General features: G+C 43.9%; 2 protein-coding genes and 1 pseudogene across 3 annotated transcripts; 2 read left to right on the plus strand and 1 right to left on the minus strand.

Annotated features, from left to right (window-relative positions):
• Positions 1-15,229: 15,229 nt before the first annotated feature.
• CD70 (CD70 molecule) lies at positions 15,230-19,370 on the plus strand (the record flags this gene model as incomplete). The annotated part of the gene is made up of 3 exons (XM_079916336.1): positions 15,230-15,469; positions 16,450-16,483; positions 18,662-19,370. The coding sequence occupies 3 exons, from the start codon at positions 15,230-15,232 to the stop codon at positions 19,048-19,050; spliced, it is 663 nt and encodes a 220-aa protein (XP_079772462.1). The 3' UTR covers positions 19,051-19,370.
• A 10,918-nt stretch (positions 19,371-30,288) lies between these two features.
• Positions 30,289-30,546, plus strand: LOC307184976 (protein kish-A-like; annotated as a pseudogene). Its single transcript has one exon. The product of its transcript is annotated as a protein kish-A-like (transcript).
• A 35,797-nt stretch (positions 30,547-66,343) lies between these two features.
• On the minus strand, positions 66,344-69,082 carry TNFSF9 (TNF superfamily member 9; the record flags this gene model as incomplete). The annotated part of the gene is made up of 3 exons (XM_079917493.1): positions 66,344-66,804; positions 68,180-68,213; positions 68,819-69,082. 3 exons carry the CDS (start codon positions 69,080-69,082, stop codon positions 66,344-66,346), a joined length of 759 nt encoding a protein of 252 aa, XP_079773619.1.
• Between the last annotated feature and the right edge of the window lie 3,007 nt (positions 69,083-72,089).

Below are 72,089 nucleotides of genomic sequence, written 5' to 3' on the forward strand. Positions count from 1 at the left end.
TGTGCTATGCGGCTGCTTCCCACTAGCTATCTATTTTACGTTTGGTAGTGTATATATGTCCATGCCTCTCTCTCACTTCGTCCCAGCTTACCTTTCCCCCTCCCTGTGTCCTCAAGTCCATTCTCTACATCTGGGTCTTTATTTCTGTCCTGCCCCTAGGCTCTTCAGAACCTTTTTTTTTTTTTTCAGATTCCATATATATGTGTTAGCATACGGTATTTGTTTTTCTCTTTCTGACTTACTTCACTCTGTATGACAGTCTCTAGGTCCATCCACCTCACTACAAATAACTCAATTTCATTTCTTTTTATGGCTGAGAAATATTCCATTGTACATATGTGCCACATCTTCTTTGTCCATTCATCTGTCTATGGACACTTAGGTTGCTTTCATGTCCTGGCCTTTGAAATCTTTTATTGTTACCCTGGCTAAGTGAATAACTATTGTTTCACAGTGACCTATGACCCTATCTGACTGTTCGAGACCCTTTTGATATTTTTTGACAAAACTTCCTAAATCAAATTCTACTGAATTCCTTTTGACCTCTAGCTAACTTTGAGATGCTTCAAAGGGCCCCTGAAACACTGCAAAGAGAAATATTAGACTAATTAGGTTCATTGGTATGTTAAATTACATGGGAAGTATTGTCAAATGAGTAATAAATCTTCCTAGGTTATATTGTATGGTAAATGTAATTAATATAGATATTCTAGAAATTATATACAGTTCCTGAAATTCTGACACGTCCTGGGAAAATGTTATCAGTCATAATTCTAGTTATTATCTGAAAGTGTTGTGTGTCACAGCAGTAACTGAGTTACTTTGTCAATTGCAATGTGATCAGATTCTAAATGTGCCTCAAGTCTTTTGACATTATAGACACTTACGGTTTCACTCTAATGTCTTTGCAAAAGTGCTTCCTTTTCAAGAAGATTATAGTAAGGACTTTTGGATAAATACAAGTTCCTGACTTTCAGACCATAATGCTGAACTGGGTAAGAAATTGAAGAATTCTAATGAAAATCCTGACGGCTTCATAAAAAGTTAACAAAAAGACTGAGTGAACTGGTGAATATGGTTATCATTTTTTATGGTTTCTTTCTGAAAAATTACTGGTTTAAATCTGTGTTTTCCACATATAGTAAAACATTCCCCTCAAACTCATTATGACTTATAGTAATTTGGTAAGTTATACATTTGTAAGCAGAACTGAAACATTTATCCTTTCTCTCTGACTTCTCCCTCCAGAGATGGGAAACTATGTTTCCCAGCAGCTTTATCAGATAAATTTGGAAGGCTACATACTAACAGGTACAGAAATCTCAAGGTATTTTGGGGGCCTTGAAAAGGGAGGAATTCACCTACATCTGTTAGGCAAAATCTGTGATAAGCCCTTGGCATGAGTTTCCTAGCCCTGAGAGGTCTTTTAAAAGTTCAATCTGGATAAATGTATGGCGGAGTAGAAGGACGTGCTCTCATTCCCCCTTGTGAGAACACCAGAATCACAACTAACTGCTGGACAGTCATCCTCAGGAAGACACTGGAACTCACCAAAAAAGATACCCCACATCCAAAGACAAAGGAGAAGCCACAGTGAGACGGTAGGAGGGGCGCAATCACAGTAAAATCAAATCCCGTAACTGCTGGGTGGGTGACTCACAGACTGGAGAACACTTATACCACAGAAGTCCACCCACTGGAGTGAAGGTTCTGAGCCCTACGTCAGGCTTCCCAACCTGGGGGTCCGGCAATGGGAGGAGGAATTCCTAAAGAATCAGACTTTGAAGCCTAGTCGGATTTGATTGCAGGACTTCAACAAGACTGGGGGAAACAGAGACTCCACTCTTGGAGGGCACACACAAAGTAGTGAGCACATGGGGACCCAGGGGAAGGAGCAGTGGCCCCAGGGGTGACTGAACCAGACCTACCTGCTAGTGTTGGAGGGTCTCCTGCAGAGGCGGGGGTTGGCTGTGGCTCACCGTGGGGACAAGGACACTGGCAGCAGAAGTTCTGGGAAGTACTCTTTGGCATGCAGCCTCCCAGAGTCTGTCATTAGCCCCACCAAAGAGCCCAGGTAGGCTCCAGTGTTGGGTCGCCTCAGGCCAAACAACCAACAGGGAGGGAACCCAACCCCACCCATCAGCAGACAAGCGGATTAAAGTTTTACTGAGCTCTGCCCACCAGAGCAACAGCCAGCTCTACCCACCAGCAGTTCCTCCCATCAGGAAACTTCCACAAGCCTCTTAGATAGCCTCATCCACCAGAGGGCAGACAGCAGAAGCAAGAAGAACTACAATCCTGCAGCCTGTGGAACAAAAACCACATTCACAGAAAGATAGACAAGATGAAAAGGCAGAGGGCTATGTACCAGATGAAGGAACAAGATAAAACCCCAGAACAACAACTAAATGAAGTAGAGACAGGCAACCTTCCAGAAAAAGAATTCAGAATAATGATAGTGAAGATGATCTAGGTCCTCGGAAAAAGAATGGAGGCAAAGATCGAGATGATGCAAGAAATGTTTAACAAAGACCTAGAAGAATTAAAGAAAAAACAAACAGAGATGAACAATACAATAACTGAAATGAAAACTACACTAGAAGGAATCAATAGCAGAATAACTGAGGCAGAAGAACAGATAAGTGACCTGGAAGACAGAATGGTGGAATTCACTGCTGCAGAACAGAATAAAGAAAAAGAATGAAAAGAAATGAAGACAGCCTAAGAGACCTCTGGGACAACATTAAATGCACCAACATTCGCATTATAGGGGTCCCAGAAGGAGAAGAGAGAGAGAAAGGACCCAAGAAAATATTTGAAGAGATTATAGTTGAAAACTTCCCTAACATGGGAAAGGAAATAGCCACCCAAGTCCAGGAAGTGCAGAGAGTCCCATACAGGAGAAACCCAAGGAGAAACACACCGAGACACATAGTAATCAAATTGGCAAAAATTAAGACAAAAACAAATTATTGAAAGCAGCAAGGGGAAAAACAACAAATAACATACAAGGGAACTCCCGTAAGGTTAACAGCTGATTTCTCAGCAGAAACTGTACAAGCCCGGAAGGAGTGGGTTGACATACTTAAAGTGATGAAAGGGAAGAACCTACAACCAAGATTACTCTACCCGGCAAGGATCTCATTCAGATTCGATGGAGAAATCAAAAGCTTTACAGACAAGCAAAAGCTAAGAGAATTCAACACCACCAAACCAGCTCTACAACAAACGCTAAAGGAACTTCTCTAAGTGGGAAACACAAGAGAAGAAAAGGACCTGCAAAAACAAACCCAAAACAATTAAGAAAATGGTCATAGGGACATACATATCGATAATTACCTTAAACGTGAATGGATTAAATGCTCCAACCAAAAGACACAGGCTTGCTGAAAGGATACAAAAACAAGACCCATATATATGCTGTCTACAAGGGACCCACTTCAGACCTAGGGACACATACAGAGTGAAAGTGAGGGGATGGAAAAAGATATTCCATGCAAATGGAAATCAAAAGAAAGCTGGAGTAACGATACTCATATCAGATAAAATAGACTTTAAAATAAAGAATGTTACAAGAGACAAGGAAGGACACTACATAATGATCAAGGGATCAATCCAAGAAGAAGATATAGCAATTATAAATATATATGCACCCAACATAGGAGCACCTCAATACATAAGGCAACTGTTAACAGCTATAAAAGAGGAAATCGACAGTAACACAATAATAGTGCGGGACTTTACCACCTCACTTACACCAATGGACAGGTCAACCAGAATGAAAATAAATAAGGAAACAGAAGCTTTAAATGACACAACAGACCAGATAGATTTAATTGATATTTATAGGACATTCCATCCAAAAACAGCAGATTACACTTTCTTCTCAAGTGCACACAGAACATTCTCCAGGATAGACCACATCCTGGGTCACAAATCAAGCCTCAGTAAATTTAAGAAAATTGAAATCATATCAAGCATCTTTTCTGACCACAATGCTATGAGATTAGAAATGAATTACAGGGAAAAACACGTAAAAAACACAAACACATGGAGGCTACACGATACGTTACTAAATAACGAAGAGATCACTGAAGAAATCAAAGAGGAAATCAAAAAATACCTAGAGACAAATGACAATGAAAACACGATGATCCAAAACCTATGGGATGCAGCATAAGCAGTTCTAAGAGGGAAGTTTATAGCTATACAAGCCTACCTCAAGAAACAGGAAAAACCTCAAATAAACAATCTAATATTACACCTAAAGGAACTAGAGAAAGAAGAACAAACAAAACCCAAAGTTAGCAGAAGGAAAGAAATCATAAAGATCAGAACAGAAATAAATGAAATAGAAACAAAGAAAACAATAGCAAAGATCAATAAAACTAAAGGCTGGTTCTTTGAGAAGATAAACAAAATTGATAAACCATTAGCCAGACTCATCAAGAAAAAGAGGGAGAGGACTCAAATCAATAAAATTAGAAATGAAAAAGGAGAAGTTGCAAAAGACACTGCAGAAATACAAAGCATCCTAAGAGACTACTACAAGCAACTCTATGCCAATAAAATGGACAACCTAGAAGAAATGGACAAATTCTTAGAAAGGTATAACCTTCCAAGACTAAACCAGGAAGAAACAGAAAACATGAACAGACCAATCACAAGGAATGAAATAGAAGCTGTGATCAAATATCTTCCAGCAAACAAAAGTCCAGGACCAGATGGCTTCACAGGTGAATTCTATCAAACATTTAGAGAAGAGCCAACACCCATCCTTCTCAAACTCTTCCAAAAAATTGCAGAGGAAGGAACACTCCCAAACTCATTCTATGAGGCCAACATCACCCTGATACCAAAACCAGACAAAGATACTACAAAAAAAGAAAATTACAGACCAATATCACTGATGAATATAGATGCAAAAAATCCTCAACAAAATACTAGCAAACAGAATCCAACAACACATTTAAAGGGTCCTACACCATGATCAAGTGGGATTTATCCCAGGGATGCAAGGATTCTTCAGTATATGCAAATCAACCAATGTGATTCACCATATTATCAAATTGATGAATAAAAACCATATGATCATCTCAATAGATGCAGAAAAAGCTTTTGACAAAATTCAACACCGATTTATGATAAAAACTCTCCAGAAAGTGAGCATAGAGGGAAAGTACCTCAACATAATAAAGGCCATACAGGACAAACATCCTTCTCAATGGTGAAAAACTGAAAGCATTTTTTCTAAGATCAGGAACAAAACAAGGATGTCCACTCTCACCACTATTATTCAACATAGTTTTGGAAGTCCTAGCCATGGCAATCAGAGAAGAAAAAGAAATAAAAGGAATACAAATTGGAAAAGAAGAAGTAAAACTGTCACTGTTTGCAGATGACATGACACTATACTTAGAGAATCCTAAAAATGCCACCAGAAAACTACCAGAGCTAATCAATGAATTTGGTAAAGTTGCAGGATACAAAATTATGCACATAAATCTCTTGCATTCCTATACACTAATGATGAAAAGTCTGAAAGAGAAATTAAGGAAACACTCCCATTAACTTTGCAACAAAAAGAATAAAATACCTAGGAATAAACCTACCTAGGGAGACAAAATACCTGTATGCAGAAAACTATAAGACACTGATGAAAGAAATTAAAGATGATACCAACAGATGGAGAGATATACAATGTCCTTGAATTGGAAGAATCAATATTGTGAAAATGACTATACTACTCAAAGCAATCTACAGATTCAATGCAATCTCTATCAAATTACCAGTGGCATTTTTTATGGAACTAGAACAAAAAATCTTAAAATTTGAATGGAGACACAAAAGACCCCAAATAGCCAAAGCAGTCTTGAGGGAAAAAAATGGAGCTGGAGGAATCAGACTCCCTGACTTCAGACTATACTACAAAGCTACAGTAATCAAGAAAATATGGTACTGGCACAAAAACAGAAACATAGATCAATGGAACAAGATAGAAAACCCAGAGATAAACCCACGCACCTATGGTCAACTAATCTATGACAACGGAGGCAAGGATATACAATGGAGAAAAGACAGTCTCTTCAATAAGTGGTGCTGGGAAAACTGGACAGCTACATGTAAAAGAATGAAATTAGAACACTCCCTAACGCCATACACAAAAATAAACTCAAAATGGATTAGAGACCTAAATGTAAGACCAGACACTATAAAACTCTTAGAGGAAAACATAGGAAGAACACTCTTTGACATAAATCACAGCAAGATCTTTTTTGATCCACCTCCTAGAGTAATGGAAATAAAAACAAAAATAAACAAATGGGACTTAATGAAACTTCAAAGCTTTTGCACAACAAAGGAAACCACAAACAAGACGAAAAGACAACCCTCAGAATGGGAGAAAATATTTGCAAACGAATCAACCGACAAAGGATTAATCTCTAAAATATATAAACAGCTCATGCAGCTCAATATAAAAGAAACAGACAACCCAATCAATAAATGGGCAGAAGACCTAAATAGACATTTCTCCAAAGAAGACATACAGATGGCCAAGAGGCACATGAAAAGCTGCTCAACATTACTAATTATTAGAGAAATGCAAATCAAAACTACAATGAGGTATCACCTCACACCAGTTAGAATGGGCATCATCAGAAAATCTACAAACAACAAATGCTGGAGAGGGTGTGGAGAAAAGGGAACCCTCCTGCACTGTTGGTGGGAATGCAAATTGATACAGCCACTATGCAGAAGAGTATGGAGGTTCCTTAAAAAACTAAAAATAGAATTACCATATGATCCAGCAATCCCACTACTGGGCATATACCCAGAGAAAATCATAATTCAAAAAGACACATGCACCCCAATGTTCACTGCAGCACTATTTACAATAGCCAGGACATGAAAGCAACCTAAATGTCCATTGACAGTCGAGTGGATAAGGAAGTTGTGGTACATATATACAATAGAATATTACTCAGCCATAAAAAGGAACGAAATTGGGTCATTTGTTGAGACATGGATGGATCTAGAGACTGTCATACAGAGTGAAGTAAGTCAGAAAGAGAAAAACAAGTATTGTATATTAACGCATGTATGTGGAACCTAGAAAAATGGTACAGATGAACCAGTTTGCAGGGCAGAAGTTGAGACACAGATGTAGAGAACAAACATATGGACACCAAGGGGGAAAGTGGCAGGGGGGTGGGGATGCTGGTGTGATGAATTGAGCGATTGGGATTAACATGTATACACTGATGTGTATAAAATTGATGACTAATAAGAACCTGCTGTATAAAAAAAAAAAAAAATTTAAAAATTTTTTAAAAAAGTTCAATCTGAAGCTCTTTATAAAATTTTCAGCAAGCAAAAAGCCTATATGATCAATTATAGTTATATAAATCATCAGGCCAAGTTTATTGGACCAGACTTATTTTGCAAACAAATTAGTCTTAATTTGGCTATATTTGATAGAAACGAGGGTAATTTTAGAGAGAATAAGATTATTTCAGTGACTATTAAATGCCAGTTATGCTAATGGAGGTCTGTATTTACTAAGACTCCCTTCCTGGACAATTCTTTGCTGTTATGTTATTTTAATGTAAAGATTAATTGAATTATTAAAGGACACTCTAAGTTTGTTTCTGAAGTTTATCTCAGTAATCTACCTTTGGATGAAGGTCAGATGTCCCACGACCTGCAATCAGGGGATTAAGCATACTGGAAAAGACATAATTCAAAAGACTATCTCCAACCTAGATGGAAAGACCCTTATCAGGTACTCTTAACTAGCTCATGCACACTGAAACTGAAGGGAACTGACTCTTGCATTAATTCCCACTTACAAAGGGCCCCTGCCCTGGACTGGCCTCTGGGAGGACTGCTGACCTCAAAATAACCTTTAAACAATGCTCAAACAGAGGAGAAGCTATACTCACACCAGGAAGAGAAGAAGGCATCAGAAGTAGACAGCTTACCCAAGATACTGGACCTGATTCACATTATCATTTATAGTGTTTTCCTGACCTCTTGGGCCTTTGCATATGAGTCAAATGTTTTTCTATCATGGGCTCAATCCTATGCTAATTTAAAAAATCAATCCAATCGCTGGGTCTGTGGCCAATTACCTGTGTCTAGTACTTCTGGTTTACCTGAGTGGATTTCTCCACTCCAAGGCTCTCATCGGTTGGCCCTTAGGAAATTTATTTTAAAAGAAAAATTATAATTATGTTCAGGTCACTATTGATATTAGTTGCGATCCCCTCACCTGGCCAGTTACTAATGCCTGCTCTGACCCTGGCCGTAAATATGAATTTTCCTCTATCACTCAAGTTCAATCAGAGCAACAAGCACAATTTCAGCGAAAGAATAAAACCTCCCACAATTATGGGATGAATTTATGGAGTTAACACCAGACTATGGTCATTGAAGTTTAAAGGCTCCTCTATGTTGGGAACAATTTAATCGTAGTAAGGATAACCAGTCTAGTAACACTAGGAAACGGGGCTGGATGCCTTATGGACAGTCCCAGTGTATAATTTCCCTGAAAGATCGGGATTGGTACAGAACAGATGAAGTCAGATGACCTGGGATATACTGGGCTTCACCTGATGGAAGTTCTTGGCCTAATTCTGACTTTACTAATACTGCTAGCTCTATTATTTTTTATATTGTCTGTTTTACAAAATTGTTGTTTCTTGCATTACCAAATGTGTAACTGAGTCTCTGATAAAGTGATGATATCTAGTTCCATATAGGATCCATGATGGTAAGAGTGTAACTCTAGATATGGGAAGAAGCAAGAGGGAATATTTTCCTGGACCATGAGAGACTAGTAAAACGGGTGGTCCAGAGACTTTCTGCCACTCATAAGGCCCAGCCCTGTAATAGCACACTGAGTGTCCCATCAGTGAAATCTTCGCCAGACCTGGGAGTGAACATTCCTAACACTGTGGGACAAAACGGTCATGAAATGCCTCCCAAACCGTGGTCAAATCTATGACCACGAAGGGGCCCTGCCAACGGGAAACTGGTACTTGCCATCTACCTCTACAAAGATGAAATCATGGCCACTGCAGCTGCTGACCTCCAACACCACCTGAAAGGAGTTCTGGGTGGAGATCAGGAATGAGACACTCTGTGCTCTGGGAAAAGCTGGCAGAACAGGCCTTCAGATAGTTAGATATTTTCAGGAGAAGATTTTATGAGCCCAAATTCTTGCATCTTCTCATACCTAGAGAAACACTGACATCATTAACGATTACATCTGCTTTGGCTATTAAGGAGAAAATGACAATTAAAAAGTCAAAATGGTCTAGCTGTGGTTCAGACATCCAAGGAAATAACTAGGTGACACTATGGATGTGATTTCGGACAAGTCCTTGTATTGCTAAGAACTTGAGTTTTCTGAGCTGTGTCGTTCTTGAGATGCCACCAGCTACTCTCAAAACAATGTCTGCAGGAGGCTGGTGGCCACAACCTTACTTTTTCAAGGTCTCCTCTCGTAACTATTATATTTTTAAACAATGAACTTGCTTTAGATCGTATGTTAACAAGAAAACACGTGTAGTGACCAATAGCACCTGTTATCTATGTGTTAATACCACATCAAAAGTTAAAAACTACTTAGATAAAACTAGACAACTGGTTACCTGGCTAGAAGTCTCCCCAAAGTGCCAGGTCCAGACTGGGTTTCAGGCTTATTCTCCTGAAAAGAAATGAGATCTATTTTGGCTATTAACGTCAGGTTGTCACTCCTCCAACTACTTCTAACTGGGTCTGTTACACCTACATCAATCATACTGGGCTAATAGAAGAGGACATCAAAAATGTATATGACCGGGCTTCCCTGGTGGCTCAGTGGTTGAGAGTCCGCCTGCCGATGCAGGGGACGCGGGTTCGTGCCCCAGTCCGGGGGGATCCCACATGCCGCGGAGCGGCTGGGCCCCTGAGCCGTGGCCGCTGAGCCTGCGCGTCCGGAGCCTGTGCTCCGCAACGGGAGAGGCCACAACAGTGAGAGGCCCGCGTACTGCAAAAAAAAAAAGTATGTGACCATGCCAACTGGCTCCATTCCTTTGGACAGGGTAACCCAAACGCTGACTCTCATCTGGACCAGGATTAAAATTGCTACCAGATATAACCAGGTTATTACTCCTGCTTGGGCCCCTGGTTACAGTAATTCTTTTACTGATCTTTGGCCCCTGCCATCTTAATCTGCTTGTCTATTTTGTTCTTTCTAAAGACACAACGGTTTCCCAGACAAGATGAAGGAGACGCAGAGGTTCCAGCCACTCCTCGGAACAGATCATGAGAGAATAACAGCGGAAGTCACCCTGGATCCCTTAACGAGACAGAGTGAGAGCTCTGTGACCCCAGCTAGGTAGGGTGTGCTAGCCCGTTGCCAGCCTGAAGAAGCTACAGAAGATAGACCTACATCCTTCATCCTCCCAATAAAGATGTCTTGGGGTTCACGTCTCTCAGGGGGGATTTGAGGCAGGAGATAGACGGGCCCCAGGCTGAGCAGCTAGAGTTCGTTCCCTGGGGACAGAAACTCCCTAACAGCAGGAGCCGGTGAGGAAGCTGAGCCCTGCCCAGAGAGAAGACCACATATTCCTCATTCTCGAAGTCAAGGAGATCTTCCCGACTACACACGCACAGAAAGGCTCCTCGAAGGTCAAATGAAGGGGGCGTCACCTCATAGTAAGTGATGCCAACCTACCCATAGGCCTCTTCGCTAGCATCCGTCTTGGCTAAGAGATGTGCACACACACATGGGAGGACCCTGGGATAAACCAAATTCGGACTCAGAATCAGGCAAATCAAGATGATTGGCCAGGGACTTCCCTGGTGGTTCAGAAGTGGGAAGATTATGTAGTTAAAGGGGAACTGAACACTGAGAGGCGTTGGTCTCCTTCCTTCCTGCTAGCACTCTGGCAAGGACACCATCAAGTGGCACAGCCCTAGGGCAACTCGGGGACATTCACAGCAAAGGGACACCTGAGTTGGCATCTTCAAGCCGCCCCTGGTTCCCAGGGGCGATCTTACTTCCTGCACCCAGATTTCCGCCCCCGGGGCCACCTCCCTCCACCCCCTCCCCTGCACTGTGCCCAGTCTCCCCTGGCTTCTCAGAAGTCCTGAAGAAGGGGGAAAATTACCTTGCAAGGGGAAGGGAGCCCATCACATCCCCCCCCTGCAGCCTCATCTTGCTTGCAGGTGGAGGAAGCTCTGCTTTCAATACTTCCTTAAACACCAGCCAACCACCCCAAGCAGAACTGCATCGTCTAGAGAGCAATCGATCGATGGAGCCCCCGCAGTGTCCCCAGCCCAGTAATCCAGAGCAGTGGGAAAACCCAGGCAAGTGATGCAAATGTGCAGTGAAAGCTGGGCACTTCCTGCCTTCAAGTTCTTTGCTGTGTGGATTAAGCCGATATGTCTCTGAGCCTGCTTTCGGTGGAAAATGAGCATCAGGGCATCACCCAGTTCCTAGGGCTCGGGTGAAGGTTCCAAAAGGTGACACCTGCCGAGTCCTTAGCATGGGAATAAGCCCTCAATATGAATGACTCTTTGGATCGCTTTCTGTCTCTTTGTTACCACGACAGGTGCCACATTGAATTTGTGTGTGTACATCTCCGTTTGTGACACGTGCGTGCGAGTGTGCTTACCAAATGAAATCCTTGAAGTGAAACTGGTGGACGTTAGGGGAGGTGCATTTGGGGATCTTGATGGATTTGCCAAACTGTCCTTTCAAAAGGCTGGATCCATTTCAAATCCCAGCATCCGGGTATTAGGGATGCTTTTCACCTACATGCTTGCAACACCGCGAATCTTCAGATTCGACCAACACTCTGATCATTGACCAAATTACGATAGGTGCAAAAGAAAAGGTGTATTCCGTGTGCTTTTAATTTTTAGTTATCTTATTCAGAACAGAGAGAATATCGCGTTTCACATTCGATCGTGTATCTTTTAAGAACCCGGCTTCATATTCATTTCATTTTCTAGAAAGTGTTAGTCACTTCTTAATGACTTAACTTCTGAGTTATATATCTTAGAACAGTTTTGTCTATTTTGGGCCTTGCAAACCTTTCTTTTTTCTGTCTTGCTGCGTGTGTGTCTGTGTGTGCCTTTAACTTGGAAGGTATTTTTAATGCAGACATTATTTATATGTGAAACATAGCAACATTCTCTTTTATGTCTTCTTCGTTTTTTTCTAACATACTTAAAAAGTCTGCACTGCACCCAGATGAATTTTTATGAATGTATCATACTTTCATAACTGTACTTAACTGTACATAACTGTACATCAGTACTTTCATAACTGAAAGTGGGGTCTGGCTGTTCACTGTTCAAAAGCCAATAAAGAGGCAAGGTCGTTGGAAAGGAAAGTTTGCTTTATTTTCAGATGCCGGGGACGGGGGTGGGGGATGGCGGGGGGCAGAGGGCGGACTTCTGACCAAAGGCCGACCCTCCGCCCCCCATAATCAGTGGGCAAGAGCTTTTATACATGGGGGGAGGGGACTACATGCAGAAACAGTCATTTTGAAATGGGTCAGCGGTGGTCTGACCAGCATCATCTTGATTGTTCCAAGTACCGTTCAAGTCTTCATTTTCAGGGTCGGTTTGTTCCCATTTCCTTAAGGCCAATTATTGGAACTGTGGCAACTTATGTCCTGGCTACATTCTGGTCATCGTGTAGTTAACTTCTTCCACCTGGTGGAGGTTTCAGTTATCTGCAAGACAGCTCACAGGATAGGGCTCAGAATATTATCTAGAGCCCTCGAGGAGCAACTAAAGGTCCTTGATTTTGCTTAATGACTAAACTATTATTATTTAGTCTTATTGGGCTGTTTTCCTTTGTTTCTGCATTCTCCCTTCTCTGATTAAACTTATTCTTTGGCTGAAATTTGTCTACAGACAACAGGTAGGCGGAGGACGTTGGGAGGAAGGACCACAGGGCCCTGCTCCGTTTCACTTTCATGGCTTCTTTTTTCTTTGTGAAAGTGACGGAATTTGCATTTTATAGCCAAGAGGGCTGGCGTCATCTTTCTGTGTTGATCAGCAACCTGAACTTCTTTGTGAATTTTCTGCTTGTACCCATTCCCTTGTTCTAATGAGCATTTCCTGGGGGGTTAGAGCAACATTAAAAGCTAGCCTTTATTGACCACTTGCTGTGTGCCTGCGCTATGCTAAGGGCCTCGCATGTGTCTCTCCTTAAAATCTCATCACAGCCCATTTTATTATTATTTAAATTTTTTTTTTTAATACAATTTGTAAAGGTTGCTTTCTATTTGCAGTTATTACAGAGTATCAGCTACATTCCCCGTGTTGAACGGTACATGGTGGAATCTGTCTTACAGCTGGTAGTTTGAACCTCTCACTCCCCTACTCCTACATTGTCCGCACACACACTGGTAACCACCAGTTTGTTCTACCTGTGACTCTGCTTTTTTTATGTTATATTCACCAGTTTGTTGTATTTCACAGCCCATTTTACAGATGGAAACGTTGAACTTAAGCTGATGGGGGTGTGAGTTTCCCAAAGGCTAAAATGTGACATTCCAGAGATTGGAATCCAGGTGTGTTGAGAAACTCCAGATCCTACATACTGAACCATGCTCGGTAGCGATTCTTTTTGACTGTGAATGGCTTTCAGCTAGATGGAGGTAGGGAAGGGACACCAGGTGGGCTGCAAAGAACCATCAAAGGTCCAGAGTGGGGACCACGACAAGACAGGGATTGGAAGGTCTTGCAGATGGAGTTAGCCAGCAGAGCTAGACTTTAGAACCCAGCGGGGGTTTCACACAGTATGAAAGAAGGTCGGGGACAGTTCCGAGGATCACGCCCCCAGGCTCAGGAGAGCTTAATGTCCCTTTGAGGGTGCTGCTGGCTAAACCCTCAGGTTTATAAAGGAAATTCCTTCTGTAGTTGGGGGTCTCAGGGACTATACGATCACCTGGACCCCAGGAATTCTGGACACTTTTGTCTCCCCTCTTTCTTCTACCTGCCCTCCCACACCAGCAATGCTGCTGGCTCCAGCTCTGACATCTATCCACCTCCTATTCACCTCCTTCTCCTCTCCCCCACCCCACTCCCAGCCCAGGCCAGGCCACTGTAACTCCTCACTCTGGAATGAAATTTTCAAGTCTCAGTGTCTACAAGTAAAGCTTCTTAGACCACAGCCACGTGTACTTGGCACACACGGTCTGTGACAGCTGAGTGGCTTGATTCACTGATACTAACAAAGTACTGTCCCAACCCTACAAAGCCCAGGTAGTGTCTCTTCATCTTGCAGCTACGCCGTTGTTACTCGTTTCCTGAGGCTGCCGTAACAGAGCACCACCCACTAGTGGCTTGAAACAACAGAAATTTACTCTTTCACCATTCTGGAGGCCAGAGATCTGAAATCAAGGTGTCCGAAGGGCTGCGCTCCTTTCAAAGGCTTTAGGGGAGATTCCTTCTTTGCTTCTTTCTGGCTTCTGGGGTTTGCCGGCAATCCTTGGGGTTCTTTGGTGTATTTTGCGTCACTCCAACGTCTACCTCCAACTTTCCTCTGTGTCTCTGTGTGTCCTCTCCTTTTCCTATGAAGACATCATGGGATGTAGGGTCCACCCTCATCCTTACTTCTCAAAGACCCTGTTGCCAGATGAGGTCACGTGCTGAAGTTCTGGGTGGACATGAATTGGGGGGTGACATATTCAAGCCACTACAGTCATCAAGAACGGGTGTCCTCCAAGACCACAGGGCAAGAGAATTGAAAGGCAGTGTGGCATGTTTACAAGATCAGGCTATGGAAGTGACCCTTGGTCCGCTTCTACTCTCTTCCTATTAGGCAGGTCAGTCATGTGACCACATCAGGGGTGGTCCCACCACGGGGGCGTCAGGGAGGCTGGGAAGATGGAGAGGAACACATGGATATTGGGGGACCCCTCCTCCATCCCTGGGTGCTGTGGCTGTAGCCCTGAGGCCCAGCAGAGCATCTGGCCCATAGTGGATGTTCAATGAAGGTTTGTTGAATGAGTACCAGGAAGGTGAGTGTGGGAAGTTACATAGAAAAATTGAGGGACACCCTGGCCCACCTACTCTGCAGACTGGGGACCGGCAGAAGCTGGAGGGGAATTCCCTGCACTGTAGAACTGAGTCTGGTCCCTCCCTTTGCCGGACATCCCCAGGGTGGGGCATGGTTGGTCCCTGGCAGGTTCAGGCAGGCAGAGGGCCCCATAGCTGCATGAGAGCTGAGGTTCCTTCCCTCTTCCTGCCTCTACACACCCTCCACCCCGCCACACAGCTGATGAAGTGCCTGCAGAGGATCATGAGAGCAGAAGAAGCCTCGGGCTGCCAGGTGCCCCACCGGCCCTGGGTGTCCATCCGGAGGGTGGCTTTGTTGCTGCTTCTCCTTGGCATGGTGATAGGCTGCCTCGTCTGCAGTGTGCGCCTCACCCGAAAGCAGCAGGTGGATTCAGCTGGGGTAAGTCCAGAAGGGAGGATGAGAGAGACAGATGTACATCTGCCTCCTGCAAGCTCAGGAGCATGGGGACCTCCAGCTGGGGCCGGGACCTGGGGAGGGGGTGCAGCGCCGAGGGCAGGTAAGCAACTGAGGAAAGAATCAGCTCAGGGCAGAGGGATGGTGAGCTAGAGCGCAGACTAACAGACTCGCGACCAAAAAAGAAAAAGAAAACAAAAAGATCAGAATGAGATGAATAAAAATCTGCCAGGGGGGCTTCCCTGACAGTCCAGTGGTTAACACCTCTCGCTTCCAACGCAGTGGGGGGGGGTTCGATCCCTGGTCTGGGGAATTAATAGCCCGCATAGCACGTGGCGTGGCCAAACAATAGAAAAGACAACTGCCAGGAAGAAAGAGCTGGTGGAAAAGAACAGAGCGAGAGAGACCAGAGCAGGGAGGGGAGGCGGGGGCAAGGCTGCCCCCGGGGGTCTCCGGCTCTGGATAGTCAGTTCTGCCGACACCAGGAGGTAAATCCCGGGTGGAGATCCCGGGGTGGAGGAAGATACATACCGTATGGGGGCCTGGAAAATGACTCGTCTTTGGTGTTCCCCCAGCAGGCTGACTCAGAGGCTGCTGGGGGCTTCTCAAAGCTGGGAAGGGGCGGTTCCGGGACCTCCAAGGACAGGAGGAACCCTGGACACCTACCACAGGGTCTGGCTTTGGGGGCTGCATTACGGGGGTGGGAGAGCTTTGCAGGGGAGAGAGGCAGGTGTGCCGAGGCGCCCTGTGTTATATCCTGGAAACTAAGAAGTTCTTCAGAAGGTCTTCTCTTCATGCTCACGGCTAGTTCGAACCTACTTTCTCTTTAAGAGTTCTTCACAAAGGTCCCAACTCAGTCCGGTGGGATGATGGGTGGATAGAAGGATGGGTCGAGAAAAGAGAGCTCTTCCCTCGGGAACACTCAAGACGTCTGGTCTCTTTTCTTTTCTTTTCTTTTCTTCCAGTGGGACTTAGCGGAGCTGCAGCTGAATCACACAGGTAAAACCAGATGCATATGTGTGTTGGAGAAAGAGAAAAGAAGGAGGGTGGGGGAGGGAGAGAGAGAAAGAGAAATTGACAAAGGATGAGAAAAAGAAACAAAGAGAGGGAGATATGGCCGCGTTCTGTTGAGCACCTGCTTCCTGGCTCAGCCTTTTGTTTTCTCCCTTGGGAGATCCCAAATCAATTAAACCAAGCTAATAACCATCACTAACGTGCCCTCACTGAGGCCACAAACACTAATTAAGCGGCTACTGTGAGGCAAGCCCTGTTCTGGGTGTTCCGAGAGCCCACAGAACCGACAGAAATCCCTGCCCTGTCGGTGTTGCCCTTCTACCAAGGGGATCAGAAAATAAATAAATAAACAAGGAAAATATGCAGCACGGCAAGAGAGTAAAACACGCATCTGGTACTTCTGGGAGGAATATTAAGTAAGGGAGGGGGATCGGGCAGGCCAGCGTTGGGTTTGCCCTTGAAGATGCGGTCATGGGGGAAGGCATCCCTGAGAAGGGGGCTTTGGAGCAAGGACGTGAAGGAACGTGAGGGCGGGTGCATTTGGCAGTACTCTCCCAGCCTCTCTCTAACCCCCTTCCTCTTTGGGCCTCTCCCCCCCACCCCCCGACTCATCCCCAGAGGGCTGGGTGTGTGTTCATTCCATTTTGTAACGGAGGGAAATCTTCGTCTTTTTTCTCTGGGTGCTTTCTGCTCCGGCTGCTATGACAGAATAACAGACCAGATGGCTTATGAACAAGACATTTCTTTCTCATGGTTCTGGGGGCTGTGAAGTCCAAGGCACCGGCAGATCTGGTGTCTGGCGAGAGCCCGCTTCCTGGTTCATACGCAGCCAGCCATCTTCTTTTTTTCTTTTTTAAGTTTTTTTTTTTTTTTTTTTTGATGTGGACCATTTTTAACGTCTTTATTGAATTTTTCACAATCTTGCTTCTGTTCTTTAGCTGCGAGGCCTGTGGGATTTTAGCTCCCCCGACTTAGGGATGGAACCCACGCCCCATGCATTGGGAACATGGAGTCTTAACCACTGGACCACCAGGGAAGTCCCCAGCCAGCCACCTTCTCATCTTTTTGCTGGGTCTTCACGTGGCTGAAAGGGAGGGAGAGAGCTCTCCGAGCTCTTCTCTTTCTCTCCCCACCCCCCTTTCTTTTTTTTTTTTTTTTCTATTCTTTGGCCACCCCCACATCACCCCACCCGGCCCCGCGGGGCATGCGGGATCTTAGTTCCCCAGCCACGGATGGAACCCGTACGCCTGCATTGGAAGCACGGAATCTTAACCACTGAACCCGCCAGGGAAGTCACTCTTTCTCTTTTTAAATTGAGATATAGTTGACATACAACGTTGTATTAGTTTCCGGTGTACAACATGATTCTCTATTTGTATATATTACAAAACGATCGCCACAGTGTCTAGCTAACATAGTTACAATTTTTTTTCTTGCCATGGGAACTTGTAAAATCTTCTCTCTTAGCAACTTTCAAATATACAACACAGTGTCATTAACTCTAGTCACCATGCTGCACATGACACCGCCAGGACTTAGTTTATAACTTATTTTATAAGTTTTACCTTTCGACCACCTTCACCTATTTTGCCCACCCCGGCTCCCACCTGTGGCAACCACCAGTCTGTTCTCTGTGTCTATGAGTTTGGGTTTTGTTTTCTTTTAGATTGCACGTATAAGGGAAGTCATACAGTATTTGTCTTCGTCTGACTTACCCCTAGGTCCACCCATGTTGTCACAAGTGGCCGAATTTCCTTCTTTTTTTATGGTTGAATTTTATATATATATATATATGTATAATAACACATATATTATATATAAAAATATATATAAACATCTTTATCCATTTTGTATATATGTGTGTATGGTGTGTGTGTACATATACATATGTATATGTATACATATATGTGTGTGTATGTGTGTATATACAGATATATAGATATATAGATATCACATCTTCTTTCTCCATTCATCCATCAGTGGATATGGGGTCTCTTTTATAAGGGCTCCACCTTCATGATCTAATCACTTCCCAATGGCCCACCTTCTAATTCCATCCCCTTGGGGGTTAGGTTTCAACATGGGAGTTTGGGGCATTGCCTCTATAGCACTCAGTTTCCCTAAACTTCCATCCTTCCATCCCTTCTCCCACAACCCTCTCAGGATCGCGGCAGGACCCCAGGCTGCGCTGGCAGGGAAGCCCAGCCCTGGGCCGCTCCTTCGTGCATGGGCCAGAGCTGGACAACGGGCAGCTGCGTATCCAACGTGATGGCATTTATAGGCTGCACATCCAGGTGACCTTAGCCAACTGCTCTTCCTCTACGTGGACCGCCAAGCCCCTTAGCGCCACCCTGAGCGTGGCCATCTGCTTCCCCACAGCCCACAGCATCAGCCTGCTACGCCTCAACTTTCACCAAAGCTGCTCTGTCGCCTCCCAGCGCCTTACCTTCTTAGCCCACGGGGACATTCTCTGCACCAACCTTACTCCGCCTCTGCTGCCCTCCAGAAACGCTGATGAGACTTTTTTTGGGATTCAGTGGGTGTGCCCTTGACGATTGCACTTCCTGGCCCAGATTTGTTGAGAAGTTTTTTCTTTGTTTTATCGTCAATTTATTCGTAAGTATTTTATTATTTTATTATTGTATTGTATCCAAAGGTTGTATTTCTCTTCCTGAGAATGCATTGGCTTTTTTTTTTAACTTTTTTATTATTTTTTCTTTTTTTGGTCGCATCATGTGGCATGTGGGATCTTAGTTCCCCAAGCAGGGAATGAACCCACACCCACCTGCAGGGCAGAGTCCTAACCACTGGACCACCGTGAGATTGCATTGTTAATGCACAGAAACGTAATTGATGTTTCTATATTGATTTGGGGTGTGTGTGTGCTGTTTTTCTGTTTGTTTCTTTGTTTCACTTTACAGAATCTGTTTATTAGATCCAACAGTTTTTGGTTAAAGTATTTTTTAAAAACTCTTCTAAAAATAAAAACAATTTTATTTCTTCCTTTCCACGTCTGATACCTTTCTTTTTCTTCTACAATACCTAGGTCATTTTGCACCTATATCTGTAGGATAAATTCCTAGAAGTGGAATGGCCGGGTCCAAGAGGGTGTGTTTATAATTTTGATATTTATTAATAAATTGGCCTCTACAGGTGTTGAACCAATTTAGATTTTTAAGCTGCACCATGTGACCATGGGTGCTCTGTGGGATGTGAAAAGAAGCTTTTCATTTGTCTTATTTCTAATAAAAGGGGAGCCTATTCCCCGCCCCCATACTTCAGTGTCATTTGAAACATTTGTATTTTCTTTTCTGTAGAGTCATGTGTAGACACTCTTTTTTTTTAATTGAGGTGAAATTCACATAAAATAAAATTAACCCTGTTAAAGTGGCATTAATGCATTCACATAACTGTATTCAATATCTGGTAATAAGCCATAATGGAAAAGAATATGAAATATATATATATTTTTTTGAGAAACCGCCAAATAGTTTTGCAATGTGTCCACACCTTGCCCAGTTTTTCTTAACTGAGTCATCAACCTTTTGCTTTCTGTTTTGTACAAAGTTTTTATATGTTGAGGAATTTAGCCCTTTATCTGTAACATGAGTTGCAAATATCTTCTCAGTTTGTCTTTTCACTTTTGACGTTGCCTATGATTTTTTTTTTTTTTTTTTTTTTTTTTTTTTTTTTTTTGCTGTGCATTCTTTTTATTTTTACGTCCTTGGATGTAAATATCTGTTTCTTCTTTAATGGCTTGTGGATTTCCTGATCCAACACTCTCCAAAATTCCACACTGCTCAAAATTGTTCTCACTTTACCTGGCTTGAAGTACCAGGCTGAGACCTCATCTCTGTCCTGGCATTTTCACAGTGCCCCCTCCCCAACACCTCCCTGCAAAATAAGTTACTTAATTAATTTAATTTTTTTTTTTTTTTTTTTTGCGGTACGTGGGCCTCTCACTATTGTGGCCTCTCCCGTTGCGGAGCACAGGCTTCGGACGCGCAGGCTCAGTGGCCATGGCTCACGGGCCTAGCCGCTCCGCGGCATGTGGGATCTTCCCGGACCGGGGTACGAACCCGTGTCCCCGGCATCGGCAAGTGGACTCTCAACCACTGCGCCACCAGGGAAGCCCAATTAACTTAATTTTTAAAAAACCACCTGGGCTTACAGAGCTCTGGTTTCTCAGATATTGCCAAACTTCTCCCAACCTCTTCCTTCCCGCTTTTATTGTTTTCTTCCTTCTTCTCTCCTTCAAAACAATCACTCCTTTATTCCCTCTGCTATAGCCACCAGAAACCAACCTCACACCCACCCCTTTCCTGATCACAAAATCCTCGGAGATCTTAGAGTAACTTCTCTTCCCCAGTAGGAGGCAGAGACCTTGTAGCTGGAAGTTCTTTGGAAATTGTCATCAGCTTATGCAACTTAATGGGGTAAAAGGTATCAATCATTTCCCTACTCTCCTCCCATCACCATGGCAACTACCTAACCAATGAATGTCTGATCCTAGGATCTTATCCTGACTTTGATTATTCAAGATTTAATCATCTTGAATTATTAAAACTGCCATCTAGGTTTTCCTTTGGGTTAAGAAGGAACAAAATATTAGCAAACCAAATTCAACAATACACTTAAAGGATCATACACCATGATCAAGTGGGATTTATTCCAGGGATGCAAGAATGGTTCAACATATGCAAATAATCAGTGTACTACACCACATTAACAAAATGAAGGATAAAAACCATACGATCATCTCAATAGATGCAGGAAAATCGTTTCACAAAATTCAACATTCATTCATGATAAAAGTTTCAACAAACTGCCTATAGAGAGAAGGTACCTCAAGATAAAAAAGGCCATATATGACAAGGCCACAGCTAACATCACATTCAATGGTGAAAAGCTGAAAGCTTTTCTTGTAAGATCAGGAACAAGACAAGGATGCCCAGTCTCACCATTTTTATTCAACATAGTACTGGAGGTCCTAGCCAGAGCAATTAGGCAGAAAAAGAAATAAAGCATCCAAATCAGGAAGAGAGAAGAAAAACTGTCTCTATTTGTAGATGATGTGATTTTATATATAGAAATCCCTAAATATCCCACAGAAAAAACTGTTAGAATTAATAAATTCAGTAAAGTTGCAAGATACAAAATCAATATACAAAAATCAGTTCCATTTCTATGCATTAACAGTGAACTATCAGAAAGAGAAATTAAGGAAACAATCCCATTTATAATTCAAAAATTTAATCTAAGAGGTGAAAGATCAGTGCACTGAAAACTACAAGACATTGATGAAATTGAAGAGGACACAAACAGATGGAAAGATATATCATGGTCGTGGATTGGAAGAATTAATATTGTCAAAATGTCTGTATTACTCAAAGCAATCTTTAGGTTCAATGCAATCCCTATCAAAATTTCAATGGCACTTTTCACAGAAGTAGAAAAATAATCCCAAAATTGTATGGAGCCACAAAAGACCCCAATTAGCCAAAGCAATCTTAGGAAAGAAAACAAAGCTGCAGGCACCATAGTTCCTGATTCCAAACTATATTACAAAGTTATAGTAGTCAAAACAGCATAGTGTTGGCATAAAGACAGACACATAGAGAGACCAGAAATAAATATATGCATATATGATCAATTAACTTATGAAAAAGTACCTAAGAATATACAATGGGGAAAGGATAGCCTCTTCAATAAACAGTGCTGGGAAAGCTGGACAGTCACATGTGGAAGAATGAAACTGGATCCCTATCTTACACCATACCCAAAAATAAACTCAAAATGGATTAAAGACCTGAACATAACGATAAATTCCTTAACATTGGTCTTGGCAATGATTTTTTGGATTTGACATCAAAAGCAAAGGCAACATAAGCAAAAATAAACAAGTGGGACTATATCAAACTATAAAGCTTCTGCACAGCAAAAGAAACCATCAACAAAATGGAAAGGCATCCTAGGGAATGGGAGAACATATTTTCAAACCATATATCTGACAATGGATTGATACAGAAAATGTATAAAGAACTCATACAACTCAACAGCAAAAAAAAAAAAAAAAGAAAGAAAAAGAAAAAAAGAATCCAATTTTAAAAATGGGTAGAGACTGAAGAGACATTTTTCCAAAGAAGACATACAAATGGCCAACAGGTACATGAAAAGGTGCTCAACATCACTAATCATCAGGAAAATATAAATCAAAACCACAATGATCACACCTGTCAGATGGCTATTATCAAAAAGACAACAAATAACAAGTGTCGGTGATGATGTGGAGAAATGAAACCCTAGTACACTGTTGGTGGGAAAGTAAATTGGTGAAGCTGCTATGGAAAACAGTATGGAGATTCCTCAAAAAATTAAAAATAGGACTACCATATGATCCAGCAATTCCTCTCCTGGGTATTTATCCAAAGATTTAAAAACACTAATAAGAAAAGATATATGCACCCATCTGTTCATCGCAGCATTATTTACAACAGCCAAGATATAGAAACAACCTAAGTGCCCAAAAATAGATAAATGGATAAAGAAGATGTGATAGATAGATGATAGATGATAGACAGATAGATAGACGGAGTATTACTCAGCCATAAAAAAAAGAATCAAACCTTACCATTTGAGATAACATGGATAGATCTAGAGGGTATTATGCTAAGTGAAATAAGTCAGACAGAGAAAGGCAAATACTGTGTGATTTCACTTACATGTGGAACCTAAAAAACAAAACAAATAAACAAACAGAACAGAACATAAACAGAGTTGTAGGTACAGAAAGCAAACAGGTGGTTGCCAGAGGGGAGTAAAGGGGTGGAAGGAAAGAAATTTGGTGAGGGAGATTAAGAGGTACAAAAATTTCTGGTTGCAAAATAAGTGAGTCATGGTTATGAAATACAGTGTGGAGAATATAGTCATAACTATGTAGTGTTTTTGTAGTGCTGTATGTCAGTTATATCTCAAGAAAACTAGAAGAAGAAAAAAAAACCACAGTGAGATATCCCCTCACACCTGTCAGAATGGCTATCATCAAAAAGACAAGAGATAACAAACATTGGCAAGGATGTGGTGCAAAGGGCATCATTGTGCACCGTTGGTGGAAATATAAATTGATACAGCCACTATGGAAAAAAGTACGGAGACTCCTCAAAAAAATTCAGAGTAACATACAGCTATCCCACTTCTGGGTATCGACCTGAACAAATTGGAAGCAGGAACTCAAAGAGATATTTCTACAACCATGTTCATAGCAGCACTATTTATTCACAATAGCCAAGAGGTGGAAGCAACCAGAGGGTCCATCAATCGGTGAATGGATAAACAAAATGTGATATATATAGACAATAGAATATTATTCAAGTTGAAAAAGGAAAGAAATTTGACACATGCTACGTGGATGGACCTTGAGGACATTATGCTGAGTGAAATAAGCCAGTCACAAAATGTTGTGTCATTCCACTCATAAGAGGTCCCTAGAGGAGTCAAATCCATAGGGACAGAAAGTGGGATGGGGGGGTCAGGGGCTGGGGGAGGGGGATGGGAGTTAGTGTTTCATGGGGACAGAGTTTCTGTTCAGGAAGGTGAGAAAGTTCTGGAGATGAAGGCTGGGGATGATTGCACAACAATGTGAATGTACTTAGCACCTCTGAACTGTACACTTAAAATGGTTAAAATGGTAAAATTTGTATTGTGTGGGTTTCACTACAATTAAAAATAAAAACCCTCGGTGGAGCCGTCTCCTAATAACTGAACGGATGGCTACTTTGTATAGAGAGCTTTCCATGTGCTGGTCTATGAGTTAGCTAGGGTGCTCATAACAAAGAACAACAAACTAGATGATTTAAACAACAGAAATTTGGGCTTCCCTGGTGGCGCAGTGGTTGAGAGTCCGCCTGCCGATGCAGGGGACGCGGGTTCGTGCCCTGGTCCGGGAAGATCCCACATGCCGCGGAGCGGCTGGGCCCGTGAGCCATGGCCGCTGAGCCTGCGCGTCTGGAGCCTGTGCTCCGCAACGGGAGAGGCCACAACAGTGAGAGGCCCGGGTACCGCAAAAAAAAAAAAAAAAAAAAAAAAAGAGGTTATACAATTTCCCTAAGACCACGTAACTCTGGAGGAACTGGGATTGAAACCCAGGTCTGACAGATATCAAAGGCATCCCCCACAAGACCATCCTACACATCTTGCATCTTCATAATGTTTCCTGAACACTCAGGCTGACTCTCTCTGCTTCCAGAATAAACCACTTACCACGTGGTATTTCAATAGATTTTTTCTTTAATTTTCATTGGAGTATAGCTGCTTTACGATGTTGTGTTAGTTTCTGCTGTACAGCAATGTGAATCAGCTATATGTATACATATATCCCCTCTTTTTTAGATTTCCTTCCCATTTAGGTCATCACAGAGCACTGAGTAGAGTTCCCTGTGCTATACAGTAGGTTCTCATTAGTTATCTATTTTCTACGTAGTATCGATAGTGTATATTCCTCTCACACTCCCCTTTCCCCTTTGGTATCCATAAGTTTGTTCTCTACATCTGTGTCTCTATTTCTGCTTTGCAAATAAGTTAATTTGTACCATTTTTCTAGATTCCACATCAATAGATTTTTTTTTAGACAGCTGTTTCCCCCACTCTACTCTGAGTTCTTTGAAAGACACATAAACAAGAAGAGAAGAAAAGAAGGTGGCATTTGAGCTGGGGGTAACCCAGAGGTTATCCCCGGAACCTATGAATATGTTATCTTATATAGTAAAAGGGACTTTGCAGATACGATTAAGCCTTGAGATCGGGAAGTGAGCCTGGATTATCCAGGTGTGCCCAATGTCACCACAAGTTCTTATCAGAGGGAGGCAGGACGGTCGGAGAAAGAGATGTGATGATAGAAGCAGAGGCCGTAGTCAGAGAGAGATACGAGATGCTGCGCTGCTGGCTTTGAAGATGGAGAAGGGACCATGAAGCAAGGAATGCGGTGGCTCCTTGAAGCTGGAAAAAGCAAGGAAATGGATTCTCACCCTGGACTCTCCGGAAGGAGCACAGTGCCACCGACACCTTGATTTTAGCCTATTGAGGCCCCTTTCAGACTCTGACCTTCAGAACTATAAGAATATGAACTTCCGTAGTGTTAAGGCACAGAGTTGGTGGTCATTTTTCACAGCAGCCACAGGGAACTCACACGGGCCCTCCTCTTTGCCGTAGTGGTTGGGGTTCCGTTTTCTCACTAGCCCCTGCATCTCTCCCCATCTCACCTCTCTCTTCATAGATCTGACTCCCTTCTCTCACAGAGCACCTGACATCTGCTTTTACTGATGCGCAAGGAACTTCACACGTTTCAACAATCCTACCGAAGTTATATACCAGAACCCATCAAGAGATTTTTTTTTTAACAAAAGGACCATCATGCACTTCCAGAAATGAATTGTGCCACCCCACTTGAAAGCCAGGGACCACTGTCACGATCATGAGCCCCACTATGGCAGAAGTGGGGGGATGCCCGTGGGTGTGTTGTAAAATAGAAAATGAGGACTTCCCCGGCAGTCCAGTGGTTAAGACTCCATGCTTCCACTGCAGGGGGCACAGGTTTGGTCTCTGATCAGGGAACTAAGATCCTAAAAAATAATAATAATAATAAAGTAGAAAATGAGACTGCAACCAGGTTATGCAGAGCTAAAATGCTAAGCTAAGAACTGAGTATTTGTTGCCTAGGCAAGAGGGAGCCATTGAAGGTGTTAGAGTGAGGAGGGCCCCGATTGGATTTATAGTTTTACAAGGAACCTTCTACATCATTCTCCCTAACCCCAGGACTAGATCAAAATTCTCTCCTCTCGTGCCTATATGATTACTGGTACTTTCCTTCATAGTACTGTTTACAATTAAACAGCTATACACGGAAATATTTGCTAACTGTCTATCAAGGCCAGGCTGGCCTTGTTTTCTTCAGGCATTAGAGTGTCTACAGTATCGCATGGGAATGAGTGTAATAATGACAGAGAAGAAAGGAGAAGTACTTGTGAAAGGAAAGAAGGAAGTAAGGCTCGACATCCTTAGTCATCAAAGAAATGCAAATCAAGACCATCATGAGATACCATTGCACCCCCGCTAGGATGGCTATATTCGAAAAAGACAGACAATAAAAAGTGCTGTCAAGGATGGAGACAAGTTGGAACAGTGGTGGTTAATTTTATGTCTCAACCTGACCAGATGTGTCAACATCTTGATGGGATGTTCAGATGTCTGGTTAGGCAATATTGCTGGGTGTTTCTGGAAGAAACTATCATTTGAATCGGCAGACAGAGTGGAGAGTGCTGCCCTCCCCAATATGGGCTAGTTCTCAGGCCTTTGGACTTGGACCGGAATTACACCAACAACTTTCCTAGAACTCCAGCTTGCAGATGGCAGGTCATGGGGCAAATTCACATGAGCAAATTCTTCATAAGTCTGTCTACATATGCACCTGTTACTGGTTCTGTTTCTCTGGAGCACCCCAACTAATACAGGAACCCTCACACATTTCTGGTGGGATACTAAAATGGTGTAGCATCTGTGGAAAATGGTCCTGCAGTGCCTCAGAAGTTAAACATAGAGTTACTACGTGATGCAGCAATTCCACTCCCGGCTATGTACCCAAGAGAAATGAAAACTTAGGTCCATACAAACACTTGGACACAAATGTCCACCCCAACATTATTAACAATAGCCCCAAATTGAAATGACCCAAATGTCTGTCAATGAATGATAAACAAAATGTGATACATCAATATGATGGAAGATCATCTGGCAGTTAAAGGGATGAAGTACTGACACATGTTACCACATTAATGAATCTTGAAAATACAATGCTAAGAGAAAGAAGTCAGATACAAAATCAGATACACGATTCCATTTTTGTGAAATGTCCCCAACAGACAAATCCATAGAGACAGAAAGTGGATTAGCGGTTGTATTTGTCCGAGTTCTCCAAACAGAATCAATAGGGTGCACAAAAATATACAGAGAGAGATTTGTTATAAGGAATTGGCTTACACGATTACAGAGCTGAACAAGCCCCCAAACCTGCAGTTGGCCAGCTGGAGACCCAGGAGAGATGATAGTGTAGTTCAGTCCAAAGGTCCACAGGCTCCAGCCAATGGGGGGAGCTGATATTTCAGTTTGAGTATGAAGACAGAAATAACCAATGTTTCAGTTTAAGTATAAAGAAAGGAAATAAAAATAAAAACAAATGCAAGAGGACTTCCCTGATGACACAGTGGTTAAGAATCTGCCTGCCAATGCAGGGGACACGGGTTCGAGCCCTGGTCCAGGAAGATCCCACATGCCGTGGAGCAACTAAGCCCATGTGCCACAACTACTGAGCCCGCGTGCCACAACTACTGAAGCCTGCATGCCTAGAGCCCGCGCTCCGCAGCAAGAGAAGCCACCACAATGAGAAGCCCACGCACCACAACAAAGAGTAACCCCCACTTGCAGCAACTAGAGAAATCCCGCGTGCAGCAATGAAGACCCAATGCAGCTAAAAATAAAATAAATAAATTTTAAAAAATAACATAAATGCAAGAAAAAAAACCAATATCCCAACTCCAAGGAGTCAGGCAGGAGGAGTTTCCTCTTAATCAGCTTTTATTTTTCTCTCTTCAGGCCTTCAACTGATTAGATGAGGCCCACCCACATTAGTGAGGGCAATCTGCTTTACTCAGTTCACTGATTCAGATGTCAACATCATCCAGAAACACCCTCGCAGACATACCTACAATAATGTTTGGCCAAATATCCAGGCACTCTGTGGGCCATCAAGTTAACCCATAAAAGTAACCAGCACAGTGGTTGTCTAGGGCTGAGGGAGGGGGTACCGGGGACTAACTGCTGATGGGTACAGGGTTTTGGGGGTGGGGGATGATTGTGTTCTAAAATTCATTATGGTAATAGACGCACAGTTCTGTGAATGTACTAAAAGGCAGTGAATTATACACTTTAAATGGATGGATTTTTTGGTATGGTATGTGAGTTACACCTCAATAAAGCTGTCACAAAAATAAAAGAGGGGACAGAACACTGTAAATCAACGATACTCCAATAAAATTTTCAAAAAATAAAAAAGAATAAAATTCACAGAGCCTGAAAACATAAAGATAAATAAATAAAAACAAGCGTAAAGGGTGCTGACACATGCTATAGGCATGATGTTGCAGAAGTGCGGGTTCTGAAAATTACCTACCATATACCAGTTTCCATTTTTCAGGAATCAAAAAGCCAGTTTAAAAAAAAAATAAAATAAAAACCCAGTTTTTATTTCGCCCTTTCTTTCCTCTTTTTCCTCAACTTTTGAGAATTTCACCACAGCAAGGGAGTTGAAAGGAGGCAGAGAAATTAGGGAGGAAGATAAAACAAAAATTGGACTCTTTTGCTGTTTGTTAGCCTCTTCTATTACTGTTTCATTTTATAATGTTCCCTGTTGGGAAATATCGAAGCAATTTTGTTTAATAAATTTATTTATTTTTGGCTGCACTGGGTCTTCGTTGCCGCACAGGCTCTCTCTAGTTGCGGCGAACGGGGGCAGCTCTTCATTGTGGTGCGTGGGCTTCTCATTGTCGTGCCTTCTCTTGCTGCGGAGCACAGGCTCTAGGCACGCGGGCGTCCGTAGCTGTGGCTCACGGGCTCTAGAGCACAGGCTCAGTAGTTGCGGCACACTTGCTTCGTTGCTCCGCGGCATGTGGGAACTTCCCGGACCAGGGCTTGAACCCGTGTCCCCTGCACTGGCAGGCGGATTCTTAACCATTGCACCACCAGGGAAGTCCCTGAAGCAATTTTTACTCCAATGAAAATCCCTCTATCTCTGGTCTCAGTTTTTACTATATAAAAGGACTGGACCAGATGACCTCCAGCTTTAGGCGTCAATGACTCTGGACCTGGCCAGGGAGAGAGGAATCACCACAAATTCCAGTGATTTACACACAAAGTATAGCTTACTGTAATAAAGTTAATTTTAGAGCATGGTCTAAAAACTTGTTCTTTATCCATCAACCCCATCCTGTAATGAGGTATTCCAAATATATGCTTTTAGTGAAAATAAAATCATCTAGAAATTACAAAGAGAACTTCTGGATTATGAGAAATGTCTATGGAGTTAAGAAATCGCTCTTAATTCAAGTGTAATGGGAAAATAAATAAATAAATAAATTATTAATTTAAAAAAGAGGGAAGGAAGGAAGGAAAGAAGAAAAAGAGATTAAAGCAGGGAAGTATGTAAATAATGAACAAAGCGTTTGCTCGCCACCCATTTCTACAAGTATGAAGCCGTAACCTACCGCAGTTGCTGACCAAGTGTACACCCTGAGAGGAATTCAGGATGGAGAACAGGGTGAGACACTCCATGTTTTGGACAAGCAGGCCTTAGATATTTAGATATATATCTCAGGAAGCATTTAAATGATTCCAGATTCTTGCATCTTCCCATACACAGAAGAGCACTAAATGCATTAACTTGAGATATTTGTTCTTTGTGACTAGCAGTAATCTTTTACCAAGATGTATACTTGACCGGATGTATTCCCTAGCCAAAAATCACGTATAAACTGGCATTCCCCCCTGCCTCTTCAGACCATTTTCCTCAGAGCTAACTGAGTAGCTGTCTCCTGGGGCTATAGTCCTCAGTAAGACCCCGAAGAAAATTTAAACTCACAACTCTTAGGTGGTGTGTCTTCCTTTAAGTCGGAAAAGCCCACGCAAGAGAAATAGAGCATGAAGAAGCAATGGAAGGATGTGGCTGAGGCTCTGCCGGCCTCACTATGTCTGCCGTTTTCAATGTTTAGAGTCTGTTGACTGTGATCTTGCTGCTTATATGTGCCTGTGCTTGTATCCGATTCTTGGCATCCAGTCTCCTGGACAGAAATAAAACTGGGTTGTTGGGTATATTTTGGAAGTGTGCCAGAATCGGTGAACAGAAGAAGCCTTATGTTTCCGGATGCTGTATTGTGATGGCTTTCAGCATCCTCTTCGTACAGGAGCTTGGAAAAATGCCAGAATTCAGTGGCCATCAGATTTAAATAAGAAGCAAAAAAGGAGTTATCTGCAGAAAAGAATGGAAAGAATGGTTAACCCTTTTATCTCTGAACATTGAATGAGATAAAGTTCTAGCTGCTGTTCTCTGTCTTTGTTATTGAACCAATGTTCTATATAAATAATTAGGGGGACTTCCCTGGAGGTTCAGTGGTTAAGACTCCATGCTCCCACTGCAGGAGGCATGGGTTCTATCCCTGGTCAGGGAACTAAGATTCCGCATGCGGAGCTGCGCAGCCAGAAAAAAACAAAAACCAAAACCAATGACAACTATATAAATAATTAGGAGGTAACCATTTAATCATCAGAGTGGAAATATGTCTGTAACAGTCAACCTCAGTCCTGTACTACAATATTACATTCTGCATATGTCATTCTGTTGTATCAGGTACCAGTTTTTTTTTTGTTTGTTTTTTGTTTTTTTCAGGTACCAGTTTTTAGTGAGGTATCTTTAAGACACATGGTAGAAAACAAAACTGGTCAACTACTCAAGTTCCTTTCACTGTGATTTGGAAACAAGAAATCTTTATGGACTGAGACCTTTTTTGGACTAGCTTTTTTATTGAAAAAAGAAAGGTTCCGTTTGTGTTGGTAAGGCTTGCATTCATATTTAATAATGCTGGCTTTTCCGCTGGCCACATCATTTTGAGCATGGACCAGAGTACCTCTACTTTTAGCCGACTGTCGTTTATTACAGGTGTTTAAACTATTTAAGATAAGCCTATGCAGTTCTTAAGAAGGAAGATAAATGAGATGTGACTTGAAGGGTACTATTGAGAAGATGTTCCTATCTAATATGAAAGAATTCAGAATACCTGACTGGTGTTATCGTCTCTGAAACCTCCGGTTAGGTATGGATAAAAATGCCTTAAGCATGCATTTGAGCAGCTGTCGTCCTCTGAATAAGGCTACGTGCTTAGGTCTCTACGTGTTAATTACCCCAAAATGCAAAGGGTGTTTTTGTTTTTTAATACAGCACTTTAAATCTAGTTTATGTTTTGTCTGTCAACTTGAACTGGAATCTTGCGTAACTTAGTAAGTGATGATAAAGAGTTTTCATATGTACTTACCATATGCCATGGCATACATCTCTTTGAGCTTTGATGATAAAGGAAGACCTTCAGTAATTTTCATCGAGGTAAGAGGAACATGGGAAATGTGACATAAAGTTTGTAGCAGAACAGTTATTACACATGTATGGTTAAGTTTCTTAAGGTTCAACCAGAATTCAGTTAAAATTACAAAGCTAAGGAGAACTTCTTAGCTAAAAAGTGCCCTTGACAGGGACTTCCCTGCTGGTCCAGTGGCTAAGACTCTGCACTCCCACTGCAGGAGGCCAAGGTTCAATCCCTGGTCAGGGAACCCACATGCTGCAACTAAAACTAGACTAAACACACATGCTGCAACTACAGCCCACATGCTGCAACTAAAAATCCCACACAGGGCAACAAAGATCCTGCATACCACAACGAAGATCTGGTGCAGCCAATTAAAGAAATATTTTTTTAAAATTAACCATTAGAGATAGTATTGATTAGATGTTGTTGTCAGCTATTAATTCCCCATAAAGATAAAAAGAATAAAGCTTTTTTTTTTTTTAAGAAAGAAAAAAAGAAGCAATGGGCAGAATAGCTCTCTTCAGAGAGATTTAGAACTTAGGACCTTGAGGGAAATGGTCCCCAGCCTGAAATTCTCATGAAACTCCACAACTTCTGAAAGCTGTCCTGTGAATGACTCCTCTGGCCCGCTTCCTCCTGGAATGATGTCATTACCCTCCTGTCCCAGTTCCCTTTTTTCTCTCAGCCCTTGCCCTTTCAGCCCACACCTTGAGCCTGGCTCAAATATTTACTGAAGTGCTACTGTGGAAAAATGTTACATGCCTTATGATAATAACAGCAAAACTTATACAGCGTTACGCTGGTGTTTAACATTTTACGTACATTGTTACCGTCTTTAACACTTACAACAATCCAGTGATGTATGTACTTGTGTTGTCACTGCCATTTTGCAGATAGCAAACTGTGGCACAGAGAAGTTAAGTAACTTGCCAGAAATCACACAGCTAGGAAGAGGCAGAGCTGGGATTCAAACTCAGGCAGTCTGGCTCTATGGTGCATACCCCACTGCTTACAACAACTTAGTTATTCTGATGCCCTTATTTTCCCATTATACAGACAAGGAAACAGGCTCAGAGAGGTTTAAAGATTTGTCCAGTCACCAGCTAGTCACTGACAGTGTCAGGATTTGAACCCAAATTATCTGACTCTGTGTTTCATGATTTTAACCTTCTCTGCATGTTCTTTTGATGATAATAAAATAAAAGCCTGAACGTTTGTTAATCTGAGGAAGAAAACATATATGTCTTTAAAATTCACCATATACATGACTCAAAGACCATGCTGGCATAGGTATATAAACTGTATTTCCTGTAAACCTCTCCAGCCCTTGAAACCAAATGAAATCATTTGAAGAAAAATAACTCAAATTTCCCCAGTTGGGGTAACCACATCCCTCAGTATGATGCAAGATCCCAGAGAGTCTCCACACTCTGCATTTCTGTGAACGTGTATGGGATGCACCTATGAACGGGGTCCCTTTCTTGGTGAACCCAGAAATGTGCAGAGGCACAGCGCTGGAGGAGTTAAAATCTGTGAGACTTAAAACTACTGGAAGTTGGGATTTCCCCCAACATGGCATTCTAAGAGAGGTTAGCAGGGTGGTTCGGTCTTCGAAAAACTGATCTATGAATTCTTCCTCGTATTCCATCTGTTCCCATGGGGGTCACACAAGACCCAGAGAAAGCAAAAATCCATGCTGGCATATCTGGGGCAGACTCTCCTCTTCTCTCCCCTTATCACAGGATGATATTACAGTCGCATTGCCCTTTCCTCCCTTACCACTCTGTGTTGTAAGGACTGTTCATTGTCGTTATGCAAATAGACCCAGAGAGGTTGGGCCCACCCACCCGCTCCCCGAAAGTAGGCAAGTTCAGACATGCCCGTGCTTTCTTTAGACTGACATGCCATGTGAACTCTCAGGCTCAAATACGTGCTGAAAACAGACAGAAAACTTGCACCTTCTCTCCTCATGTGCAAACAGACTTTTAGAAGTCTGGGAATCTCTGGGAGATTCCCAGCACTATCGTATTGAATGTTTGCCTAATATATATATATATATTACTAAATTTGTCAGCAAGAAAAATAGAATGATGGCTAACTTTGTCTAATGTTTTATGAAATTTTCCTGAGTAATGTAAACATAGCTGTTGAGAATGAGCAAACTGAATAAATGTGACATGAAATTTATAAATAAACTTTTCAACAAGGATGATGTTTTATAAAATAGGCCTAATTTAAAACAGTTTCCAAAATCTTTTTGGTAACTTTAAAGTGCTACTAAGTTAAGTTAAATGATGGTTATTCATTGACTATCCAGATCATTTCCAAATGAGATAATGTGGGAATTCCCTGGCGATCCAGTGGTTAGGACTCTTCACTTTCACTGCCAAGGCCCTGGGTTCAATCCCTGGTTGGGGAGCTGAGATCCCACAAGCCACGTGGTGCAGCCAAAAAATAAAATAAAAATAAATAAAAGTTTTAAAAAACAAATAAGGTAATGTACTAAAATATTAATTGCTAAATTTAAGTTTACCTGCTTTGGGCTTCCCATCCGAACTAAAGATTTTGGAGGTCTTTTCGTAAACACGTGTTGTGACACATTGAAAAACTGTACACTGAGGAAGTCTATGCTTCTAGAAGTATGAAATAGTATATTCATAAATTTGTTAATCTACAGAATGGTTGGTATATAACAGACAGTTCATAATTGCTTTCTTCCTAGTTTTCACTAGAAATTAAGGTTTATAAGAGTTAAGATTTTTAATTAATATATGGAATTAAAACTGCTAGAAATAATACCCCAAAGAAGGTAGAGAATTTTTCCTCCCCTACACCATATATGTCTGGCTAAGCACACAGACCATTACTCTGTCAAATAAAAAACAAAGCCAGACTTAGTAAGGAGAGACTTTATTCAGAAGGATTCTTCGAGGGAAAAGGGGAACATATTGAAATAGGGCAGGGGGACCTACTGCAGTGAAGAACACCCAGATCCTGCATAAGATCTTCCAAGTGTCTCAAGAGTCTTTTCAAAATATTTTCTTTTATAGGAATACTAGAAGGAACTGAGCTTTCTAGAATTAGGGAAAAGGGATGAAAAGATGGTGTAATGAGATGGCAGATCAGAGGTCTTCCTGTTCTCAGGAGATGCTGTCTACTGGCTCAGGTGAGATTGTGGCCAAAGTTCAGGGACCTGCAGGAAGGAAAGGAGCTTAACCAACATTTGGTTTAAAAGCAGCTTTTTCCAATTGATCACTGGGGATATGCAGTTCAGCTAATCACGTATGAGGCAAAGAATGGGAACTTGAAGGGTCCACATCTGGCCTTGTTACAGATAAACAAAGGGGACATCTGTGGGTCTTACCTAAGTCATGTGAGAAAGGGTGGTCCTTGCAGTTAGTAGTTTTCCATAACACAAAGGGTAAGAGGATTTCTAACCTTCAGATACAATTCAATACTGCCAACTCATAGCGTTGAATAGTTAAGGAGCCTTCAAGAACCTTCAAATTGTGTGTCTTATTGTGCCCTTTGATTTATTCATTCTACGAATATTTAATGAAAACCTGTTATGCACTACTGTGTATCTTCTGAGGATACAGTGTGAACCGTATCCCATAATGTTCCCTGCGGTATCAGCATCAGTCAGATGAGCCAGGAAACAAATAGCACGTTCGCGGTGTTCAGAAAAGAGACCCTGTTCAACAGTGTGGACAGTGTTAAGGGAACCCACCAGGAAGAGTAGGAGTCCATAGGGCTAGGGGAAGAAGCAATTACTAGAACCCAGTTTTGCTCTAGTTGTAGCAAAGGGCTACAGGAGACGACGTGTGGCCTTCAGTGAAGAGTTCAAGTATGATTTTCAAAAAGTGAAAACCAGGATGGTCCTACTAACATAAAATGAACACATATTGAAGATTTTGTTCCATTCATTCATTCATGAAGGAACAGACGAAATGGTAAGGCAGGTTCAAATTCAAGGACATACTTTATACAGTCAGTCAAAGAAATCCTAAAATGAATTCTCTAATAGGTACAAGAGTGACTAATGCTTATACGTGAGTTTCTGTAGCAGTATTATTCATAAGAGCCAAAAAGTGGAACAACCCAAATGTCCATTAATTGATGAAAGGAGAAACAATATGTGTTACACCCATACAAGGGGATATCATTCAGGCATAAAAAGGAATGAAACACTACAGTCACTACAACATGGATGAAGCTTGACAACATGATGCTCAGTGAGAGAAGCCAGACACAAAAGACCACATATTGTATGAGTCCATTTATATGAAATGTCCGGAAGAGGCAAGTCTATATGGACAAAAAGTAGATTTGTGGTTCCCAGTAGGTGGGAAGAGAGAGAATGGGGAAGTGACAGCTAAAGGTCACAGGGTTTTCTATGGAGAGGTGATGGATAAGTAGTTACACAACTATGTATTTTCATATTACAAATACTGCCGGAGAGGAAAGAATGCATAGGCAAAGCACAGAGGAGTTTTAGGGAAATGAAACTCTTCTGCACGATACTGTAATGGTGTGTATGTGCTACTCTATACCATTTGTACAACACTGGAGTCCAGCTGTGGGGAATGTCATTAGTGGAGGTGGCTGTGCATGTGTGAGGGCCAGGAGTATATGGAAGCTCTCCACTTTCTGCTCAGTTTTGCTGTGAACCTAAAACTGCTCTAAAAATATAAAGTCTATTTTTTTAGGTGGGAATATAAATTGGTACAGCCACTATGGAGAATGGTATGGAGGTTCCTGGAAAAACTAAAAATAGAGCTACCATATGATCCAGCAATCCCACTCCTAGGCGTATATCTGCAGAAAACCATAGTTCAAAAAGATACATGCACCCCAATGTTCATTGCAGCACTATTTGCAATAGCCAGGACATGGAAACAACCTAAATGTCCATCGACGGATGAATGGATAAAGAAGATGTGGTATATATATATTTATATATGATATTACTTTTTATATATATATAATATTACTCAGCCATAAAAAGGAACAAACTAATGCCATTTGCAGCAACATGGGTGGACCTAGACATTGTCAGACTGAGTGAAGTAAGACAGAGAAGGACAAATATCATATGATATCACTTATATGTGGAATCTAAAAAAAATGGTACAAATGAACCTATTTACAAAACAGAATCACAGATGTAGAAAACAAACTTATGGTTACCAAGGGGGATGGGGGGAGGGATAAATGGGGAGATTGGGATTGACATATACACACCACTATATATAATAAAATAGATAACTAATAAGAACTTACTGTACAGCTCAGGGAAGTCTACTGAGTATTCTGTAATGACCTAGATGGGAGAAGAATCTAAAAAAGAATGGATATATGTATATGTATGTATACATATGTATATGTATAACTGACTCCCCTTGCTGTACAGCAGAAATTAACACCACATAATAAATCAACTATACCCCAATAAAAATTAATTTTAAAAAATATTTAGTCAAGGGGCTTCCCTGGTGGCGCAGTGGTTGAGAGTCCGCCTGCCGGTGCTGGGGACGCGGGTTCGTGCCCCAGTCCGGGAAGATCCCACATGCCGCGGAGCGGCTGGGCCCGTGAGCCATGGCCGCTGAGCCTGCGCGTCCGGAGCCTGTGCTCCGCAACGGGAGAGGCCACAGCAGTGAGAGGCCCGCGTACCACACAAAAAAAAAGAATTTAGTCAAAAAAGTCTATTTAAAAAAAAAGTACACCTAAAAAGCATGAATTTTACTCTATGTCAATTAAAGCTCAACCCGTGATTTTAAAGATGCATTTTTCTAGATGATTAGATAGATTTTGAATAAGCTTGTCAAGATATACCTCTGAGATCTCTCTAAAGAATCTGCCATTCAGCTTCAAGAAATGCAGTTCCCCGAGAGCTTCCAGCTGTCGACACCTTCAGGATCTGCCCCAGATGTCATTCTTCCTCGGCAGCCCAGCCGTGATGATACAGCAACGGCACTAGGTCTTCTGACCAAGGCGGCACTCCTTAGTAAGTCATCTTCACTTCCAAGCTCTACATTGGCTTGGCTGGAACTTGGTCAGTTCCGGATTGCAGTCTGAGGTTCTGTCTGCCCAATCCTGCTTCCTTCTCATGTACATTTGTGAGTCATTCTCTCTCAATAATGATCCTGACTCAGTCGCAGCCTCCACTTCCTAGGGAACCCCACTGACACACATGTGAAGCAATGATACTGAGAGGACATTACAGCCATGTATCTGCTTTTTTCCCAAGTTTTAGATAAAATTTTCTTAACATAAGGTGACCTGGCAGAAAAGGAGCTAAGGGGAATCAATGCCCAGCCCACAGTAACCTCATGGTTGGCCAGGTGTCACTCTCAGCTTGAAGATGTTCTCAGGTTTTTTTCCACATGACCCCCTTCATCTTCAAAGCCAACCAGGACAGGCTGAATCCTTCTCAAGTGCTGAATCTCTCTGGCTTCCGACTTTCTCCATCTCTGACTTCTAGATCTAGATTTAAAGTCCGTAGGTGCCTAGGGACTTCCCTGGTGGTCCAGTGGTTAAGAATCCATCTTGCAGTGCAGGGAACACGGGTTCAATCCCTGGTCAGGGAACTAAGATCCCACATGCCGTGGGGCAACTAAGCCCGCATGCCGCAACTACTGAGCCCCACCTGCTCTGGAGCCTGCACGTCACAACTACAGAAGCCCGCGCACCACAACTGGGACCCAAAGCAGCCAAATAAATAAATAAGTAAAAATTTAAAAAAAAATAAAGATGCATCTAGAAGGTGGTTCCTAGAGAAGGAGATACATGATGATTTAGAACATGCTCGACATCCATGTAATAAAGGAGTGTCCAGGTGCCAAAACGAATGGGTCACCTCAAGCTGTTTGCCTACAACCTCACAATTAAATGACATTTCTGAAATGGAGTCCTTGACACAGATTTCATTAAACCAAAGAAAAACACATTGGGACACCATGGAATGGTATCTTATGGAGAGGGTGAGAAATCTCCGCCAGAGACACACCATCCAGGCTCGGAACAGATGTCAAACGGCTCCTCTTTTAGCTACATAGAAAGCTGGTCACCTTTAGATAGTCAAAGAGCAAGATACCTATTTTGCAATCAGTGACGCTGATTTTCAGATTATTTATTTTAAATTCCTATAAAGATCAACCTTTTGTACGAAAAATGTGTGTGTGAAAATTATATGTTCTCCGGAGACTTCCATGGTAGTGCAGTGGTTAAGAATCTGCCTGCCAATGCAGGGGACACGGGTTCAATCCCTGGTCCAGGAAGATCCCACATGCTGTGGAGCAACAAAGCAACAAACATAGCCACGACTACTGAGCCCGCACTCTAGAGCCCGCGAGCCACAACTACTGAGCTCATGAGCCACAACTACTGATGCCCACGTGCCTAGAGCCCATGCTCCGCAACACGAGAAGCCACCGCAATGAGAAGCCCGCGCACCGCAACGAAGAGTAGCCCCTGCTCGCCGCAACTAGAGAAAGCCCGCACGCAGCAACGAAGACCCAATGCAGCCAAAAATAAACAAATAAAATAAATTTTTAAAAAATTATGTGTTTTCCTTAATTCTGGTGCTTTGGGGCTTGCAAATGGCTTATTGTACGTTTCACAATAAAACAATTTTTGAAGCTTTAGAAGGAAGGAAGGGAGGGAGGGAGGGAGGAAGGGAGAACTTGTGTGATTAGTTCAGGCCCCCTTGGACAATCTCTCATTTGATTCACTCCAAGTCAACTGAGCAAAATCTACAAAACCCCTTTTACCACATAATAGAATCATGGGAGGGTGATATCCCAACATATTCACAGGAGAGGGAATTATACGAAGTCCAGGGTCATCAGGGGTGGTCTTAAAATTCTGCCTACCACAGTCAGCAAATTGTCAAAATACATATTCCTGAGTCTCAACCCAGAAATTCCAAATCAATAGGTCAGGTCTCAGGTGACCCCCAAGTCTCTGTGTTATTTAAAGCTCTCCAGATTTTTCTTGTAGTTAGCCAGGCATAGAAACTCCCTCATGGTTGTGTCTCTTAAGCCTGGAATAGTTATAACGTGTTTAATTTTTAGCAGAAGATCTGAATCAGGGGATGGGGCACGAGGTAATAAGAGAAAAAGAAACAAATGGACAGAATATATCATGAGAAAGAGAGTTATGGGGAACCACTCGAAAGGAAAAAAGAGAGATGCAGGAAAGTAATGAAAAAGGAAAACTGTCATTGCAGAGAATTTTTAGATTTTCACCGTTTCTAAGTCACCCCCAGAAAGTTCAAGCTACCCAGGGAAAGGGAAGATGTGAATGTAAAGCAGGAAGGAGAGGAGATGAAAAGCGTTCTGGAGATGGGTGATGGTAATGGTTGTACAACAAGATGAATGAACTTAACACCGCTGGACTGTACGCTTTAAAATGGTTAAGATATTATGCGTATATTACCAGAATGAAACTTTTTTTATTAAATGAGAAGGGATGTCACAAATCATTCACGCGGTTGCATAAAAATAGTAACACATGGGTGCCAACATTTCTTTAACTGACGTACAAATGTATGTATGTGTTTTCAAGTTTTTGTTTCTATTTTGGTCTCATAAAATTAATTTGCCTTAACCCTATCACCGATAATTCCACTTCTAGGTATTTCCCTGAAAGAAATGAACATGTGTTCGCAGACACTTGCTCAACGATTTTTGTAGCAGTTTTACTTATAATATGCAAAAATGGGAAACAACGCAAATGTCCATCACCTGGGGAGTGCGTAAACAGACTGCGCTCCATTCATATAATGAAATGTTATTTGACAGTTTTAAAAAAAAGAATGAACTACAGCTACACAGAACTTGGATGAAACTCAGAAACATTATTTTCAGTGACAGAAGCCAGACCAAAAAAAAAAAAAAAAATACACACTATATATCTCCACATTATCAGAAGTTCAAGAATAGACAATGTCGGGACTTCCCTGGCGGTCCAGTGGTTAGGACTCCACGCTTCCACTGCAGGGGGCCTGGGTTCAATCCCTGGTTGGGGAACTAAGATCCCATTTAAAAAAAAAAAAAGACAATGTTTATGGATTGTAATAGATATCAGAACATTGATTACAACTGGGGATATTGACTTGGGAGGGGCACATAAGGAAATTTCTGGACTGATGGAAATGATCTAAATGGGGAAAGTGTTACCAAGGCTGTTGTCCCAGAATTACACCCTTGCCTCTTCCTCCAACGGAAACCAGTTGCTCTTGTCTAAGTTTCAAGAGGCAGCTGCAAATAGAGAAACAAGCACTGGTTAGAACCAGCTAGGCCCAAGATGTCAGAAGATTTGACTTCAAGATAGACCTTGAGCCTCCTATACGCTCACTGTGATACATTAGTATGCAAATGACACACCCACCAGCACCATGACAGTTGACAATTGTTATGACAACTGGAAAAGCCCATACAAGAACCGAAAAGGAGTTTAGGCTAGGACCTGGCACTGGTCCGGGTGACCAATTCGTTAACAAAAAGAATGTGGGTTACACAGGTAAAGGCATTTGTCAACGCTCTTTGAGCTTTACTTGTAATTATGTAAATTATATCTCAATTTTTAAGACCCTGTGATTTGGGTTTTGTAATTAAGAGAATTTATCTCACATGCACTAGCCAGTGCTCTCGAGTAGCAGTTAAAACATTTTTCTGCTGACAAATTGGAAGTCGAGCGGCCCCCAAAGCTATGCTCAGGCATGAGAAAGAGAATGGAGAATTCACAGAGAGAGAAATAATAAATGAAGGCCAGAAATCATAGGCAGCTGGGCTTGTAGAACACTAGAACTGCCTGTTAAAAGAACCAAAAGGAAAAGAAGAACCAACAGGAAAAAAAAAGAACCAGCAGGTAAAAAAGAAAAAACCCTTGTTATGAACTGAATGTGTGTCCTCCCTCCCCACCCCCCATTCATATATTGCAGGCTTAACCCCCATCATGATGGCATTGGAGTTGGGGCTAAAAGGGAAGTGTGATATTGTGATATTGTTGGGGGAGACACTGACCAAAACCACCCACCCTGGCCAGCCAAGATAGTAGCCACTTGCCTGAGTTATCTTACCACAGGAGGTCCTGGTAAGGAACGTGGAACTAACAAGCTACCACTAACTGGAAGAATTCAAGAAAGGTCAAAAGGAGAGAGGATACAGACACCAGTCCATATGTTCTACAAAACTCCCAGAATCCTCACTGGAATCCATCTTGGCGGAGCGATGCACGCACCACCAGGAAAGACCCTGAGTCAGAGTGATTGGCCAGAGACAACCTGGAAACTAACCCCGTCACCATCAAACCCGAGACTGCGAGCCATGTGGCAGAGCAGTCCTCCTGGGTTCCCTTACCCTGCTGCTCTCCCCCCCGGGGCGCACCTAACCCAATAAGGTCTCTTGCTTTGTCGGCACGTGTGTGTCCTTGGACAATTCATTTCCAAGCGTTAGACAAGAGCCCGCTCTCGGGCCCTGGAAGGTGTCCCCTTCCTGCAACAAATGGCGACTCTGGTGGGGCCCCTTCTTCACTACGACAAACATCCTGACCACTCAGAGTACTTGGGGACCAGCTCGCCCGCCAACGGACCAGACCCAGTGGCCGCAACCGGGACCCTTTGTCCCCCTGGTCTCCTCCTGACGTGGACGACTGACCAGAGTGCCCCAACCAAGTAAGGAGCAAGAGACTTTATTGACTCTCTTTCCCTTTCCCTCTCCCTTTCCTCTTTTCAACCCCTCCTATCCTACCCTTTGTTTCTTCTGTCCTGCTGGATGCTGGAGTCTGGTTGGAGGGCCTCAGCCTGACCTGAGAGTCAGAGCCTGATCACCTCGTCGGCAAAGAACTAATTCTGATCTGGTATCTGGTACCGTATCTGGTATCTAGTTTCTGGTTTCTGGTAGGGCTGAGTTCCTATCCTCCTTTCCTAGAAGCCCAGGGGACAGTTCTGTAATGCCTGGGCGTCTGCAGGTGGCAGGAGACGTTCGTAAGGCCACCCCTGCGTCCCCCATCCTTCCCCTCCTCTTTCAACTTGGCCTCCTTTCCTCCCTTAGAAATCTTTGAAGACCCAAGATAGCTCCATTTACTCTGTTTGTTAGTACTTGGTTGTATCTCTGTAGGAGGTTTTTTTGAGAGATTGCGATCTTGTATTTAAGCGAGTGTCTGATTAGGACGGCCATGCCTGTGTGTTTTATTCTTTGTGTTCTGTGTTGCGATTTGTGTTGGCCATTCTGCCTTGTGAAATGAAAAACTCTGGTTCTGTTCCACCGTGGAGCCCTCTTGAGCAAATTCTGTCTGACTGGAAAGATTCTAACTGTGAGCCCATAACTAAGAAAGAGATAATATTTTATTATAACATTGCGTAGCCACCATATCCTTTGGACTCCAGTGAAAATTGTTTTAGGAAAAACTCTTGAAAATTCCAAAACTGGTTCTTTTTTTTTTTTTTTTTCCGTATACAGTTAGAAAAAGCAAGCTTGATAAAATGTCTTTTCAGAATTCTGACGCTGAGGGAACAAGTCCTTCTAGGAGAACTTGCTTTTCTCTCCCTGTGCCTTGAGACCAGGACTCTCAGGAACACTTATCTCATCTAGACCATCTCTAATTCCTGAAACTGAGGAAAAAAACGGGAAGAAGCCTTTTAAATTTTTCCTTATTCCAACTGTTATTTCTAAATTAGTGAGTTTTATATTGTGATATCTGATTCATGACTAAGTTTAGAAAATGAAGCTAGATCTCTCGTTGTGTCTGTCTGGGTAGATGTGTGTCTCAGTATGTGTCTTTGTCTTTGGATAATACTGCTGAGGTTAATTTGTAAATGAGCTCTATTTAATTGCCTTAAGGAAAAGTAAGCACTTACAAATCGAACAATTCTAAATACAAGAGAAATTAAGCTACATGAATTTCAGGTTCACATGAACTGGAACATATTCAGCATTCAATTAAGACCTGGTATGAATGCTTGTTTGTTGATCTAATTAATATAAACATGTCTTTAGAGTCATCAACATTAAGTATAATACTTTCATTGTGCCTCAGTTTAACATAAGCTAAATAAAATCCTGTTACATCTGTTACAAATTTGTCAGCAAGGAAAGTAACTCGACGTGAAGAAACTTTTAAGGAAAGAAAATGCAAATGAGATAAGAGCTTTGGGTGAACTTTTTAGGTATATTTATATTTTAGGAATGTCTACTTAAGAATAATCTCTCCAGATATTCGACAACTTGAAATTAGAGTTGTGCTAAAGTAAGTTAAGTGATGAAACGTTTGTGGAAAGTGAACCCCGAGAAAAGAGTTTTGTGCGTGGTTAGGATTAACTAAGCTCAAATTTAATAGAATAATAATAAGTATAAATTTAATAGAGTAAATGAATTTTAAAAGCAAGCTGGTGTAAAACCTGAATTTGGCTTTAATCTTTGTTAAGAAGACAAGTTTTCTTAAAATGTTGAGCTGCCTCTGATAACAGATTTTAAGTTTCTTTACCTTTTAAGTGACCTGTTCTATATTTGCCTTTGAAATCTTTTACTGTCACTTTGGCTAAGTGAATAACTATTGTTTCACAGTGACCTATGATCCTATCTGACCGTTTTACACCCTTTTGGTATTTTTTTGACAAAACTTCCCATATCAAATTGTAATGAAGTTTCTTTGACCTCTGCCTAACTTTGGGATGCTTCAAAGGGCCCCTGAAACAACCCAAAGGGAAATAATTAAACTAATTAAGTTCAATTGGTATGTTAAATTACGTGGGAAGTATTGTCAAATGAGTAATAAATCTTCTTAGGTTATATTGTATGGTAAATGTTAACTAATATAGATATTCTAGAAATTATATGGAATTTCTAAAAATCTGACACGTCCTGGTAAAATGTTATTAGTCATAATTCTAGTTATTATCTGAAAGTGTTGTATGTCACAGCAGAAACGAAGTTTCTTTGTCAATTGCATTGTAGTCAGATTTTAAACATGCCTTCTTAAGTCTCTTGTCATTATAGACGGTTATAGTTTTAATCTGATGCCTTTACAAAAATGCTTCCTCTTCAAGATTTATAGAAAGGACTTTTGGATAAATACAACTTTCTGACTTTCAGACCATAATGCTGAATTGGGTAAGAAATTAAAGAATCTTAAAGGAAAAACCTGATGGCTGTAAGGCCAACTGGCCCGAGGCAGGGGAACACAATCAGATTCACAGGTTGCAAGAACGAAATTCTCCGGACCACCCAGTTCCAGAAACTGCCCTGGCGACATTCCGGACCACCCAGTTCCAGGAACTGACCTGGGGACTTTGAAACCAGCCCAGCCTTCCGGCCTTTCGAGGGGCAGGACTAACGGTCCCCCAGGATACCCGAAAAGACCACCAAATAAGGAATACCCTGCGCCCTCCCAGATTCACCACACCCCTTTCCCTTCCTCCCCTATAAAATCTTGCCCAACCCTCGCCCGGGCGCGACTTCGCCCGGGAGCGCTCCCTAATAAAGCTCACTTGAAGCTTTCCTCTATTTCGTGGTGCCGTTTGTTACGATCCGACCTTACAATGGCTTCATGAAAAGTTATCAAAAAGGATTAATTACGTGGGACTGAGTGAACTGGTGAATATGGTTATAATTTTTATGGTTTCTATCTGAAATTTTACTGGTTTAAATCTGCGATTTCCAGATGTGATTTCCCTCAAACTAATTATGACTTACAGTAATTTGGTTAATTATACCTTTGTAAGCAGAATTGAAACATTTATCTTTTCTCTCTAACTGCTCCCTCCAGAGATTGGAAGCTCTTAAGTTCCCAGCAACTTTATCAGATAAATTAGGAAAGCTACCTTACTAACAGGTACAGAAATCTCAAGGTATTTTGGGGACCTTGAAAAGCGAGGAATTCACCTAAATCTGTTAGGCAAACTCTGTGATAAGCCCTTGGTGTGACTTTCCTAGCCCTGAGAGGTCTTTTGAAAGTTCAGTCTGAGACACCTTATAAAAATCTCAGCAAACAAAAAAGTCTGTATGATCAATTACAGTTATATAAATCATCAGGCCAAGCTTATTGAGACCAGATTTATTTTGCAAACAAACTAGTCTTGATCTGGTTATATTTCGTAAAAATCAGGGTAATTTTGGAGAGAAAAAGATTCTGTTTCAGTGAACATTAAATTCCAGGTTTGTTAATGGAAGTCTGTATTTACTAAGACTCACCTCCCAAATAGTTCCTTGCTGATACATTATATTAATGTAAAGTTTAATTGAATTGTTAAAAGGACACCCTAAGTTTGTTTCTGAAGCTTATCTCAGTAATCTGTCTTTGAATGAAGATCAGATGCTTCACGACCTGCAACCAGGGATTATGGAAAAGACATAATTTAAAAGACTATCTCCAACCTGGATGGAAGGACCCTTATCAGGTACTCTTAACTAGGTTATGCACAGTGAAACTGAAGGGAATTGACTCTTGGATTAATTTCCACTCACAAAGGGCCTCTGCACTGGCCTGGCCTATAGAGAGGATGGCTGACCTCAAAATCACCTTAAAACAATGCTCAAACAGAGGAGAAACTTCATTCACACCAAGACGAGAAGAAGACAATATCAGAAGTAGACAGTCTACATAAGATGCTGGACCTGACTCGTGTGATCATTGATAATGCTTTCTTGACTTCTTGGAACTTTGAATATGAGTTAAATGTTTTTCTGTCATGGGCTCAATCCTATGCTAATTTTAAAAATCAATCCACTAGAAAGCCTCATCCACCAGAGGGCAGACAGCAGAAGCAAGAAGAACTACAGTCCTGCAGCCTGTGGAACAAAAACCACATTCACAGAAAGATAGACAAGATGAAAAGGCAGAGGGCTATGTACCAGATGAAGGAACAAGATAAAACCCCAGAACAACAACTAAATGAAGTAGAGATAGGCAACCTTCCAGAAAAAGAATTCAGAATAATGATAGTGAAGATGATCCAGGACCTCGGGAAAAGAATGGTAATCAAACACATAGTAATCAAATTAGCAAAGATCGAGAAGATGCAAGAAATGTTGAACAAAGACCTAGAAGAATTAAAGAACAAACAAACAGAGATGAACAATACAATAACTGAAATGAAAACTACACTAGAAGGAATCAATAGCAGAATAACTGAGGCAGAAGAACAGATAAGTGACCTGGAAGACAGAATGGTGGAATTCACTGCTGTGGAACAGAATAAAGAAAAAAGAATGAAAAGAAATGAAGACAGCCTAAGAGAATGCTGGGACAACATTAAACGCAACATAGGTGTCCCAGAAGGAGAAGAGAGAGAGAAAGGACCCGAGAAAATATTTGAAGAGATTATAGTCGAAAACTTCCCTAACATGGGAAAGGAAATAGCCACCCAAGTCCAGGAAGTGCAGAGAGTCCCATACAGGATAAACCCAAGGAGAAACACACCGAGACACATAGTAATCAAATTGGCAAAAATTAAGACAAAAACAAATTATTGAAAGCAGCAAGGGGAAAAACAACAAATAACATACAAAGGAACTCCAAGGAGGCTAACAGCTGATTTCTCAGCAGAAACTCTACAAGCCAGAAGGGAGTGGCATGATATACTTTAAAGTGATGAAAGGGAAGAACCTACAACCAAGATTACTCTACCCGGCAAGAATCTCATTCAGATTCGATGGAGAAATCAAAAGCTTTACAGACAAGCAAAAGCTAAGAGAATTCAGCACCACCAAACCAGCTCTACAACAAATGCTAAAGGAACTTCTCTAAGTGGGAAACACAAGAGAAGAAAAGGACCTACAAAAACAAACCCAGAACAATTAAGAAAATGGTCATAGGGACATACATATCGATAATTACCTTAAACGTGAATGGATTAAATGCTCCAACCAAAAGGCACAGGCTTGCTGAATGGATACAAAAACAAGACCCATATATATGCTGTCAACAAGGGACCCACTTCAGACCTAGGGACACATACAGAGTGAAAGTGAGGGGATGGAAAAAGATATTCCATGCAAAGGGAAATCAAAAGAAAGCTGGAGTAGCGATACTCATATCAGATAAAATAGACTTTAAAATAAAGAATGTTACAAGAGACAAGGAAGGACACTACATAATGATCAAGGGATCAATCCAAGAAGAAGATATAACAATTATAAATATATATGCACCCAACATAGGAGCACCTCAATACATAAGGCAACTACTAACAGTTATAAAAGAGGAAATCGACAGTAACACAATAATAATGGGGGACTTTAACACCTCACTTACACCAATGGACAGATCATCCAAAATGAAAATAAATAAGGAAACAGAAGCTTTAAATGACACAATGACCAGATAGATTTAACTGATATTTATAGGACATTCCATCCAAAAACAGCAGATTACACTTTCTTCTCAAGTGCACACGGAACATATTTCAGGATAGATCACATCTTGGGTCACAAATCAAGCCTCAGTAAATTTAAGAAAATTGAAATCATATCAAGCATCTTTTCTGACCACAATGCTATGAGATTAGAAATGAATTACAGGGAAAAACACGTAAAAAACACAAACACATGGAGGCTAAACAATATGTTACTAAATAACCAAGAGATCACTGAAGAAGTCAAAAAATACTTAGAGACAAATGACAATGAAAACACGACAATCCAAAACCTATGGGATGCAGCATAAGCAGTTCTAAGAGGGAAGTTTATAGCTATACAAGCCTACCTCAAGAAACAAGAAAAATCTCAAATAAACAATCTAACCTTACACCTAAAGGAACTAGAGAAAGAAGAACAAACAAAACCCAAAGTTAGCAGAAGGAAAGAAATCATAAAGATCAGAACAGAAATGAATGAAATAGAAACAAAGAAACCAACAGCAAAGATCAATAAAACTAAAAGCTGGTTCCTTAAGAAGATAAACAAAATTGATAAACCATTAGCCAGACTCATCAAGAAAAAGAGGGAGAGGACTCAAATCAATAAAATTAGGAATGAAAAAGGAGAAGTTACAACAGACACTGCAGAAATACAAAGCATCCTAAGAGACTACTACAAGCAACTCTATGCCAATAAAATGGACAACCTGGAAGAAATGGACAAATTCTTAGAAAGGTATAAGCTTCCAAGACTAAACCAGGAAGAAATAGAAAATATGAACTGACCAATCACAAGCACTGAAATTGAAACTGTGATTAAAAATCTTCCAACAAAGAAAATTCCAGGACCAGATGGCTTCACAGGCGAATTCTATCAAATATTTAGAGAAGAGCTAACACCCATCCTTCTCAAACTCTTCCAAAAAATTGCAGAGGAAGGAACACTCCCAAACTCATTCTATGAGGCCACCATCACCCTGATACCAAAACCAGACAAAGATACTACAAAAAAAGAAAATTACAGACCAATATCACTGATGAATATAGATGCAAAAATCCTCAACAAAATACTAGCAAACAGAATCCAACAACACATTTAAAGGATCATACACCATGATCCAGTGGGATTTATCCCAGGGATCCAAGGGTTCTTCAATATACACAAATCAATCAATGTGATTCACCATATTATCAAACTGATGAATAAAAACCATATGCTCATCTCAATAGATGCAGAAAAAGCTTTTGACAAAACTCAACACCCATTTATGATAAAAAACTCTCCAGAAAGTGGGCATAGAGGGAACCTACCTCAACATAATAAAGGCCATATATGACAAACCCACAGCAAAAAAGAAAAAAAAAAATCAATCCAATTGTTGGGTCTATGGCCAATTACCTGTGTCTAGTACTTCTGGTTTACCTGAGTGGATTTCTCCACTCCAAGGCTCTCATCGGTTGGCCCTTAGGAAATTTATTTTAAAAGAAAAATTATAATTATGTTCAGGTCACTATTGATATTAGTTGCGATCCCCTCACCTGGCCAGTTACTAATGCCTGCTCTGACCCTGGCCGTAAATATGAATTTTCCTCTATCACTCAAGTTCAATCAGAGCAACAGGCACAATTTCAGCCAAGGAATAAAACCTCCCACAATTATGGGATGGATTTATGGAGTTAACACCAGGCTATGGTCATTGAAGTTTAAAGGCTCCTCTATGTTGGGAACAATTTAATCATAGTAAGGATAACCAGTCTAGTAACACTAGGAAACGGGGCTGGGTGCCTTATGGACAGTCCCAGTGTATAATTTCCCTGAAAGATCGGGATTGGTACAGAACAGATGAAGTCAGATGACCTGGGATATACTGGGCTTCACCTGACGGAAGTTCTTGGCCTCATTCTGACTTTACTAATACTGCTAGCTCTATTATTTTTTATATTGTCTGTTTTACAAAATTGTTGTTTCTTACATTACCAAATGTGTGACTGAGCCTCTTATAAAATGATATCTAGTTCCATATAGGATCCATGATGGTAAGAGTGTAACTCTAGGTATGGGAAGAAGCAAGAGGGAATATTTTCCTGGACCCTGAGAGACTAGTAAGACAAGTGGTCCAGAGACTTTTTGCTACTCGTAATGCCTAGTCCTGTAATAGCACACTGAGGGGCCTCTCAGTGAAATCTTCACCAGACCTGGAAATGAGAATTCCTAGCACCGTGGGATGAAATGGTCATGAAGCAACCCCAAACCATGGTCGAATTTATGACCCTGAAGGGCCCCTGCCAACTGAAAATTGGCACTGCCATCTGCCTCTGCAAGGATTAGGTCAGCAGCCACTGACCTTCAACGCCCCCTGAAAGGAGTTCTGGGTGGAGATCAGGAATGAGGCACTCTGTGCTCTGGGAAAAATACTGGCAGAACAGGCCTTCAGACAGCTAGATACTTTCAGGAGAAGGTTTTATGAGCCCAAATTCTTGCATCTTCTCGTATCTAGAGAAGCACTAAAATCATTAACAGTGACATCTGCTTTGGCCATTAAGGAGAGAAATGTAATTGAAAGACAAATGGAGTAGCTGTGGTTCAGACATCCAAGGTTAATACTAGGTGGCATTATGGACGTGATTTCCAACAAGTCTTGTATTGCTAAGAACTTGAGTTTTCTGAGCTGTGTCAGACTTGAGACGTCACCAGCCATTCTCAAAACAATGTCTGCTGGCAGCTGGTGGCTGCAACTTTATGGTTTCAGGGTATCCTCTCGGAACTATTAAATTTTTAGAAAATGAAATTGCTTTAGATCAGATATTAACAGAAGGAGGAGACATATAGTGGTCAGTAGCTCCTGTTACGTATATGTTAATACCACATTGGAAGTTAAAATCTACTTAAAGTCAACAACTGGCTACCTGGGTACAAGTCTCCCCAAGGTGCAAGGTCCAGACTGGGTTTCAAGGCTTATTCTTACACCAAAATGGCGGACCAAGGGATGGAGATTTTAATCATACTAAACTCAGATCAAGGCAGAACTATGTCCAATTCAGTGTCTGTTCTCCAAATCGAGGCGGGACTCTGCCCCATTTTAGCAGGAAGTTGCCAGAGCTGTTGTCATCCAGTTTCCTGAATTAAAACTGAGCAGGACTCTGTGAGGCTCCAGGATATAAATCCTTTCCTTGTCCCCTGTTTCTTGTTTGTAGGATACAGACTTCATTCAGCCTCCTTGCGCTTCCCTGAGTTCCAAAGGGCAGATTCGAACAGTTGCTAATCAGAGAAGGGAAGGGATGCAAATACAGGGGAGAAAGAGTCAAATGGTAGTGCAGCCTTGGAGCAAGAGTATGCATAACAGTACCTTTGAGTTCTTCTGCAGAACTGGGGCCCCCACCCAGGTGGAGGATGGTAACTTCAGGCTGAGGGCAAGATCCCTGGAGCACCACCCTGTCACCTCACCAGCAACCAATCAGAAGAAAGTCACACATCCTGCAGCTCTCACCACAAATTTTGCCTTCCTTTTCTGGGCCCGGTGATGACCATCCTGTTAGGCCCCCTGTTTGGCCCCTGTCTGTTTCATCTCTGACAGGGTCCAACAGTTTCAGGCCAAATTGTTGTTACTATGAGGGTGAATGCCGGTTTCAAGCACAGAATACCTCGATTTAGATCAGGTGGAGAGAGACTTCTACTCTACTAGGCAGGACTACACCCACACTCAGCAGGAAGTAGTTACAGAAGAAAGACTTGCGTTCCGATTCCCAAGACGTATCTTCAGTATAAAGTCTCTCAGGGGGGAGTTGTTAGGGGAAACACTGACCAAAACTGCCTGCCCTGGTGAGGAAAGATAGTAGCCATTTGCATGAGTTATTTTACAACAGGAGGTCCTGGTAAGGACGTGGAACTAACAAGCTACCACCAACCGGAAGAATTCAAGAAAGGTCAAAAGGAGAGAGGAGACGCTAGTCCATATGTCCTACCAACCTCCCAGAATCCTCACTGGAGTCCATCTTGGATGAGCGTCACCAGGAAGGACCCTGGGTCAGAATGATTGGCCAGAGACAACTTGGAAACTAACCCAATTACTATAAAACCAGAGACTGCGAGCCATGTGGCAGAGCAGTTCTCCTGGGTTCCCTTACCCTGCTGCTCTCCACCGGGCTGCCCCTTCCCAAAAAAGTCTCTTGCTTTGTCAGCATGTGTATCTCCTCGGACAATTCATTTCTGAGTGTTAGACAAAAGCCCACTCTCAGGCCCTGGAAGGGGTGCCCCTTCCTGCAACAATATAAAGAAATATGTATTTGGTCTTGGTCCCCAGTCCCTGGCACAGAGCTCCTAAAATCCTTGTGATTTCCTGAGTGATTGGGTTGAGAGAAGCATCTTTTGTTATTCAGAATAAGCCCCTTTTTAAACTCAACCACACCTGAATTTATAGTAATGAGGTGACTTTTGGAAAGCCCCTAAGGATGGGGTACTGGTTGCCAGGGGACCCAACCACATGATTAGAGGCTTGCAAGTTTCAGCCTCACCCCTCTTCCAACCTCTGGGGAGGGGAGAGGAGCTGGAGATTGAGTTAGTCGCTATTGGCCAATGACTTAATCAGTCATGCCTATATAATGAAGCCTCCATTTAAAAAACTCTGATGGGGGCTTCCCTGGTGGCGCAGTGGTTAAGAATCCGCCTGCCAATGCAGGGGACATGGGTTCGAGCCCTGGTCCGGGAAGATCCCACATGCCACGGAGCAACTAAGCCCGTGCGCCACAACTACTGAGCCTGCACTCTAGAGCCCGTGAGCCACAACTACTGAGCCCACATGCCACAACTACTGAAGCCCGTGTGCCTAGAGCCCGTGCTCCACAACAAGAGAAGCCACCACCATGAGAAGCCCATGCACTGCAACGAAGAGTAGCCCCCACTTGCCACTACTAGAGAAAGCCCCAATGCAGGCAAAAATAAATAAATTTATTTATTTTTATTTTTTAAATAAACAATAAAAAACTCTGATGGAAGGGATTTGGAGAACTTGCAGATTGGTGAACACGTGGAGGTGCTGGGAGGGTGGCATGCCTGGAGACAGCTTAGCTCAGCCCCCCTTCCTACCTTGCCTTGTGCATCTCTTCCATCTGGCTGTTCCTGAGTTGTATCATCTTATACTAATCTGGTAATCTAGTAAGTAAACTGTAAAGTAGGCTGTCAAATTCAGAACACAGGTATCCCTTGCTTTTTGAAAGTTCACTTTATGCCACTTCACCTTTATGAAAAACCTACATTAGACCTGCTTTCACTAACTGAAAGAAATTCAAAGAGGAGTTTTACTCGTACAAAAAAAAAAAGTGCGAAAATAGTACTCAGCATTTATTTTGCAGAGAGCAGTTACAGAGACAGTGTACATCCTGAGCTGTGAGAATATTACCACCAAGCTCCTTCTCCAGGAACTACATTGAGCAGCTCAGCATCAAGCCACCATAGCTTTGAACTGTGTCTGTGAGCATTTGTGCTTTATCTTGAATTATTTTGTGTTTTTGTGAGCAAGATGTGTCCGAAGATAACGTGACTGTCTACTTTGCCAATGAGTTTTATACTTCCATGTTTTCATGTTACTAATTATTACCCTTTCACTTCTGCTTGAAAAACTCCTTTTAGTATTTCTGGTAAGGCAGGTATAGTGGTGATGAACTCCCTCAGCTTTTGCTTGTCTGGGAAAGTCTTTATCTCTCATGACTGAAAGGCAGCTTTGCCAGGTGAAGTATTCTTGTTTGGCAGGTCTTTTCCTTCAGCACGTTGACTCTATCATCCCCTTGTCTCCTGGACTGCAAGGTTTCTACTGAAAAATCTGCTGATAGCCTTATGGGGTTTCCCTTGTATGTGATGAGTTTCTTCTCTCTTGCTGCTTTCAAAATTCTCTTTGTCATTGATTTTTAAGAGTTTGATTATAATATGTCTCATGAAAACCTCTTTGGGTCAAATCTGTTTGAGAATCCTTGAGCTTCATGTACCTGGATGTCTATATCCATCTCCAGATTTGGGAAGTTTTCAGCCATTATTTCTTTAAATAATCTTTCTGCCCTATTTTTCCTCTCTCCTCCTTCAGGGACTACCAGAATGCATAAACTGTTTTGCTTGATGGTATCCTGTACTTCAGGTAAGGTTTCTTCACTCTTTTTTATTACTTTTTTCTTTTTTCTCCTCTGACTGGTTAATTTCAAATGGCCTGTCTTCTAGTTCACAGAATCTTTCTTCTGCTTGATCAAGTCTGATGTTGCTGGTCTCTACTTCAGTTTTTTAAATTTCATTCATTGTACTCTGCAGCCCCAGAATTTCTGTGTTTTTTTTTTTTTTTTAATGATTTCTACTTCTGTTGAACTTCTCCTTTTGTTCACATATTGCTTTCCTGATTTCATTGAGTTGTCTACCTGTGTGCTCTTGAGTCTCACTGAGCTTCCTAAAAACATTTCTTTAAATTATTTGTTAGGCAATTCATAGATCTCCTTCGGGTCAGTTACTGAAAAATTATTGTATCCCTTTTGTGATGTCTAGTTGCCTTGAATTTTCATGTTCCTTGAAGTCTTGCATTGCTGTCTTCACATTTGAAGGAGTAGTCACTTCCTCCAGTCTTTACCGACTGGCTTTGGGAGACAAATACCCTCACCAGTCAGTCCAGTTAGGGATTCCTGGGCTATCTCAGAACTTTTCCATAGATGCACCCACTCCACACTTCTTGTTCCCTCTTATAGGGAATTTTTAAGATTGTATACCTTATCTCAATCCTGCAAATCTAGCCTGGGTGCTGAAAGTCTCTAATTTGCTTTCTCTAAGGTTGTTCCCTGAAATGCCCAAGTCTGTGTGCTTTCTCCTTACTCACCCATATTTACTGAGCACCTACATGCATCAGGCACTGTTCTTGATGCCTGGGATTTATCAATGAACTTCAATGAACAGAAACTCTTGCCTTCATGGAGCTTAGAATCTAGCAAGTCAAAAGTGGGTCTTTCTGAAAAAAAAATAAAATAAAATGAGGGCTTCCCTGGTGGCACAGTGGTTGAGAGTCCGCCTGCCGATGCAGAGGACATGGGTTCATGCCCCGGTCTGGGAAGATCCCACATGCTGCGGAGTGGCTGGGCCCGTGAGCCATGGCCGCTGAGCCTGCATGTCCAGAGCCTGTGCTCCACAATGGGAGAGGCCACAACAGTGAGAGGCCCGTGTACCACACACACACAAAAAAAGTGGGTCTTTCTGGTCTGAACCTCATCCTGCATATTGGAACCTCATACTACATACCCTTTCCTGGAACAAGAAGTCTTCTCTAGGTACTTAAGAGGCATCATATCATTAAATCTTCCTAACAAGGCTTCAAGGTAGCATGGAAGATGGTATGTTCCAAAGATGACTGCCATAACATCTCCCATCCCAATGGGCCTTTCTGCAAGTGGAGTTTGCCCCTCCAAAATCAATTTCTCTATCTCTTTGGATCTAGGTGGGCCCTCAGAAAGGTTACCCCAACTGCAGGTGACAAAGTGACTCTTGGATATAGTGTTGAACTGTCCTGGAAGCCTCTACTTCCTGTCTCTTGGAATCCAGCTGCCATATGGGCCTGCCATGCAGTGAGAAGCCCAAGCAACGTAGAGAAGACAAGGGTAGGTACATCATTTGATAGTCCAGCTGAGCTGAGCTTTCACGCCATCCATCTCAGGTGAAACACCTGTGAGTGAGCAAGCTTCCAGATGATTCCAGCTCCCAGTTATTCAAGACACCTCCACCTCCATCTACTTGAATCTTCCCAGCTGGACCCTAGGCATTGCGGAGAAGAAAATAAATCATTCCCACTGTACCCTGCCCTGATCCCTGATCCACTGAATTCATGATCATAAGAAAGTCGTTACTGTTTTGTGCCACTAAGTTTGGGGGAATTTGTTATGCAGCATTGGATAACTGGTACACACTACAAAGAAAATAAAAGAGCGTCAGTTGGGTCTTCCCTGGTTTTCCACTGGTTAAGAATTCTCCTTCCAATGCAGGGTACATGGGTTTGATCCCTGGTGGGGGAACTAAGGTCCCACATGCCGCAGGGAAACTAAGCCCACACACCCTAGAGCCTGCACCCCACAACTAGAGAGATGCCCACATGCTGCAATAAAGACCCAGTGCAGCCAAATAAATAAATAAATCGATAGATAAATATTTTTTTAAAAAAGAGGGTCAATAATAAACAGTGAATTGATGGAGGAAGCTTTTTTAAATGGGGTATCAGGTAAGGAGATGGCTTTGGAGCTGAGCACTGAAAGATGCAAAGGAACCTACATGGGGAGATCTGGGAGAGGAGATTTCCAGGCAGAAGGAACAGCCAGAGCAAAGGCCCTGAGTCAGGACTGTATCTGGCATATATAGGAACAGCTAGGAAGCCAACTGTGCCTGAAACAGAGTGAGGGGGTGAGTGGGAGAAGATGAGGTCACAGAGGTGATGGGGGAAGTTGTGCAGGATCTTATGGACTGCAGTGAGGAGCTGGTGTTTCTCTCTTGGGGTAAAGGAAAGTTGCTTAAGGTCATTGAAAATGCACCAAATCTCAGTTAGTAAAGCCACGTTTCCCCACTTCTATCTAGTTCCACAACCACCACCCAAGCAAACAGGATCTTTCTCCTAGGGGCCTCCACCAGCCTCTCAATCATGTTCCTGTTTACAATTTTCCCACCATGATCCTAGCTTAAAACCCTGCACTGGCTTTATACTGAAGGTAGGAAAATGTCCAAACCCCTAAATCTACACATGATGCCCTCATAATATCGCCAATATCATTCCCTACCACTGTCCACCACACTGCTCTTTCTGGACCTCAAATGCATCTGGCTCGTTCCCACCTCAGGACATTTGCACTTACTGTCCCCTTTACCTGGAATGTTTTTCCCCCAGATATTCCCATAGCTGGATATTTGTCACCTCTTGAATCCCAGCTTATCTGTTGCCTTCTAAAAGTAAATAGCCTGGGCTTCCCTGCTGGCACAGTGGTTAAGAATCCACCTGCCAATGCAGAGGACACGGGTTCAAGCCCTGGTCTGGGAGGACCCCACATGCCGCGGAGCAACTAAGCCCGTGCGCTACAACTACTGAGCCCGCACTCTAGAGCCCATAAGCCACAACTACGAGCCTAGAGCCTGTGTTCCACAGCAAGAGAAGCCACCACAATGAGAAGCCCGTACACTGCAACAAAGAGTAGCCCCCGCTCGCCGCAACTAGAGAAAGCCCGTGCACAGCGGCAAAGACTCAGTGCGTCCAAAAATAAAAATAAATAAAATAAATAAATTTATAATAGTAAATGGGTCTGGCCAGGACTTTCATGGTGGTCCAGTGGCTAAGACTCTGCGCTCCAAATGCAGGGGGCCCAAGTTCAATCCCTGGTCAGGGAACTAGATCCCACATGCTGCAACTAAGAGGTCACATGCCGCAACTAAAGATCCTGCATGCTATAGTGAAGATCAAAGATCCCGTGTGCCGCAACTAAGACCCGGCACAGCCAAATAAATAAATAAATATTATAAAATAAATAAAGATTAAAAAAATAGCCCTGGCCATCATTTGAAAGTAGACCTCCTACATTCTCTAAGACATCCTCCTGTGTATTTCTTTCATAACATTTGTGATGGCTCATTTTGTGTCAAATTAGCTAGGTCACAGTACCCATCTATTTGGCCAAACATGAATCTAAATGTTGCTGCGAAGGTGTTTTTTTATATGCAATTAATATTTAAATCATCAGACTCTGAATAAAGCAAATTGCCCTCCATAATGTGGGTGAGGCTTGTTCCATCAGTGGAGGTCTTAAGAGAAGAAGACTGAGGTCCCCCAGAGGAAGAAGTAATTCTGCCTCCAGACTGCCTTTGGATTTGAGACTACATCAATTCTTCCCTGGGTCTCCAGCCTGCTGGCTCGCCCTGTAGATTTCAGACTTGCAAGATCCCACAATAGTGTGAGCCAGTTCCTTAAACTAAATCTCTCTGTACATATATACGTATCCTATTGGTTCTGTTTCTCTGGAGAACTCTGATTAATACGGTATTCATACAATATAAAATTATTGTATTGGGGGTTATCTAGAACAGAGATCAGCAACATTTCCTGTAAAGGTCCGGCTACTAAATATTTCAGTCTTCACAGGTCATACAGTCTCTGCCACAGCTACTCAGCTCCGCCTTTGAAGCATGAAAACAATTATAAACAATACATAAAAAATGATCATGGCCATGTTCCAATAAAACTTCGCTTACAAAAACAGTTAGTGGTTTTTGCTGACTCCTGACCTAGAATATAAGCTGCCTGAGAGCAGAACCCAAGTCTCTCTTCTTTCCCCTCTGTCCCCAACACCTAGAAAAATCGCTGGTACATTAAAAACCTTCAGTAAATATTTGTTGAACACATAAATGAGTGAGTGAAAAGGTATTCTCTAATCTCACAACAGTAAGTCAATTCCTCTGCACTTTAATATCTTTGAACTTTAATGAGCAATGGTATTTAATCTTTAAACTTTCATATCTCTCTGGAATTGACTCCAATTTGAGGGAGTGTCCTTACAGATTTTATTATTGAAGTATTTAAATATCATTTAATCTGAAATAAAATAAAGCCTTTCTAGGGAAACAATTTAAACTTGTTCTGGAGTCTTTTGATTGTTCTATTAGCTCATTTTTTTTCCAGGCGTTGATTTTTTTCTGCTTTTGTGGAGTTTGAAATGTCTCTTTCACGGTGTTGATTTTGGTCACATGCCTGGTGATTCTTCATAGTTGTCTGCTCACCTTTTGTTTGAAAATTCCAGTTCCCTGCCTGGTTCTATTTGCTATAACTTGACTCAGAAAAGTAGTGCTGGTAATGTGGACATATTTTATCCACTGATTTAGCCAAAGGGCACATTATATCATGGGATCTGCTTAGTACTCGAGCCAGAAGAACTGGAAAAGCTAATGCAGCTAGCTCCCATGTTTCCTGCTATGTAATCACCTTGATAAATGCCCCGAAACTTCCTGCCATTTCTTGAATCCACGCACACTACCTTTGGGAATTTCCTAGAACTGCCCCAACCTCTGGGGATGTGGTTTCCTCCGGTTCTGTTTCTTAATAATCCTGATCTCATCGGACTCACCTTAAAAGAATACTTCCAACTTATATTCACAACACAGCAGGGGCAAGAGAGGCGAGAGAGCAAATGATAAATCAAACGGGGCAAACTGTTAACAGTTAGTGAATCTGGGTAAAGGATATACACGGATTCTTTGTACTTTTGTAATCTCTGTAACTTTTCTTTAAATTTGAAATTACTTCCAAATATTCTTTTCAAGAAAATATCTATAGAGGCAGTTTCAGATTCTTCCCTTTTATTAATTTCTCAAGCCACTCTGATGCAACTTCATCCATCCACACCCCTGAATATAGCCACCCGTGGTTCTGATGATTAAAAATCTGGTAGATATTTTCAGTTCTCATCTCATCTGATGCTCAGCAGTAACGAACACCATTGACCACTACTTCCTTCTAGAAACAGATTCCTTGGAATCTTGATTTTCCTCTTTGCTCTCTGGCTGCTCCTTTTCAGGCTTCTGTGCAACCTGGCTTCCCACTGAAACACTATTTATTGGTGTTCCTCAGCCCTTGATCTTAGAACTTCTTTTCTGCTACTTCTCTCCTTGTTTTTCTAAGAGATCTCATCCTTGCCCCAAACGCCCAGTACATAAATACACCAACTTTTGCATTTCCATCTCAGCCAAAGAGCTAGCAGAGCCAGAGGATTGACTCAACATCCCCACGTGGTCACTTCAAAGGCACAGGGAAATTCCATGTCTCCAAGTGACCTATGATCATCCAGTGTCCCCAGATCCATAAATGCCTCCACCACCTGTCCAGTTTTGAGCCAAAAGTCTTCACTCCTCCATCCCCTCCATCTCACTCATGTTCAAAGTCTCGCCAACTCCTATTCCTCTTATCATCTGAGATGTGCGTTCATTGCCTCTCCATCTTCCAAGCCAGCACTTTATGCCAGCCTCCCATTACCACTCGTTTGGGTGATTGAATGAGCCTCCCTGTCTCCCCTCTTTACCCCCCATCCAAACTCTGCCTCCCTGCCAGATGGATTAATGCCAGATGCAAGCTTCTGCACCCTGACACCAAATTCAATCTCAGAGACAGAGTTTTGGGTGAAGCAGAAAAGAATCGCTTTATTGCTTTGCCAGGCAAAGGGGCCACAGTAGGCTAATGCCCTCAAAACTGTGTGTTCCGACCTGGAGGGGATAGTGACGAGTTGTACCGTAATGGTTCAATGAGGGCGTGATCAGCTCGTGGACATTCTTCTGAGTGGTTAGTGGTGACGGTAAGTGGGAGTCGGCATCCTCAACCTCTGGTTCCAATTTCCAGGGTCTATGGGCTTGTGGGCAGCCTGCAGTTAGCTTCTTTCACCTGTGGAGGTTTCAGTACCTGCAAAACAGCTCAAAGAGACTGTTAGTATATCCTTTGAGGGGGAACCAGGACGCTGCCCCAAGGCTGCAGTATTCTTTCTTGACTATTCCTCCCTTGTCTCTGCATCCCCTCCCTTGCCTAATTAGCAACTGTTTGAACCTGCCCGTTGGAACCCAGGGAACGTCACAGAGGCTAAATGAAGCCTATTTCCTGTAATCAAGAAATGGGGGACAGGGACTTCCCTGGTGGTCCAGTGGCTAAGACTCCACACTCCCAATGCAGGCGGCCAGGGTTTGCTCCCTGGTTAGGGAACTAGACCCCACATGCTGCCACTAAGAGTTCACACGCTGCAACTAAAGATCCCGCATGCCGCAACTAAAAGATCCTGCACGCCGCAACTAAGACCTGGTGCAGCCAAATAAATAAATATTAAAAAAAAAAAATGGGTGCAGCCCCACAGGGTCCTGTTCAGTTCCAGGATCTAATGAGCTAATCTGACCTCTGTCTTCATAATTCTCCCTTGCCCTCAGGATAAAGCTTTGCGCTGTCATCCACAAGCTTGCATGGTCTGACCCCCTCAACCCCATCTCACACTACTATATCCACTCTCCTACTTCGGGCCCTTTATACATGCTGCTCTCTCTACCTGGAACTCACTTCACCTAATGCACTTGGAACCTTACATGCCATCTCTCCATGACCCGACTGTTGTAATAATAACAACAGCTTCTACATAGTGAGTCAAATGCCAGGCACTGTGCTATTAAACCTATGAGCTGACTTAATACCCCTAGGAGCCCATGAGATACAAAACTTTTTCCAGTTTTACAGCTGAAGACACTGGGCCCAGAGAGGTGAAGGCACTTGCCCAAGGATGCACAGCTTAGGTAGCATTGCCCGAATCAGGGCTTGAACTCGGCTCTGTGTGACACTAAAATGGATGTTCAGTATGATCCAGCAATCCCACTTCTGGGTACCTATCCCAAAGAATTGAAATCAGGGGACTTCCCTAGTGATCCAGTGGGTAAGGCTCCACGCTCCCAATGTAGGGGGTCCGGGTTCGATCCCTGGTTGGGGAACTAGATCCCTCATGCATGCCGCAACTAAGAGTCTGCATGCTACAACTAAGAGGTCCCACGTGCCACAACTAAAGATCCCACATGCCTCAACTAAACATGCCACAGCGAAGATCCCATGCGCCACCACTAAGACCCAGCACAGCCAAAATAAAAATAAATAAGTAAAATAAATTGATATTCTTAAAAAAATCATTGAAATCAGAATCTCAAAGAAATGATTTGTACTCTCATGTTCACTGTAGCATTATTCACAATAGCCAAGATATTGAAACAATCTAAATGTCCATGGACAGATGGTTAAAGAAGATGTGGTCCATCCATACAATGGAATATGACTCAGCCTTAAAAAAGAAGGAAACTCTGCCTTATGCAACAACATGGATGAACATGAAGGACATTATGCTCAGTGAAATAAGCCAGACCCAGAGGGACACGTGCTGCGTGATTCCACTTCTCTGAGGTAGCTAAAAAAGTCAATTCATAGAAACAGAAAGTGGAATGATGGTTGCCAGAGGCTAGCAAGAGGGGGAAATAGGGTGTTGTTGTTCAATCGGTATAAAGTTTCAGTTACACAAGATGAATATGTTTTCGAGATTTGCTGTATAATATTGTGCCTATATGTTACTGTATTGTGCACCTAAAATCTCGTTAAGAGGGTAGATTGCATGTTAAGTGTCCTTAACACATTTTTTTTTTCTTAAAGAAAGCATGCTCTGCAGACCCATCCCCGCTCCTGCCTCACCATAGTGCTCCCAACATGTATCCACTCACATGCGAAGCTGGTGCAAGTCTTTGGGCTTCTCCACTTTGCCTCCGTCGTTGGAGATGCATCCTGCTGGGCTGCTGTGGTGGGAGGGGCTGAGGGTTTCTGTTTAGGGGTCTCAGACCCATCCCCAGCTTAACACAGGAAGTATGACAGTCTCTGGGATCCCTAAGCCACTAGGAAAGACACTGACAGCCTTGAGGGACTGCACCCTTGGGGACCAGGATGTCTCACAGTTCATTTGGCAGTGTTGCAGGAAGGGGGACCCTTTCCAGGGCCCGAGAGTGGGCTCTCGCCTAACACTCGGAAATGAATTGTCCGAGGAGACACACGTGCTGACAGAGCAAGAGACTTTATTGGGAAGGGGCGCCCGGGTGGAGAGCAGCAGGGTAAGGGAACCCAGAGGACTGCCCTGCCATGCGGCTCACGGTCTTGGGGTTTTACGGTAATGGGATTCGTTTCCGGGTTGTCTGTGGCCAATCATTCTGACTCAGGGTCCTCCCTAGGCGCATGCGTCACTCAGCCAAGACGGATTCCAGCGAGAAGGATTCTGGGAGGTTGGTAGGACGTATGGAGTGGCGTCTCCTCGCTCCTTCTGACCTTTCTTGAATTCTGGTTGGTGGTAGCTTGTTAGTTCCGCATTCCTTACCAGGACCTCCTGTTGTAAGATAACTCATGCAAGTGGTGACTAGGGTTCCTGGCTAGGGCAGGCGGTTTCAGTCAGTGGTTCCCCTAATAGCAGCACAGAACAGAACCCACCCCAGCAGGAAATTCCTGGGAGGACACTCAAGTTTCTCATGCCCCCGCAAGGGTAGATGCTAGATGTACCGGGTTAAATAGTGTCCCCCACAAAATCCATGTCCTTCCTGGGAGTAGCCCAGCTGTAAGGCAAGGAACCCCAAGGATGGCTGGCAACCCCCAGAAGCTGGAAGAGGCAGGGAAGGATTCTTCCCTAGGGCATTTGGAGCGAGCATGGCCCTACTGAGACCTTGATTTTGGACTTCTGGCCTCCAGAATTGGGAGACAATAAAAGTGTGTTGTTTTGGGCTTCCCTGGTGGCGCAGTGGTTGAGAGTCTGCCTGCCGATGCAGGGGACGTGGGTTCGTGCCCCGGTCTGGGAGGATCCCACATGCCGCGGAGTGGCTGGGCCCGTGAGCCATGGCCGCTGAGCCTGCGTGTCCGGAACCTGTGCTCCACAACGGGAGAGGCCACAAGAGTGAGGGGCCCGCGTACCGCAAAAAAAAAAAAAAAAAAGTGTGTTGTTTTAAGTCCTCCAGTTTGTGACACTTTGTGAGGGCAGCCCTGGGAAACTAATGCATAGGGTATCCCATGTAACAGGAAGAGGCAAATGGGAAGTCTAGACGGTTCCTCCTTCTCTCTAGGGCTCTGTGGTCTCATCCATACATCCCCACCCATCTTCCTCCTCCCGTCTCTCTCTGCCCATGGGCCCTTCCATGCTTCTCCCTCCCACATACCTTCCAATTCCTGACTAATAAGTTCAGGAATGCCAGGCCCGCCCACATTCCTACCGAGGAGATCTGATTGGCCCAGCTTGAGTCATGTATCCACCCTGACCCAATCAGCTGTGCCAGAGAAGTGGCACCACTTGGTGCCAGGGATGGTCAAAATTGGAAACAACCCGTGTAGCCAGACGTTGACCAGTCAGATTTGAAGCTGGCCCCTGGACCACACCCTTCCCCCACCAATCCCAGGGGTGCCCCCAGAGTTAACACTTTGGATGCTAGATCACCAGGGCCATCCTAGGGGTTCAGAGGAAGCATGCAGAAAAAGGGGCGGGGAGTAACAGGCATTTGCCAATTAGCATAGAGGCTAGTTTAATAATTTAATGACCAGTATGGCCACATTCATGGATGTCAGCTCAATGTCAGTTCTGCTCTCTCAGAAGGGATGTGGGGAATGGAACTCTTTGAGAAGAGGTAGAGACGGGTCAGGCAAATGACATTCACCTCCACATCTCCATCTTCATTGCCCATCTCACACCCTCCTGTCTGGCCAGCACAGGCAAAGCTCTCCCACTCTCCCACTTCTGCCTCACCCCCATCCCTCCTAAGTCCCCATCAAGGTCACCTGCTTTGTGGAGACCTCCCTGTCCACCCCAGCCCCAGAAGCCAAGGTCCAGCTGGTTTCTATGGGCCAGTGGGCAGAAGATCTGCATGGTGGGGAAATTAGGGGATTTGGGAGAACTGGCCAGGACCGTGGGATGCTGGTAAATGTTTAACAACCAGCTCTCAAGGAGTGAAATGAATATCTGTGTTTATTATCAATTTTACTGGCATAAGTGTATAGCACACAAGCTCCAACAATAAAATATAAGAGACTCTGCATTGCAAATTCCATACAGCCAAAACTGATTCTCACAGAACGCCTTCCTTGATTTTCTCCACTCTTGTACCCAGAGCCAATCTATGCTTGCAAGTGAGAAACAAGTGAGTGGAGGTTGATATTTTCCTTTAGAGACTGAGATGGAACAAAACAATAAAGATGCATGTTCACCCTTCACTTGCTTTATGATGATGTGAGCAACTTCTTTGCTAAATCAGATAGCGGTTTGAAAACACTAGAGAAAGACTTTCTTGATTTTTTGGGGTGCTAGTCACAATGTAACAGTTACAGGTAAGAACCACTTAAGTGTAGGGACTTCCCTGGTGGTGCAGTGGTTAAGAATCTGCCTGCCATTGCTAGGGGACACAGGTTCGAGCCCTGGTCCAGGAAGATCCCGCATGCCGCGGAGCAACTAAGCCCGTGCGCCACAACTACTGAGCCTGTGTGACACAACTACTAAAGCCTGCGTGCCTAGAGCCCGCGCTCCGCAACAAGAGAAGCCACCGCGATGAGAAGGCCGCGCAGTGTAACGAAGAGCAGCCACTGCTCACCGCAACTAGAGAAAGCCCGCGTGCAGCAACGAAGACCCAACGCAGCCAAAGATAAATTTAAAAATAAAGAAAATAATTTTTTAAAAAAAGAACCACGTAAGTGTAATCTACGTGTTGAACATCCTTTTCACCTGCACTTTAAGTATAGACAATCAACAAACAATAAATCAAGCCCTGACTTGTAACATTTGCCACTTCCTGTAGTGTAAATGCTCTCACCATGGCCGATTTTAACCCATTATTGACCGGGGATGTATTAATGCCTCAGGTGTTAGTTTCTGCAAAAATCCCCCGGTCAATAGTGTGTTAAGTTACTAGTGTGGTGACACAGAACACAGAGTTAGCAAGCAGTGTCCCGCAAAATGGCATTATCCAGTATTTCCACCACCAGACACAGTATAGGTAAAACATCTCACGAGCACAGATAATAGTAACACGGGAATAATAAAATCCCTAAGGCACAGGGGAGTTATATAAATCGCAAGATAACTCACATTGTCTGGTATATAGTAAATGCTCAATATACAGAAGTCATAACATATATAAATACTTTATTATCTAACATCACGTACCACCTCACACGTTCCCATATGCCCCAGTTACACAGGGTCACACACAGTCACAGTGTCAAGCCAGCGTACTAGACCGTCAGCTTGGCAAAAGCTGGGGGGTTTGTCTTGTCCTATTCATGGCTGTGTCCCCAACACCTAAAACAGTGCCTGATAAAATTTGCATGAATGAGTAAAGCTCACACAACATAGTTACTTGGACTCCCACAAGCTAGCCCCATGAGTACCATGTGGGGGGGGGGGGTACTGGGAATAAGTCTCTATTTCTCACATATTAACATAAATAAGGATGGAGGGGAGGTCTTTTTTATTTGATGTTTCTCTAGCCCTGCACAGTGCCTGGCACGGAACAGAAGCTCAATAAATATAAGTTGAACGGATTAATATAATGTACACTGTCTGAGCTCAGGCTCAGAATAAATACCAAGTGACAGAGGGACCCGGAGAGTCCTGGAAGAGGGGCTCAGCAGCAAGGACCCCGGCCCAGCCCAGTGAGGTAGAGTAGCTAGACCCCATCACCAGGGGCCCTAAGAAAGGAAGGCAAGATTCAGTCTTGGTCCAGGGGGTGGCACCTAGGCCTGGGGGTCACGTCAGCTGTGTCAAGGAGAGTCCAGTGGGGACTTGGGTGTTCACGTGGAAGAGGCCCAAGACCGTGGCGTCCGCTGAGAGCTGCCAGGCGCGAGGCTCCCGGACCGCGAGGTGCAGGTGGACGCTCAGGCGCTGTCCGGCATCCAGGTGCAACAGGCCGCTCCGGAAACCAGCCACTGAGTTCCCCGAGGATGGGGGTGGCAGGTCCAAGGTCAGGGCCAGGGCAGCGGCCCCAGCTTGGAGAGGCCGCAGGTTCAGGGCCACAGAGACGGAGCCGGAGCTGTTGCCGTTGCTGGCCATTGCACGCTTCAGCGCCAAGTGCAAGAAAACATAGTAGACTCCGGCCTGGGCCACCACCACCTCGTGCGTGTGCTTGTCATAGCTCACACCGGGTGCCAGGGTCACACCTGTCATCCCCCGCTCGCTGCACCAGTGCAGGGGCCCTTCGGTCAGCTGCACTGTGGGAGGAAGACACAGGGCATGCTTAGCATGGGGGCATCGCTAAGGGTTGAGGTCGCAGCCCTGGGGAGGGGAGGAGGGGCTCTGAGGGAGAGAGGACAAGAGGGAAAAGTGGGGAGGGGGGTATGAGAAAGGTAAGGGGACTCGGAGAGGGTCTCAGAAAGAGGGGGGGCTGGGGGAGGGGAAGGGGGGATAGAAGAAAGGAAAGGATTCCGAGGGAGGGGGAAGACTCTCTAGAAGAGGGAGATTGAGGAAGTGGAGGGGGACAGACTTCCAGGAACCAGGAGGAGGAGGAAATGTAATGCCAAAAAGGAAGAGGGGGGCTTCCCTGGTGGCGCAGTGGTTGGGAGTCTGCCTGTCGATGCAGGGGACACGGGTTCGTGCCCTGGTCCGGGAAGATCCCACGTGCCGCGGAGCGGCTAGGCCCGTGAGCCATGGCCGCTGAGCCTGCGCGTCTGGAGCCTGTGCTCCCCAATGGGAGAGGCCACAACAGTGAGAGGCCCGCGTACCGCAAAAAAAAAAAAAAAAAAAAAAAAATTAAAAAAAAAAAGGATGATGGAGGGGGATAGGGGGCTCCTAGGAATGGAAGGATGGGGTTTATAGAGGGAGGAGAGGGGGATAGGGGGCAGAGTTAGCATAGAATGAAGGAAAGGACTCAGAGTGGGAGGGGGGGAAGAGGAGGGGGGATGGAGAAGGGGAAGGGGGGAGGAAGGGGGAGGTTGTGGGGGAAGGAGGAAAAATCCTAGAGGAAACATAAAGGGAGGGAGGAGGGGGTGGAGGGTGAAGGAGGAGGGACTCCAAGGAGAGGAGAGGATGGGGAGAAGGTCTCCTTAAGAGAGAAGGCAAGGAGGTGGCAGGAGAGACTGGAAGGGGGAGGGAAAGGGGTGGGAAGAAGAGTCCCCAGAAAGGGGAGGGGAGCGGGGGAGGGTCTCCGGAGGAAGGACGAGGAGGGGAGTCTGGAAGGGGGAGGGGCAGAGGAAGGAGGTAGAGAGGAGAGTCTCCAGAAGAGGGGGGAGGAGGGTCTCGGGAAGAGGGAGCGGAAGTGAACGGGAAAGACGGTTTCCAGAAGGGAGGAAGGGAGACAGGGCTGGGAAGGAGGGGTCCGTCTCTCCCAGAGCCCAGTGGGAGAGACCCTACCAGGCTGAGATTTGCGGCATCCAGCCCCAGCTCTGAGAGGGCGGGGTCTGAGGTGGGCACAGATGGGGGTCAGAGGAGGAGGAGACCCAGAGAGGGGCTGACGCGGTTCTAAGAAGGGAGGGGACACTTTTCACAGAAGGGAGGGGAAGAGGGTCGGATTGGGTCACAGAGGAGGCCTCCCTCTCCTGGGGCTCTCCCTCTTAGTGCACCCTCCCCCTGTCGGGGGGAATCACTCACCTCCGTCGGCCACCACCAGCTGCGCGAACACGCCCTGCCGAGAGAGGACAAACGGAAAGTGGGTGGAGGTCCCCCCTCCCGCACCCGCAGCCCTCTGGAAAGTGGAGTGCCCGGGATCTGCGCGAGTCTTGAGCCTACGCTCCCTTCCCTTCCCGCTGCAAAAGAGCGCGCGCGCTGCCCCAGCCCTACTGTGTGCAAGGACAGAACCCCGAGGACTCAGGAGGGAAAAGAGGAGAGAGTCCCTCCAGGGGGCTTGGCACTGGGGGGTCTTGAGAGAGAAAGGGGGTACCCCAAGGGTCCGGGAGAAAACCTAGGTTCTCCGCGAGTTACGAAAGAAAGGGGGAGTCCCCTCAGTGGTTCGAGATAAAATGTCCCTCGGGGTCCGCGATGGAGAAAGTGCTCCCCTCTGGGGTCCCGGGATGAGATGGGGTCTCACGGGGGTGCGGGACGAGAAGGGTGCCCCCCGAAGTCCTGGATAAAGAAGCGGTGCCCTCGGAGGTCCAAGAGGGACGATGGGGGTCCCTCCACCATCGGCCTGGGATGCAGAAAGGACCTCGGGGTGGAGGGGGAGCGAATGGAGAAGGGGTCCCGGAACTGGGTAGGGGTCTCTCCCGGGGTCCAGATCGGGCCGCATCTCACCTGCGGAGAGTCGGGGAGGCGGGTGCGGGCGTCGGGCATCAGCTCCAGGCCCTCCGGGAGTCTCGGGCTGCGCGCAGAGCCGGGGACCTGCGATGCAGGAGCCCCGGGCGCGGCCCAGGCGCGCACCAGGCAGGCGGCGCAGGCGGCAGCGAGCAGCAGCAGCGCGGCGCTCAGGGCCCAGGGCAGCGGGTGGCAGGAGCGGCCCGAGGGCGCGAGCGGCCGCTGAGCTTCGGGATCCGGGGCAGCGTGGGTGCTGGAGGGCATGGCCGGCTGCGGGCGGCTGCGGTCCGAGGCCGCTGCACCGCGCTTTATATAAAATCCCGAAGCCCCGCTTTCCGGGGTGTGGCCCGTGGGGATCCCAGAGATCCGCCCGGTAGATTGGTTCCCGCCCGCCCCGCCTCCTCCACGTTCTGTCCGAACTTTCCCTAACTTTCTCTTTCCCGGATCTCTCCCTCTCTCCATCTCCTTTTCTCTCTCTCCCTCCCTCCCTCCCTCCCTCCCTCCCTCTCTCTCTCTCTCTGTCTCTCCCTCCCTCCAAGCTCTGCCCCACCGACCCTCTTTCTTCCTAATTATCTCTCTTGTGTCTCCCCGCTCATCTATCTCTGCGCCTCTCTGCTTCTCTGCCTCTTTCCCCAATTTCTTATCACTCCCTAGCTCCCCAGCACTGGGGCCCCTCCAGGGCTCTCCTAAACCCGGCACATCTTCAGAGGGGTCAGAAGATAGCCAGGCCTCAGCCCCCTTCTCCTGTGGAGCATAAATCCTCCCAGTGGAACCCTAAGTGCCCTGCTCAGCCCTCCCCCTCCCCTCCCTCTTTTGCCCCAGGACCCCTGGACCTTCCCTGGCCTGCCCCCGCCCACCCACCTAGACGCTTCCCATCAGGGGCCCCCTGGACCCCACAAGCAGAAGCCTGGAGAGTCCAGGTGGAGAAATTCCCCTTGTAGGAAAGGGGCAGCCTTGAGTGAGGCAGAGGAAACTCAAATTTCCCGTTCGCTCTCTGGTGGTGGTGTGGGCGGGGGCGGGGGCGTGGGCGGGGGCGGGGCCGGGAGGAGGACCAGAGAAGCGGTCAAAACTCGGCCCCAAAAGAGGAAGCAACCCTGGACTGAGAGATGGCCAGCCCTAGAAAAGCCCTGGTCTCCCATAGAAGCCCTGCTCTGCCCAGACCAGCCGGCCAACTCCCTAACCCGCTCCAGGATTCACTTTCCCTATAGAAAATGGAAGGGTGGACCGGGCAATTGATCTCAGTCATCCATCAGCCGTCGGGGAAATGGGGGCAGGGAGGTTGGTTCAACCGAACAAAGATCGGATGCCGGCCCTGTATTCAATCTTGTATTAAGCGTCTCTGGGGAATTACGAGGCGACCACTGTGATGATGCTGGCTCGTGTTGACTCACAGGTGCTGAACGTTTCCGTTTTACCAGCGGTTTATAAAGCACGAGGCCCAGACCAGCATCACCTGGGAACTTGCTAGCTCTGCAAATTCTAGCACCTCACCCGAGACCTGCTGACATTCTGGGAGTGGAAGCCCTGCAACCAGTGTCTGAAGGAGCCTTCCAGAAGATTCTGACACTTGCCCAAGTTGGAGCATCCACCGCATGGTACCAAGGTTGTTCCTTCACACCTGCTGTCCCCCTGCCCGGAATGTTCTTTCCCCAGATCTGCGGCCAGCTGTCCTTCTGAGTAAAGAGGATGAATTAAGCTCCGGCCCCTACTTTCACTCTCTCCCCAAACCCCACTGCAGTGATAGTATAAGCGACTGTTTTAAAAGCTACACCAAAAATTGCAAGCCATCGGGGTGGAATGCCAAATATAATTTCCCTAGCCAAATGCCACAGTCAGCACCGTGTCTCAAGCCTCAGTTATTGGTGGCTGCCCCCCCCCCAGCTCCGAAAGAGAGTGTGGTGGGTGACGGCCAAAATAGAAGTGTTGGTCTAAAGTAAATTCCCAAAAGAGATATCAGCTCTGCTCCCCTTCAGGGTGGAACCGCAGCTGTTTTGGGTTTTTTGTTTTTTGCTTTTTCCTCCAGACAGCGGATATGGCAGCGTTTCTGGTGGGAGGAACGCAGCTGATGGTAGAAGAATCATGCCAAAAGCATGCGTGAAACAAACGTGTGAACTTGAACACAGGATTTGAAACTTTCCCACCTTGACCCTTGCCCCCCACTCAGCAGCCGGGATCTGAAAGATGGGGATGGTGGGATCCTTTCTCTGAGGAATCTGACCAACCAGGAAGATAGATAGAAAGATACTGAGGCCAAAAAGCCCTCCCCAGATACCATTGCTCTGTCAAGAAGCTCACAGGCCACAGGCCAATCTGTTTATTATTAAGCCCTCCCCCACAGCAATGTCCCAGACAAGGGTTGTCTGAGCTGACAAAAAGGAATTCAGAGGACTCCCAGTCAACATCTCGGACAACCCAAATGAAAGTGTCTCTCTCTCGGGCCCTGGTTACATCACCCCGTGACATGACCTTACTAGCAGTTTCCACCATGTGAGATATTCTTGTTCATTTATTTGCTCACTCATGGCTGTTTCCCCCATGAAACTGTTATCTCCCAAAGAGGAGTATCTCCACCTGCCTTGTTTCCAACCTAGAAAATTGCAGGCCTCGATCGTATTGACTGATTGAATGAATAAATGAACGCAGTAGAGCATAGCAGTTACCAGCATGCGCTCTAGAGGTGGACACACTGCAGCCCCACACCGAATGTTTTGATTATTTTCATTTTGAAGCAGCTGGGAAAAGGCAAAAGAAGACTCTTTCCTGATGTGCAAATCATGTGAAATTCAAATTTCAGTGTCCACAAATAAAACTGTATGACACACAGCCACCCTCATTTGTTTCCATATTGTCTGTGGCGATTTTTGCAGAGTGGAGTAGTTACAACAGAGATTGTCTGGCCCACAAAGCCCCAAATACTTACTCTCTCTGGTCCCTTTCAGAGGAAAATTTGCTGCCCCTGTCTAGAGGCTTGAATTTTAGCCCTCAAATTTCTTGCTGTGTGATTTGGGGCAAGCTGCTTCACCTCTCTGAGCCTCACTTTTCACATCTACTAAATGGGAAAAAGAGTAGGTCTCAAAGAGCCGCTGAGAGCTTGCTGTGAGCAGTGCCAGGCACATGGCAAATGCTCATTCCACGTGAGCTGGGTCACTGACGCTTTTCTACAATTCCAATAAGCGGATGTAAAAACACTAAGACTCCAAAAGTTGAAGTCATCGATCCAAGGACTGACAGTGACTGTTTTGAACTCTCTCAATGCCGAGGGGCTTAGCAG

The sequence above is a fragment of the Stenella coeruleoalba genome, assembly GCF_951394435.1.
Source record: "Stenella coeruleoalba genome assembly, chromosome: 3".
Lineage (NCBI taxonomy): Eukaryota > Metazoa > Chordata > Mammalia > Artiodactyla > Delphinidae > Stenella > Stenella coeruleoalba.